The sequence below is a fragment of the Rutidosis leptorrhynchoides genome, chromosome 6 (assembly GCF_046630445.1).
Source record: "Rutidosis leptorrhynchoides isolate AG116_Rl617_1_P2 chromosome 6, CSIRO_AGI_Rlap_v1, whole genome shotgun sequence".
Lineage (NCBI taxonomy): Eukaryota > Viridiplantae > Streptophyta > Magnoliopsida > Asterales > Asteraceae > Rutidosis > Rutidosis leptorrhynchoides.
The window spans coordinates 79,415,750-79,487,838 of NC_092338.1; the positions used below are offsets into that span (position 1 = coordinate 79,415,750).

General features: G+C 33.3%; 3 protein-coding genes and 1 pseudogene across 3 annotated transcripts; 3 read left to right on the forward strand and 1 right to left on the reverse strand.

Moving 5' to 3' along the window:
- Positions 1–14,962: 14,962 nt before the first annotated feature.
- LOC139851934 (heat shock cognate 70 kDa protein-like) lies at positions 14,963–16,924 on the forward strand (annotated as a pseudogene).
- Positions 16,925–26,521: 9,597 nt separating this feature from the next.
- LOC139853800 (chloroplast envelope membrane 70 kDa heat shock-related protein-like) lies at positions 26,522–27,316 on the forward strand. The gene has a single exon (XM_071843153.1). The coding sequence runs from the start codon at positions 26,522–26,524 to the stop codon at positions 27,314–27,316; it is 795 nt and encodes a 264-aa protein (XP_071699254.1).
- A 4,134-nt stretch (positions 27,317–31,450) lies between these two features.
- On the reverse strand, positions 31,451–32,770 carry LOC139853801 (protein VACUOLELESS GAMETOPHYTES-like). Its single transcript, XM_071843155.1, has 2 exons — positions 32,582–32,770; positions 31,451–32,197 (listed from the first exon to the last, which is right to left on the reverse strand). Exons 1-2 carry the CDS (start codon positions 32,768–32,770, stop codon positions 31,451–31,453), a joined length of 936 nt encoding a protein of 311 aa, XP_071699256.1.
- Positions 32,771–32,921: 151 nt separating this feature from the next.
- Positions 32,922–35,441, forward strand: LOC139855468 (heat shock cognate 70 kDa protein-like). The gene is made up of 3 exons (XM_071844694.1): positions 32,922–33,123; positions 33,284–33,520; positions 33,880–35,441. Exons 2-3 carry the CDS (start codon positions 33,301–33,303, stop codon positions 35,268–35,270), a joined length of 1,611 nt encoding a protein of 536 aa, XP_071700795.1. The 5' UTR covers positions 32,922–33,123; positions 33,284–33,300; the 3' UTR covers positions 35,271–35,441.
- Positions 35,442–72,089: the final 36,648 nt, after the last annotated feature.

The window sequence follows — 72,089 nt, forward strand, 5'->3', positions numbered from 1 at the left end:
TATCGAGTTTGTTAGGATGCATTAGTGAGTCTGGACTTCGACCGTGTTTTCTTTAAAAATGATTGCTTAACATTTTTGTTGGAAACTATATATTTTTAACATATGAATATTATGTGATATATTAATCTCTTAACGTGTTTGATATTATGTGATAGATGTCTATCTCTAGAACAAGTCCCATTGACTCACCTAATAATAATGAAGAGTCAAATGTAAATTGGAATGATTCGTGGACTGATTCACAAGTTCCCGAAGAGGAACCGGAAGAAGAGTCGGAACCGGAAGAAGAATCGGAACCGGAAGAAGAATCGGAACCGGAAGAAGAAATAGAACCGGTGGGGGAAATAATAAAACGGTTAAGTAAAAGAGAATCCTCAACCAACCGACCAAGGTTAATTATGGTCAATGGTGTTTCCGCCAAGGAAGCAAAATATTGGGAGGATTACCAATTCTCCGATGAATCGGATTCCGACGAGAATTCCGATGATGTTATAGAAATTACCCCAACTGAATTTAAAAAGGCAAAAGAAAATAATAAGGGAAAGGGCATAAAAATAGAGAAATCTGATTCCAACCCCGATGAACTTTATATGTATCGTCAACCCTCGAAGTCCTTAAGTTGTAACAATGACCCGGGAACCTCTAAACCACCAGGTTTTTCTAAATCAATGTGGAAAACGACGGCTCGTATTAGGGGAACATCATATATCCCTAGAAACTTGGCAAAATGAACCAAAACCGAACAAGAAGAAACGAGCGAGTCGGAATAAGATAGTTGTATTCGTGTGGTGTAATATATGTAATATAGTGTGCTTATGCTTTATGATATATGTAAAAATTGCTTGTATTAATAAGTATTTTTTTTATGAATCTAACTCTTGTCTATTTTACAGTATAAAAACACAAAATGGATAGACAACCCAATATTTTAAGAGACCTACCCGGAGACATGATTGATGAAATCTTGTCTAGAGTCGGTCAGAATTCCTCGGCACAACTATTTAAGGCGAGATCAGTTTGTAAGACATTTGAAGAACGTTCCAAGAATGCCTTGGTTTATAAAAGGCTTTCGTTCGAAAGATGGGGGATATCACATTGGGAAATCCATAAGTTACGATGTGTTTACTTTGACGCATATATTGCGGGGAACCCAAATGCTATTTTACGCAACGGGTTCAGAAATTATTTTGACTCAGTATATCCTAATATAGGACTTCGTGATTTAGAAAAAGCGGCTAACATGCAACATAAAGAAGCATGTTATGCTTACGGGTTAGTAATGTTCGCTTCTCACCAAAGTGAGAACAAGAACATCGGGCTACAACTATTAAACAAAACGTTCCCACAAGTGACGGAGTCGGTAATTGGGGTAAGAAATGAGGTTTTTAGGTTATTACGAGACTGTTGGTCATTACGTAACCCTCGTCCCTTTGACGATGTTACAACACGCTGTCTTATCAACAGCCATAACGGTTATGTCCCACAAGACCAAGGATGGGAAGTAGTCCTAGTAAAACCAGAATGCATGACTTGTTTCTGGACGTATGAATTACGTGTCTTTATTGCCTTTGTTGAACGACTTGTGTACTAGCTAGAATTATCTTCACAACTATCTTGTATCAAAGTTATTGTGTGCTATATTTCATGCTTTATGTAAAATAAGCGGTATTGTAAGTTTGTAAAATATTGTATAAAAGTTTGAACGCGAAATATTATTACAATCAGTTTTTCATATAGAATTGTAGTAGTTGAATTGTATATTAGCTACTAAGTATGAACTTAACGGGTAGGTACTACCCGAATTTAAACTTATAAAACGCTAATATGAAGAAAAAGCTTTTATAAATGAGTTCATATTATGCTACGAAATACTATTAACTACTCTTAATATTCTGTATGATTAACTTGTTCCATTTGACTATTTTGAAGGAAATGGCACCGACTACTCGACACACCGTGAATATGAATAAAGAGGAATTCCGTACTTTTCTAGCTTCAAACATAGCCGCAGTACAGGCTGCGCTACATACCAACAATAACCTTGGATCTGGCAGTACAGGAAATCGTGTAGGATGCACCTACAAAGAATTCACTGCCTGCAAACCTTTGGAATTTGATGGAACCGAAGGACCGATCGAATTGAAACGGTGGACCGAGAAGGTCGAATCGGTGTTTGCCATAAGTAAGTGTACTGAAGAGGACAAAGTGAAGTACGCTACGCATACCTTCACAGGTTCTGCGTTAACATGGTGGAATACCTATCTAGAGCAAGTGGGACAAGATGATGCGTACGCACTACCGTGGTCAGCATTCAAGCACTTGATGAACGAGAAGTACCGTCCCAGAACCGAGGTCAATAAGCTCAAGACAGAACTTAGAGGGTTACGAACCCAAGGATTTGATATTACCACGTACGAAAGACGATTCACAGAATTGTGCCTATTGTGTCCGGGAGCATTCGAAGATGAGGAAGAGAAGATCGACGCGTTTGTGAAAGGATTACCGGAAAGAATCCAAGAAGATATAAGTTCACACGAGCCCGCCTCCATACAACAGGCATGTAGAATGGCTCACAAACTAGTGAACCAGATTGAAGAAAGAATTAAAGAACAGACTGCTGAAGAGGCCAATGTGAAGCAAGTCAAAAGAAAGTGGGAGGAAAACGGTGATAAGAATCACCAATACAACAACAACAGCAATTACAACAATAATCGCAACAATTATCCCAACAATCGCAACATCAATCGCAACTACAATAAACAGCCCAACAATAACAACAACAACAACAACAAAAGCAACTACAACAATCATCCCAACAACAATAATAACCGCAACAACAACAACAATCAGAAGCAGCTATGCTAAAGGTGTGAAAAGTATCACTCGGGGTTCTGCACCAAATTTTGCAACAAGTGTAAAAAAAATGGTCATAGCGCGGCGAAGTGTGAGGTCTACGGACCAGGGGTTAATAGAACGAAAGGAACAAATGGTGTCGGAACGAGTAATGGCGGAGCAAGTAGTGTCGGAGCAAGTTATGCTAATATAGTTTGTTATAAATGTGGAAAACCGGGCCACATTATTAGAAATTGCCCGAACCAGGAGAACACGAATGGACAAGGCCGCGGAAGAGTTTTCAATATTAATGCGGCAGAGGCACAGGAAGACCCGGAGCTTGTTACGGGTACGTTTCTTATTGACAATAAATCTGCTTACGTTTTATTTGATTCGGGTGCGGATAGAAGCTATATGAGTAGAGATTTTTGTGCTAAATTAAGTTGTCCATTGATGCCTTTGGATAGTAAATTTTTACTCGAATTAGCAAATGGTAAATTAATTTCAGCAGATAATATATGTCGGAATCGAGAAATTAAACTGGTTAGCGAAACATTTAAGATTGATTTGATACCAGTAGAGTTAGGGAGTTTTGATGTGATAATCGGTATGGACTGGTTGAAAGAAGTGAAAGCAGAGGTCGTTTGTTACAAAAATGCAATTCGCATTATACGAGAAAAAGGAAAACCCTTAATGGTGTACGGAGAAAAGGGCAACACGAAGCTACATATTATTAGTAATTTGAAGGCACAAAAACTAATAAGAAAAGGTTGCTATGCTGTTCTAGCACACGTCGAGAAAGTACAAACTGAAGAAAAGAGCATCAATGATGTTCCCATTGCAAAAGAATTTCCCGATGTATTTCCGAAAGAATTACCGGGATTACCCCCACAGCGATCCGTTGAATTTCAAATAGATCTTGTACCAGGAGCTGCACCAATAGCTCGTGCTCCTTACAGACTCGTACCCAGCGAGATGAAAGAACTACAAAGCCAATTACAAGAACTTTTAGAGCGTGGTTTCATTCGACCAAGCACATCACCGTGGGGAGCTCCTGTTTTGTTTGTCAAGAAGAAAGATGGTATATTCAGGTTGTGTATCGACTACCGAGAGTTGAACAAACTTATCATCAAGAACCGCTACCCACTACCGAGAATCGACGACTTATTTGATCAACTACAAGGCTCGTCTGTTTATTCAAAGATTGACTTACGTTCCGGGTATCATCAAATGCGGGTGAAAGAAGATGATATTCCAAAGACTGCTTTCAGAACACGTTACGGTCATTACGAGTTTATGGTCATGCCATTTGGTTTAACTAATGCACCAGCTGTGTTCATGGACCTTATGAACCGAGTGTGTGGACCATACCTTGACAAGTTTGTCATTGTTTTCATTGATGACATACTTATTTACTCAAAGAATGACCAAGAACACGGTGAACATTTGAGAAAGGTGTTAGAAGTATTGAGGAAGGAAGAATTGTACGCTAAGTTTTCAAACTGTGCATTTTAGTTGGAAGAAGTTCAATTCCTCGGTCACATAGTGAACAAAGAAGGTATTAAGGTGGATCCGGCAAAGATAGAAACTGTTGAAAAGTGGGAAACCCCGAAAACTCCGAAACACATACGCCAGTTTTTAGGACTAGCTGGTTACTACAGAAGGTTCATCCAAGACTTTTCCAGAATAGCAAAACCCTTGACTACATTAACGCATAAAGGGAAGAAATTTGAATGGAATGATGAACAAGAGAAAGCGTTTCAGTTATTGAAGAAAAAGCTAACTACGGCACCTATATTGTCATTGCCTGAAGGGAATGATGATTTTGTGATTTATTGTGATGCATCAAAGCAAGGTCTCGGTTGTGTATTAATGCAACAAACGAAGGTGATTGCTTATGCGTCTAGACAATTGAAGATTCACAAACAAAATTATATGACGCATGATTTGGAATTAGGCGCGGTTGTTTTTGCATTAAAGACTTGGAGGCACTACTTATATGGGGTCAAAAGTATTATATATACCGACCACAAAAGTCTTCAACACATATTTAATCAGAAACAACTGAATATGAGGCAGCGTAGGTGGATTGAATTATTGAATGATTACGACTTTGAGATTCGTTACCACCCGGGGAAGGCAAATGTGGTAGCCGATGCCTTGAGCAGGAAGGACAGAGAACCCATTCGAGTAAAATCTATGAATATAATGATTCATAATAACCTTACTACTCAAATAAAGGAGGCGCAACAAGGAGTTTTAAAAGAGGGAAATTTAAAGGATGAAATACCCAAAGGATCGGAGAAACATCTTAATATTCGAGAAGACGGAACCCGGTATAGGGCTGAAAGGATTTGGGTACCAAAATTTGGAGATATGAGAGAAATGGTACTTAGAGAAGCTCATAAAACCAGATACTCAATACATCCTAGAACGGGGAAGATGTACAAGGATCTCAGGAAATATTTTTGGTGGCCGGGTATGAAATCCGATGTTGCTAAATACGTAGGAGAATGTTTGACGTGTTCTAAGGTCAAAGCTGAGCATCAGAAACCATCAGGTCTACTTCAACAACCCGAAATCCCGGAATGGAAATGGGAAAACATTACCATGGATTTCATCACTAAATTGCCAAGGACTGCAAGTGGTTTTGATACTATTTGGATAATAGTTGATCGTCTCACCAAATCAGCACATTTCCTGTCAATAAGAGAAGATGACAAGATGGAGAAGTTAGCACGACTGTATTTGAAGGAAGTCGTCTCCAGACATGGAATACCAATCTCTATTATCTCTGATAGGGATGGCAGATTTATTTCAAGATTCTGGCAGACATTACAGCAATCATTAGGAACTCGTCTAGACATGGGTACTGCCTATCATCCACAAACTGATGGGCAGAGTGAAAGGACGATACAAACGCTTGAAGACATGCTACGAGCATGTGTTATTGATTTCAGAAACAGTTGGGATCGACATCTACCATTAGTAGAATTTTCCTACAACAACAGCTACCATTCAAGCATTGAGATGGCGCCGTTTGAAGCACTTTATGGTAGAAAGTGCAGGTCTCCGATTTGTTGGAGTGAAGTGGGGGATAGACAGATTACGGGTCCGGAGATTATACAAGAAACTACCGAGAAGATCATCCAAATTCAACAACGGTTGAAAACCGCCCAAAGTCGACAAAAGAGCTACGCTGACATTAAAAGAAAAGATATAGAATTTGAAATTGGAGAGATGGTCATGCTTAAAGTTGCACCTTGGAAAGGCGTTGTTCGATTTGGTAAACGAGGGAAATTAAATCCAAGGTATATTGGACCATTCAAGATTATTGATCGTGTCGGACCAGTAGCTTACCGACTTGAGTTACCTCAACAGCTCGCGGCTGTACATAACACTTTCCACGTCTCGAATTTGAAGAAATGTTTTGCTAAAGAAGATCTCACTATTCCGTTAGATGAAATCCAAATCAACGAAAAACTCCAATTCATTGAAGAACCCGTCGAAATAATGGATCGTGAGGTTAAAAGACTTAAGCAAAACAAGATACCAATTGTTAAGGTTCGATGGAATGCTCGTAGAGGACCCGAGTTCACCTGGGAGCGTGAAGATCAGATGAAGAAGAAATACCCGCTTCTATTTCCAGAAGATTCGTCAACACCTTCAACAGCTTAAAATTTCGGGACAAAATTTATTTAACGGGTAGGTACTGTAGTGACCCGAACTTTTCCATGTTTATATATATTAATTGAGATTGATATTTACATGATTAAATGTTTCCAACATGTTAAGCAATCCAACTTGTTAAGACTTGATTAATTGAAATATGTTTCATATAGACAATTGACCACCCAAGTTGACCGGCGATTCACGAACGTTAAAACTTGTAAAAACGACATGACGATATATATATGGATATACATATGGTTAACATGAGATTATGATAAGTAAGTATCTCCATAAGTATATTAACAATGAGTTATATACATATAAACAAGACTACTAACTTAAGGATTTCGAAACGAGACATATATGTAACGATTATCGTTGTAACGACATTTAAATGTATATATATCATATTAAGATATATTAATATATCATAATATCATGATAATATAATAATTTAACATCTCATTAGATATAATAAACAATGGGTTAACAACATTAATTGAGATCGTTAACTTAAAGGTTTCAAAACAACACTTACATGTAACGATTAACGATGACTTAACGACTCAGTTAAAATGTATATACAAGTAGTGTATTTAGATGTATTAAAATACTTTTGGAAGACTTCAAGATATATATCAAAACACTCATACTTAACGAAAATGGTTACAGTTACTTTTCCATTCTTTTCTTTCATCAAGAATTCTAGTCGTATTCTTACCCGTATTATACACAGCTTCAAAACGTACTTACTATGAGTATATACCAATAGGAACTAGCATGGGATTCCACTCTTGATTATGTCATGTATGACTAATCAATTTTAACTTCTACCATGAGCTAGTCAACTAACTAGAACTCCTTTTAACCCCACTCACCACTCACCAATTACCACTCATCATTCACTCCATTTCACTTCCAATTCTCTTTCTAATTCTCTCTCAACACACACACACTATTATGAACGTATTTTTCCAATAGTTAATCATCATCTTCATCAAAAATCACTTCAAGAATCAAGCTATAATCATCATAGGAAGAACACTTCAAGAACACTTCAAAAATCCCTTCAAGTTTACTAATTTACTTCCAAGCTTTCTAATCCATTCCAAGTAATCATCTAAGATCAAGAAACCTTTGTTATATATAGTAGGTTATCTTTCTTATTCAAGGTAATATTCATATTCAAACTTTGATTCAATTTCTATAACTATAAACTATCTTAATTCGAGTAAAAATCTTACTTGAACTTGTTTTTGTGTCATGATCCTACTTCAAGAACTTTCAAGCCATCCAAGATCCTTTGAAGCTAGATCATTTCTTGTCACTTCCAGTAGGTTTACCTACTAAACTTGAGGTAGTAATGATGTTCATAACATCATTCGATTCATATATATAAAACTATCTTATTCGAAGGTTTAAACTCGTAATCACTAGAACATAGTTTAGTTAATTCTAAACTTGTTCGCAAACAAAAGTTAATCCTTCTAACTTGACTTTTAAAATTAACTACACACATGTTCTATATCTATATGATATGCTAACTTAATGATTTAAAACCTGGAAACACGAAAAACACCGTAAAACCGAATTTACGCCGTCGTAGTAACACCTCGGGCTGTTTTGGGTTAGTTAATTAAAAACTATGATAAACTTTGATTTAAAAGTTATTATTCTTAGAAAATGATTTTTATTATGAACATGAAACTATATCCAAAAATTATGGTTAAACTCAAAGTGGAAGTATGTTTTCTAAAATGGTCATCTAGACGTCGTTCTTTCGACTGAAATGACTACCTTTACAAAAATGACTTGTAACTTATTTTTCCGACTATAAACCTATACTTTTCTATTTAGATTCATAAAATAGAGTTCAATATGAAACCATAGCAATTTGATTCACTCAAAACGGATTTAAAATGAAGAAGTTATGGGTAAAACAAGATTGGATAATTTATCTCATTTTAGCTACGTGAAAATTGGTAACAAATCTATTCCAACCATAACTTAATCAACTTATATTGTATATTATGTAATCTTGAGATACCATAGACACGTATACAATGTTTCGACCTATCATGTCGACACATCTATATATATTTCGGAACAACCATAGACACTCTATATGTGAATGTTGGAGTTAGCTATACAGGGTTGAGGTTGATTCCAAAATATATATAGTTTGAGTTGTGATCAATACTGAGATACGTATATACTGGGTCGTGGATTGATTCAAGATAATATTTATCGATTTATTTCTGTACATCTAACTGTGGACAACTAGTTGTAGGTTACTAACGAGGACAGCTGACTTAATAAACTTAAAACATCAAAATATATTAAAAGTGTTGTAAATATATTTTAAACATACTTTGATAAATATGTATATATTGTTATAGGTTCGTGAATCAACCAGTGGCCAAGTCTTACTTTCCGACGAAGTAAAAATCTGTGAAAGTGAGTTATAGTCCCACTTTTAAAATCTAATATTTTTGGGATGAGAATACATGCAGGTTTTATAAATGATTTACAAAATAGACACAAGTACGTGAAACTACATTCTATGGTTGAATTATCGAAATCGAATATGCCCCTTTTTATTAAGTCTGGTAATCTAAGAATTAGGGAACAGACCCCCTAATTGACGCGAATCCTAAAGATAGATCTATTGGGCCTAACAAACCCCATCCAAAGTACCGGATGCTTTAGTACTTCGAAATTTATATCATATTCGAAGGGTGTCCCGGAATGATGGGGATATTCTTATATATATGCATCTTGTTAATGTCGGTTACCAGGTGTTCACCATATGAATGATTTTTATCTCTATGTATGGGATGTGTATTGAAATATGAAATCTTGTGGTCTATTGTTACGATTTGATATATATAGGTTAAACCTATAACTCACCAACATTTTTGTTAACGTTTAAAGCATGTTTATTCTCGGGTGAATACTAAGAGCTTCCGCTGTTGCATACTAAAATAAGGACAAGATTTGGAGTCCATGTTTGTATGATATTGTGTAAAAACTGCATTCAAGAAACTGATTTCGATGTAATATATTTGTATTGTAAACCATTATGTAATGGTCGTGTGTAAACAGGATATTTTAGATTATCATTATTTGATAATCTACGTAAAGCTTTTTAAACCTTTATTTATGAAATAAAGGTTATGGTTTGTTTTAAAAATGAATGCAGTCTTTGAAAAACGTCTCATATAGAGGTCAAAACCTCGCAACGAAATCAATTAATATGGAACGTTTTTAATCAATAAGAACGGGACATTTCATCAATAGTTGTCGATCAATTACCTCGCGTATCCAATGATAGCGAATATCAATATGTTTTGTACGGGAATGGTACATGGAGTTCTTGCTCAAATCTAGAGCACTCTGACTGTCACAATATACCTTGTACTCCTTTTGCTTGATTCTAAATTCTTGGAGATAACGCTTTAACCATAAAATTTCTTTTCCAGCTTCTGCGGCAGCAATATACTCTGCTTCAGTTGTGGATAATGCAACACACTTTTATAGTCTTGACTGCCATGAAACAGATCCTCCTGCAAAAGTGTAAATGAATCCTGAAGTAGATTTCCTACTATCAGGATCTCCGGCCATATCCGCATCTGTATAGCCTTCCAAGATTAGATCAGCTCCCCTGTAGCAAAGACATAGATTCATTGTACCCTTAAGATATCTGAGAATCCATTTTACCGCATTCCAATGCTCTTTCCCGGGGTTCAAGAGAAAATGACTCACTGTTCCAACTACGTGAGCAATATCGGGCCTTGTACACATCATTGCATACATCAAACTTCCAACTGCTGAAGAATATGGTACTGAAGACATCTCCCCGATCTCTTCCATGGATGAGGGACATGATCTCTTACTTAACTTGAAATGGTTGGCTAATGAAATGCTAACAGGTTTGGCATTGTTCATATTGAACCGTTCAAGCACTCGTTCAATATACTTCTCCTGAGATAGCCATAACCTTCTATTCTTCCTGTCTCGGGTTATCTGCATTCCCAAAATTTGTTGAGCCTGTCCTAAGTCTTTCATGTCAAAAGACTTAGAGAGTTCCTTCTTCAGCTGGTTGATCTTCGTTGCGTCTTTCCCTATGATCAAAATATCGTCTACATATAGTAGAAGAGCAACGAAATCTCCTTCAGAAAACTTCTGAATGTAGACACACTCATCTGCTGCAGTTTTCTTGTACCCTTGACTCACCATGCAAGAGTCAAACTTCTTGTACCACTGCTTAGGTGCCCGCTTTAAACCGTACAAACTTTTCTTCAGTTTGCATACGAGGTTATCTCCTGAAACCTCAAAACCTTCTGGCTGCTCCATGTAAATTTCTTCATGTAAATCTCCATGAAGAAAAGTTGTCTTTACATCCATCCGTTCAAGCTCCAAGTTCATACTTGCGACCAATCCAAGTATGACTCTAATTGAAGTCATCTTGACTACTGGTGAAAATATCTCGTCAAAATCAATCCCTTTCTTCTGTTGGAATCCTTTGACTACAAGTCATGCTTTGTATTTCACCACTTTTCCACTACCATCCATTTTCAGCTTGAACACCCATTTATTTTTCAGTGCCTTCTTCCCGTGTGGAAGTTCTACAATCTCATAAGTTTGATTTTTCTGCAGAGAATCCATCTCATCCTGCATTGCGAGCAACCATTTTTCTTTATCCTTATGAGTTACTGCTTCATGAAAATTCTCTGGTTCTCCATCTTCAGTAAGTAGAAAGTACTCGGATTCTGGATATCTACTCGATGGAATCTGACCTCGTTCAGATCTACGAACTTCTGGAACATTCTGAGGAGATCCACCATCATCTTGACCTTGTGATGGTGCTGAAACGTCTGGCAGATGGGGTTGTGGCTCCCCCTGCTCAGCACCGTCATTTTCCTCATTATCTTCTACTTCTGGCATTTCTTCTTGCACTGAAAATTCATTTCTCATGAATGATTCCGTTGTTGCCTCTGGCACCTGAGCAGCAACATTTGTTTTCTGAGATATTGTGGGCTTTTCAATATCTTCTATTGTTTGGATTTCATGGAACACCATGTCCCTACTTCTGATCACCTTTTTCTCCTTTGGATCCCATAATCTGTATCCAAATTCTTCATCTCCATAGCCTATGAATATGCATGGAGTGGTCCTTGCATCCAGCTTCTGCCTGAGCTCCTTGAATACATGTCCGTACGCCAAACATCCAAATACTCTTAAGTGAGAGTATGATGGATCCTTTCCAGACCAAAGTTTCTCCGGAACTTCAAAATTCAGTGGTACTGATGGAGATCAGTTTATCAAATAACAAGCGGCTCTGACTGCTTCTCCCCAGAATGGCTTTGGCAGCTTAGCCATACTGAGCATGCTCCGAACACGTTCCATGATTGTTCGGTTTATTCTTTCTGCTATACCATTATGTTGAGGGGTACGTAGGATCGTCTTCTCATGTCGGATGCCATATGATCTGTAATAGGCATCGAACTGCCTGGAAGAGTATTCACCGCCCTTGTCGGATCGAAGACACTTTAACTTCTTTCCTGTCTCACGTTCTACCATGACATGGAACTGTTTGAAGTAATCGAACACCTGGTCCTTCGTCCGTAAGAAATATACCCACACCTTTCGAGAAGTATCATCGATAAACGTCAGAAAGTATCGATTGCCGCCAATTGATTCAACCACCAAGGGACCGCAAACATCAGAGTGTACCAGACTGAGTAACTCTGATTTTTTCGTTGAAGAGGAATTAAACGAGACTCTATGCTGCTTACCAAACAGAAAATGATTGCAAGGATCTAGTGCAGCATCCTTGTCTACATTGATAAGCTCCTTCTTTATTAGGGTAGACAACCCTTTCTCACTCATGTGAGTCTATGGTGCCATAAATTTTGTGAAGCCTCCTTTTCTGCAACATTAATACTGTCTGTGCAGATCTTCACATGAGTCTTGTACAGTGTGCCACAAATGTGTCCTCGAGCGACTATCATAGCGCCTCTTGACAATTTCCATGTGCCTTTACTGAAATGACTATCATAACCCTGTTTGTCGAGAGCTATCCCAGAAAGTAAATTCAGCCGAAGATCTGGCACATGGCGGACATCCTTCAGAGTGATTGTGCTCCCGGAACTTGTCTTTATCCTGACATCTCCAATTCCGACAATCTCAGCGGAACTGGAATTTCCCATCTTCACAACTTCAAAGTCACCAGCTTTATATGTTGTGAAGTATTCCTTGTATGGAGTCATGTGGTAGGAAGCTGCAATATCTACCACCCATTCTGCTTCTTCTCGTGAGACGTGAAGGCATGTCTCATCATGAGTTGAACAATAAGCTACATCACCAGAGATAGTCACTAATGTTTCTCCACCCTTATTCTTCGGCTGTGAACTGCTTTAACCTTGTTCCTCTTTCAATCTATAGCAGTTCTTCTTCATATGTCCCTCTAATCCACAATGATAGCATTTATATGTTGGTTTTCTACCATCAGCTGACCTGCCCCTGCTCTTGCTTCTGCCCCTACATTTATTTTTGCTACTCATTTGCTGTCTCCGCGATTCTCTGTGATAAAGGCATGGGTCTGATCTGTGCCCATGTCCTTTCTCCTTGCCTCTTCACTGAATAGGGCATCCTTGACCATTGACATGGTAAGTTTGTCATTCGGGGCTGAGTTGCTGAGTGTTACTACCAGCGTTTCCCAACTATCGGGAATGGAACTAAGTAGCAGTAGCGCCTGAACTTCATCGCCAAGCGGCATCTCTACAGAAGATAACTGGTTGACCAAGCTCTGGAACTCACTGGTATGCTCGGCAACTGAAGCTCCACTTTTGAGCTTCATGTTGACTAAACGCTTCATCAGCAGGGCTTTATTCCGAGCAGTCTTGGCCTGATACATGTCCTCCAACTTTTTCCAGAGGACATATGCGTTCATCTCTTGTGCAACATGGTGGAAGACACTATGATCAATCCATTGACGGATCTGACCAATAGTTTTTCGGTTTGATTTCTTCCACTCTTTCTCTTTGGCAGAATCAGGGTTTATACCCTTCAATTCAATAGGATCGAACAAATCCTTACAGCTGAGGAGATCTTCCATCCGAGGTTTCCACAGCGTGTAGTTTGTGGCTGTGAGCATAATCATAGCTCCGGAAGATGATGTTGACTCTTCTGTGGACATTATCACCTTACAAATAATTTTTTAACACAAACGGGGTTGAATTGTAGAAAACAGAGATCACCGTTACGTCCGGAACGGTTGAAAATGGTGGAATAGACACTTCGCGGCTTAAATTCCACTTACGGGGCAAAATTATAATTTTTATAAACTTTAAGGACCAAAAATGAAATTCTGAAAATTTCAGGGACCAAATTGTAAAATTTCAGAATTGCTACAGTACCTCTACAGTACTGCTACAGTGATCGTCTTCTCCGGCGAAAATTCCGGCACCGGTCGTCTTCTCCGGCGAGTTTCCGGTGAGTTGACCAAGCTTTGACCGCGTTTTCTGGGCTTGTTATAACTCCGTTTAAGTTGCCGTTTTTTGTAAGAGTATTACAAGACTCTTACAAAAAAAAACTCTCAAACTCACACACACTCACTAGGTTGTGATTACACTTCTCTGAGTGATTTAGGATGATTTACAACTGAGGTTTGCACCTCTATTTATAGTAAAAATTCTATGGCGGTGGAATGGTGTGAACGGAGAAGGTTGGCGGCCATCATCGTCATCAACTTTGCTACTTCCATATGAGTTGTCAAGGTTGCCTACTTTGAATATCTAGAAGGTGGGCTTCTAGATTGTAGGCTGGAAATCTTCATTAGTTCCATCATAATTGATATGCATACTGGCCAGGGAATTACTGAATCAACCTCCTGCAACTTGTGACTTTTATTTCTCAGAATATGCAAAAGTAAACATGAATAGTGCAGCGATAAATTTGGCACCTCTTAATGGGTACATACAATGTTTACACTTTGTGGACTCAATTAGCTCGTTGTACGAGATACTGTTGTCCCTAATGTAGATCAGTCCCAAGCAGCAATACCAAAATACTTGTATTTTGGTTATGTCAATCCACTACGTTTTCTTACAGATACTTGGCTGAGATTAGTTTACTCTTTTAGATAATAATATACACTCTGAATGGTGATTGGTTAATTCGACTTTAATTTTGAAACTAGATGTTATAAGGCTGTTTCATGTACAAGAGTTAGACCAAGTCTACAATTAAATTTAAAATGTGAAAGTTCCTTCTGTAATGTTATCATAAATTAATTATTTGTCAACTTGGTTCAACCAATGTAACTTGGCTTATTATAAATTCAGCAACTTCAAAAAACTAGTACAACTTGGCCACCCACTAATTGTTTCAACATAGATTCAGATAATTCTTTTCTTCCATTTCCACCAATTTTCTGTATTGTTCTGTGTTCTCTTTTCAACAATAAATTCACGTGATTCTTCTTTTCCATTTCCACAAAATATCTTTATTCGTTTAGTTTCTCTCCTTTTTTCAGTAGCTAAGCATTTCAAGATGTCAAGAAGAATAAAATCAACCGCAGTTGGTATTGATCTGGGAACCACATACTCGTGTGTAGCTGCTTGGTTTAATCAGCACAACCGTGTTGAGATCATTCCTAATGAACAGGGTAAAAGAATTACCCCATCCTGTGTAGCTGCTAACGAGACAGAACTTTTTAGTTGGTGAAGGTGCAAAAAATCAAATAGGAATGCTACTAACACGGTTTTTGGTAAGTCGTTATTTTATCGAAAACATACATATTTACAGTTGTATATAAGTTAAGAAACCTCATACACATCTATTCTGTTAATTTTTTCAGACGTTAAACGTTTAATCGGAAGCAGATTCAGTGATATCACAACACAAGAAGACATAAAATCATGGCCTTTTAAGGTGATAGAAGGGTCTTCAGATAAGTCGATGATAGTTCTTGAACACAAGGGCATTAACAAGGAATTTTCACCAGAAGAAATTTCATCCATGATTCTAAAAAAAGTTGAAAGTGGCCGCAGAAGCATACCTTGGAAATGGAACAATTGTTACTGATGCAGTTATCACTGTGCCTGCATATTTCAGTGACAACCAAAGACAAGCAACAAAGGATGCTGGTAAACTGGCGGGCCTTAATGTCTTGCGCTTAATTAATGAACCTACAGCAGCTGCAATTGCTTATGGTCTGGACAAAAGTGCTGATAGAAACCTACCAAATAAGAAAACTGTCCTCATCTTTGACTTAGGCGGGGGAACATTCGATGTGTCGCTTTTGAATATTACAAAAGATGGAACCATTAGTGTTAAAGCAGTGGGTGGCGACACTCATTTAGGTGGAGAGGATTTTGACAAGGCGATGGTCAGATACCGCGTACGAGAATTCAAGAGAACCCAAAAGAAAGATATCAGTACAAATGAAAAGGCAATGGCTAAGTTAAAAATTGCTTGTGAACAAGCAAAAAGGGATCTGTCTTCAACAACTCAAACGTCAATCGACATTGATGCTCTGTACGATGGAATTGATTTTTCAACAAAGTTCACTCGTGCTAAATTCGAGGAGCTCAATGCTGGTTATTTTAACATGTGCATTGAGAAAGTCGAGATGTGTTTGACAGATGGGGATGTGCAAAAGAATGATGTGGATGATATAGTTATTGTTGGTGGGTCGACTGGCATCCCCAAGGTACAATATATGCTTCGTGAGTTTTTTGATTGGAAGCAACTTTGTCAAAGCGTTGATGCAGATGAAGCGGTGGCTTATGGTGCAGCGGTCTTGGCTGCAAACTTAACCGACAATGGCAATAAAACTGTTAAAGATATCATACTTTTAGATGTGACACCTCTATCACTTGGCATTGAGATTGGCGAATCAAATATGAGTGTAGTAATCCCGAGAAACACACCAATACCTACCACGAAGGAAGATAGTTATGTAACAATGTTTGACAATCAAAAAGCTATAACTGTCCAGGTTTATCAGGGTGAGTGCAGCAAAACAAAGGACAACATATTTCTCGATGAATTTAGGCTTAGCGGTGTTCCACCTGCGCCGGCTGGTCAAGAAAAGGTGAATATTCGCTTTACCATGGATGCGAATGGCATTCTTAACGTCACCGCTGAGTTGCTATCTAATGGTCATAAAGAAGGTATAATAATTGCTGGGAGTGGGAATTTGTTCAACGATGACATTGAGAAGATGTTAAAAAAGATTGCTCTATGAAGCTGATTGTCACAGTGAGGACAGAGGAGACCAATAGCTTTTCTGCGTTCAAGTATTATATGTATCTGTATCTTTTGCCTTTTTACTTAAGTTTCTGATTATGATTCATGTAAATATTAAATAATATTTAGGAAAAAAGTTAATGTATGTAATAATTTGATTTCATGGCCAAAACAGAGCAACAGAATGCAAAAAAGTAATGCAATAAAGAAAGGCAATAGAAATAAACAATTTACCAATACAAATGCAAATTGCTCCTATAGGGAATACTGTCAAGTTGCAAGACATATTTTAGTAAAGTTAAATAATTGGTTTATATATTAATTATAAAGATACTCAAGGGACTTTGTCTTCCTTCGTTTATATGTCCTTCGTTTATATGTCCTTCTTATGTCAAATTATAGACTTGGTCTAAATGAGCAAGAAAGGTCCCCGCTTGACCGAAGAAACACACAGGGAAAAAAGAGAAAAAAAAAAAAAAATTTGATGTTAACTTTTTTTTGGCCAAATTACCATTTCACCCCAATGAACAGTGCTACGAACCCTCATAACGACATTACATGTGAGTGGGCAGAGCCTCCAAACTGCAACGACCCAGTCAACAGTTAATATATAAGGAACGAGCTGATACTAACCTGGTACACTTTTTTTTTTTTTTTTTAACGGGGATGATTTTATTAGAACACTAGCAAGGAGCTAGAAATTACAAAAGGCTTAGAAGTCATAGGTTCCAATTTAAAACCAATGAACTTCTATTTTTTACCCAATTAAAAGAATACAATCTAAGTAAATCAAATAGATTGCTCCTGTATCTTTGATATATACAGCTTATCAAGGTTCATGGATTGCCACTCTTTTTATAGTACTTTTTATTCAGCAGCTTTAACTAGTAAAAAAAAAAAAAAAAAAAAAAAAACCTTATCAAGTTGCTATTACTATATTTTGTCAACAATTCATATACAAATGCAACTTGTGAATTTTCAGAATTTTACAACTTATGTTCCATCATAATTAACATCATACTGGCTAGGATCAACCTCATGCAACTTAAGACTTATATTTCTCATAGAAAATGTTCAATGATATCGCCTATGTTTTATATGTTTTATATTCATTTTAACAGCGAAATTAATTTCGTTTTGCTATTTACTTATGTTAATTTCTTGAACTTTCGATACTTATTTTATTTGAAATTGATTTTTTTAAGGCATGATCTCAAAGTGTAACTAGTAAGAAGTGAACCTTGGTCTCAAGGGCGTCTAGATAGTGTGCGAGTGTAGGCAATCGCACAGAGCCTAAATTTTTTAAAGAGCCTAAAAATTTGTAATGACCCATGTATTATTGTTTCAATGATGAAAAGGAAAAATACATAAATTTAAAACAGCTTTGCGCAATTAAATGTAAAGTTGGAGACCAAATCAAATATTTGAGGACACAAAAGATATGTAAAATAATTGAGGATGTATTAAGTTTTAACTCATTTACACGCCTTCAACGATCATTTAACAATTTAATTAGGGGTCGTAACAGATCGAAGTTCATAACTATTGATGATAGTATATTGGGGAATATTGACTAGAAAGTGTTTCAACTAATTTTGCTTTCAAAAATGTTAGAAGTGTCATTTTATTTAAAGAATAGTTAAAGTATATTATAATAACAACTATTTGAGAATAAAACACTTTGATATGGTTATTAAATTTTTATGTGTAGTGAAAAGTTTAATTTTTCTAAAGACACATTTAATATCTCGAACAAAGCCTTCATAATTAATGAGACGGCTCTGGTAGGTCTCATTTGAAGATTGCAAGCATCCAACCACTAGGCCACCTCTTCGGTAGCTTGAAATTGATTTTAGGTGAAACTGTCTTAGAGATAAAGAATGAATGAACTTTTGATGGATATTCCACATTTAGCGGCATGTTATCGTTTTTGTCGTATCTTTTTGGTCTAGATTCGGATTGAGTTGATTCATAAGGCCAAACATTCGTATCTGAAAGGGCTAAAACTTCGTGATGATGACTTTCTGAAATTTGACGGGTATGGGTCAAACAGCTAGCCAACTACCATCTAAACACGTGGGTTACCAAATTGCTGGTAAAAAGGCTTCATTGACTTGCAAATGGGCTAATCGTTATCTGGTCCTAGATAAGATTTTGGTATCAACACTTTGAATTTTTTGGAAACTTGGGCCAGAAGAAAGATCAAAATTTTCAATATATTCTGACGGCTGGGAAAATTGTTCAAAATACACTTTTTTTTAGAGTCTTCAAACAAAATACACTTTTTTTAAAAAAATTGTCTTTTTACACCATTCGGTAGACGGGATTCCGTCTACCACATTTATCTGTCGTCTACTACCATTTTTACAAATTAGTCGACGGTGAGATAAAGGTGGTAGACAGAATTCCCGTCTACTGGCAGGGTTAGTAGACAGCGAGAACAAAGCAGTAGACAGACATTTACAAAGTAGTCGACCGTCTACTGCCTTGTTGTTGCTGTCTACTGCCTTGTTAGTGTCTACAAGGCAGTAGACAGCAACAACAAGGCAGTAGACAGCAACAACAAGGCAGTAGACGGTCGACTACTTTGTAAATTCTGTCTATCACCTTTATCTCACCGTCGACTACTTTGTAAAAATGGTAGTAGACGACAGATAAATGTGGTACTGCCTTGTTGTTGTTGTCTACTGCCTTGTTGTTGCTGTCTACTGCCTTGTAGACACTAACAAGGCAGTAGACAGCAACAACAAGGCAGTAGACAGCAACAACAAGACAGTAGACGGTCGACTACTTTGTAAATGTCTGTCTACTGCTTTGTTCGCGCTGTCTACTAACCCTGCCAGTAGACGGGAATTCGTCTACCACCTTTATCTCACCGTCGACTACTTTGTAAAAATGGTAGTAGACGACAGATAAAGGTGGTAGACGGAATCCCGTCTACCGAATGGTGTAAAAAGACAATTTTTTTAAAAAAGTGTATTTTGTTTGAAGCCTTAAAAAAGTGTATTTTGATCAATTTCCCTAAAAAGAAGGCGACTAGCAAGTATCTTGGGCTGTACGAAAATCTTAATTATAAAACCCACTTCTTAAACTCTTGTTTTGGATATATATCTCAGGATTAGTTTGAATTTGCTCTCTCGAAGCTGACGACTTGGAGACCACAATACTTCAAGTTTGGAATTTTGGCTTTTTATCGAATTTTATTCAACTTTAAACAATTGGTACTCTCTATTTTAATTTATTGTTATTTACAATGACGTTATAATATATAAATATATATATAAATGGATAGTCAATTATTGATACACAAAAGTAATATTATTGTATTTCCTAAACTTGTGATATTTTTGCTATAAATAGCCATGAATGCAAGCATTAAACTTGCACCATTTCTCACACTTACAAAGTATTTCTTTCTTTCTCTCCATTATAATCTTTGTTCTTACACTTCATTATTAGCATTCTTAATCAAGAATCAAACCACTAAAGGTAGTTATAAGCCTACTGAATTATAACATCAAGAATCAAACCACTAAAGGTAGTTATAAGCCTACTGAATTATAACACGTTATCAGCACGATAATCTTAATACTAATTATGGTTGGCTCTGTCACCTAAATGATATATGGTCAGTTATACCACCTGAATAATATATGGTCGACACTGTCGCATAATTATCATTTATGTTACTAACATTTATATTTCTATTATCTAACATTTATATGGTCGACACTGTCACCTAATTATCATTTATGTTATATAACATTTATTTATGATTGCTTACATATGGTCGACACTGTCGCCTACTTATCATTTATGTTATATTAAATTTATGTTTAATGTTTATATACTTATGAATATAAATTGACTCTAATTTATCATGTTGTTTGTTTTAATTTTTGATAATAGAAAATGTCGAATCTGGAAAAGCTTAAATTTACTCCTTTAGAATCAACGGGAAACAACTACATGCCATGGGTTATAAAAGTAAAAATGCATCTTAAATCAATGGGCATTCTTGAAACCATAAATGAAAACAACACTTGTTCTGAAAAAGAACAAGCAACGGCATGTTGCTTTATTCATCAACATATTGATGAATGCTTACAAAATAATTATGTGACTGTAGAAGATCCCCATGTTTTATGGGAAGGTCTCAAAAGCAGATTCAATAATCAAAGAGAAATTTTACTTCCAGCTGCTATGGATCAATGGAGAACATTAAGGTTCCAAGACTTTAAGAAAGTAAATGAATACAGCTCAGCTCTGTATAATACAGTCTCACAACTTAAATTTTGTGGACATGAAATAAGTGATGCAGACATGTTGGAGAAAACTTTATCCACAATGAATGCTGCCAACATCACAGTGCAAAGAAATTTGAGAATGCTAAAGTTCAACACATATCCTGAACTTAATTCATATCTCTTGGTTGCAGAGCAAAATGATGAGCTATTAATGAAAAATCAGCAATCCCGTCCTACTGGTACACTTGCAATCCCTGAAGCAAATACTGCAAATAATTATAAACAGGGACAAGGACGCGGGCAAGGTCGTGGTTATAATAACCATCGCCATCATCATGCCAAAAGCCATAACTATGGTAGAAACCATCCTTATGGTAATGGGAATGGGCGTGGACGTGGCCGTGGTCGTGGCCGTGGTGGTCAAAGAAATAATAATCCACGAAAATATAAATATCAACCACAAAACAAGCCCACTAAACAAGATGTTGAAGAAAATTCTTCTAAAAATTCTGAAGAATCTTGTTACAGATGTGGTAGAATGGGCCACTGGGCTAATACTTGCCGAACATCTAAACATCTTGTTAAGATGTATCAGGATTCGCTGAAAGGTAAAGAAAAGGAAGTAAATTTTGTGGATAATATTGATCCAACAGTCACTGAGCAACCATCTGATTTATATGAAGATTTCTTGAATTAAATTGATATGTTTCTTTTATAAATAAAACGATTTAACCTTTGTCATCATGTTTTCTCAAATGTTTCAGTTCTATATGTTTTATCAAATGTTCCAGTTCTATGTTTGATGTTTCAATTCTATGTATGTCAAATGTTTCAGTTTTATCTATTTGTGTGTAATAAACATTTTGTGTAACATTTATATACTTACTGTTTGTTTCTTATATATGAAGTTTAATATGAATTCTGCTAGAACACAACATCAATCAAGTAGTGGAGATCTCTGTATAGCAGATAGTGGTACTACACACACTATACTTAAATCTGAAAAATATTTCATTGATTTGAAACCAATGGAAGGAACTATACATACAATATCAGGTGCTGCTAACTTGATAGAAGGGATAGGAAAGGCAAAATTCATATTACCAAACAGTACAACATTTTTAATTAATAATGCCTTATTCTCTCCTAAGTCAAGCAGAAATTTATTGAGTTTTTCTGACATATACCTTAATGAGTATGATTATCAGTCAGTAACGGCAGAAAATGAGAAATATTTAAGTATCACTAACAAGAATCACGTGATTGAAAAACTGCCAAGACTTAATTCTGGATTACATTATATACATATAAATGTACCAGAAGCACATATGGTGATTAAAGAAAAGTATATTGATCCTGGTGTATTTAATTTATTGCATAACAGATTTGGCCATCCAGGATCAACAATGATGAAAAGAATTATTGAATGTACACATGGACATCCACTGAAGGATAGAAAAATCCTTCATGATACAATGGTTCCATGTATATCTTGCTCTCTTGGAAAATTGATAACTAGACCCTCACCACTTAAGGTTGAGAAAGAATCACCAATGTTTCTTGAAAGAATTCAAGGTGATATTTGTAGACCAATTCATCCACCATGTGGACCATTTAGATATTTCATGGTCCTAATAGACGCATCTAGCAGATGGTCTCATGTTTGTCTGTTATCAAGCCGTAATGTGGCATTTGCAAAATTTCTTGCCGAAATTATTAAATTGAGAGCACATTTTCCTGATTACATCATTAAAAAGGTGAGACTTGATAATGCTGGTGAGTTTACATCTCAAGCATTTAATGACTATTGCATGTCTATAGGAATTGTTGTTGAACATTCTGTTGCTCATGTGCATACACAAAATGGTTTAGCCGAGTCACTGATTAAACGTTTACAGTTAATCGCTAGACCATTGATAATGAGAACAAAACTCCCTGTATCTATATGGGGTCATGCAATTTTACATGCTGCTGCATTGATTCGCATCAGACCAAGTGCAAGTCATAAATATTCCCCCCTACAACTTGCTTTTGGTCAAGAGCCAAATATTTCCCACCTTAGAACATTTGGTTGTGCAGTATATGTTCCAATTGCGCCACCACAACGTACAAAAATGGGTCCTCAAAGGAGGTTGGGAATATATGTTGGATATGAAACATCTTCAATCATAAGGTATATTGAACCTATGACATGTGATGTTTTTACAGCACGTTTTGCTGATTGTCATTTTAATGAAACATTGTTTCCTAGATTAGGGGGAGAAATAAAAAATAAAGAAAATGATGTTTCATGGTGTGAACCTCAATTAAAGTATCTTGATCCTCGCACAAAAGAATGCGAGACAGAAGTTCAAAAGATAATGCATATACAAGAACTTGCAAATTAATTGCCTGATGCATTCATAGATACAAAAAGGGTGACTAAATCATATATACCAGCAGTTAATACTCCAGCTCGAGTTGAGATTCCAAATCGGAAAACTGATAATGTAGTCACTCAAGAATCTATGCCACTTCTGAAACGTGGGAGACCAGTTGGTTCCAAAGATAAAAATCCTCGAAAAAGAAAATCAGCTGATAATAAGGTAAAAGAAAGTGTTCAAGAAGAACCACAAATCAGTACTCCTACTGCAGAGGAGATTGATGATGTCAATACAAAAATTGCAATCAATTATGCACATTCAAAAATATTATGGAACCGAAATGAAATGAAAAATCTTGATGAGAAATTTTCATTTAATGTTGCATATGACATCATGAATAATGATGATGATCCAGAACCAACATCTATGGTTGAATGTCAAAATAGACATGATTGGGCTCAATGGAAAGAAGCAATACGAGCTGAATTAGAATCACTCAATAAAAGAAAAGTTTTCGGATCCATCATTCTCACTCCTAAAGATGTGAAACCTGTAGGATACAGATGGATTTTTGTCCGAAAAAGAAATGAGAAAAATGAAGTTACAAGGTATAAAGCTAGACTTGTAGCTCAAGGTTTTTCTCAAAGACCGGAAATTGATTATGAAGAAACTTATTCCCCTGTTATGGATGCAATTACTTTTAGATACTTAATCAGCCTGGCAGTTTCTAAAAATTTAGAAATGCATCTCATGGATATTGTGACTGCTTATCTATATGGATCACTTGATAGTGATATATATATATGAAGATACCTGAAGGATTTAAGGTACCAGAAGCATCAAATGCAAAACCTAAAGAAATGTATTCGATTAAATTACAAAGATCTTTATATGGGTTAAAACAATCGGGACGTATGTGGTATAACCGATTAAGTGATTACTTGATAAGCAAAGGGTATACAAATAACCTTACTTGTCCTTGTGTTTTCATTAAGAAAACAACATCCGGATATGTGATCATAGCTGTTTATGTTGATGATCTTAACATCATAGGTACAAATAAAGAGATCCATGAAGCCATTCAACTTCTAAAGAAAGAATTTGAAATGAAAGATCTCGGAAAAACCAAGTATTGTCTTGGTTTACAAATTGAGCATATGCCTAATGGTTTACTTGTACATCAAACAACATATACTGAAAAGATTTTGAAACGTTTCAATATGGACAAGGCAAAACCATTAAGTACTCCTATGGTTGTTAGATCACTCAATGTTGAAACTGATCCATTTCGTCCATGTGAAGATCATGAAGATATTCTTGGACCAGAAGTACCATATCTTAGTGCAATTGGAGCTCTTATGTATCTTACAAATTGTACAAGACCTGACATTTCTTTTGCAGTTAATTTGTTGGCAAGGTTCAGCTCTGCTCCTACCAAAAGACACTGGAATGGGATCAAACACATATTTCGATACCTTCGAGGAACTACTGATTTAGGATTATTTTATTCTAACGAATCAAAACAAGATTTGGTTGGTTATGCTGATGCAGGTTATTTATCTAATCCACATAAAGCTAAATCTCAAACTGGATATGTATTCCTAAATGGAGGTACTGCAATATCATGACGTTCTCAAAAACAAACACTTGTTGCTATATCATCAAATCATGCCGAAGTGATTGCATTACATGAAGCTACTCGGGAATGTTTTTGGTTGAGATCAATGACACAAATCATTACTGATTCTTGTGGACTAGAACGCGATAAAAGTCCAACAATTATCTATGAAGATAATGCAGCTTGTATAGCACAGATGAAAGAAGGGTATATCAAAAGTGACCGAACCAAACACATACCTCCTAGATTCTTCTCATACACTCAAAATCTCATTAAGGACAGTGAAATTGAAATGAGATATGTTCAATCCAGCAAAAACTCTGCTGATCTTTTCACGAAAGCACTTCCAACTGCTATTTTCAGAACACACGTTCATAACATTGGCATGAGACATGTTCAAAAGATGTAACAACTGAAGCGATGTCTACTTGAGGGGGAGTCAACTCCATGCTGCACTCTTTTTCCCTTAGCTAAAGTTTTTTCCCACTGGGTTTTCTTTAGCAAGGTTTTTAACGAGGCAGTAACTTACAGTTGATCTTCAACAAACAAAATTGCTATCCAATGGGGAGTGTTATAATATATAAATATATATATAAATGGATAGTCAATTATTGATACACAAAAGTAATATTATTGTATTTCCTAAACTTGTGATATTTTTGCTATAAATAGCCATGAATGCAAACATTAAACTTGCACCATTTCTCACACTTACAAAGTATTTCTTTCTTTCTCTCCATTATCATCTTTGTTCTTACACTTCATTATTAGCATTCTTAATCAAGAATCAAACCACTAAAGGTATTTATAAGCCTACTGAATTATAACATCAAGAATCAAATCACTAAAGGTAGTTATAAGCCTACTGAATTATAACAAATGATTAATATTTTGTTCTTTAATGTTTTGTATGTTGTTTCAACATTCATGAGTAGCTAATTACCTTTTGCAAGAGTAAATTCCAAAAATTCGTGAAGTGCCGACATGTGCCGTGCATGTGAACGTGTTTTTGTCATTTTCCTGACCTTCTTCCTCATCTTCATTTCTTCATCTTCCTCTAAACAAAACTCAATTAAAAAAAACTCACTTCTGAATTAAATTAAATTTATAAATATAAATTAAATAAATATTCGCACCCCAAATTTCTCTTATCTATAATAAGAAAAATATTATGCATCATTAGCTATTAAAAAGATCCACGTGTAAAAAGCTCCACCGTTATATCAGTTTCCTTAATTTAATCATGTCCATCTAAATAGATAATGATGTCATTTAGGTTTTTAATCAGTAGTTACGGTGGATAATTACCCCGGTTACCCTCAAATGAGAAAACTGTCCTCATTTTTGACTTAGGTGGGGGGACATTTGATGTATCCCTTCTAACAATATTTAAGGAAGGAACGATTAATGTTAAATCGGTAGGTGGTGACACACATTTGGGTGGAGAGGATTTCGACAAGGCTACGATAAATTATTGTGTACAAGAATTTAAGAAAAGAGAAAAGAAAGATGTTAGTTAAAATGCAAGAGCGATGGGGAGGTTGAAAGTTGCTTGTGAGAAAGCAAAGCTGGATCTGTCGTCAAGAACTCAGACGTCCATTGAACTTGATTGCTTGTATGAGGGAACTGATTTTACAATGAAATTTACACGGGCAAAGTTTGAGGAGTTAAATGTTAATTACTTTAAGAAATGCATTGAGCATGTAGAAAGTTGTTTAATTTACTGTAATATAGATAAAAGTAATGTTGATGACATAGTGCCTGTTGGTGGCTCGACTAGGATTCCAAAGGTACAAGAAATGTTGACGGAGTCTTTTAATTGGAAACCACTTTGTAAAAGCATTAATGCGGATGAAGCTGTTGCTTTTGGTGCAGCAGTATTAGCTGCAAACTTAACTGGTAACGCCAATCAAAATTTGCCGGATTTGGTACTTTCAGACGTTAAGCCTTTGTCCCTTGGCATAAGAGTTGAGTATGAGATAATGAGTGTTTTGATCCCGAGGAATACACCAATACCTTTCGTGAAGCGAGCTGTTTATCAAACACTTTTTAACAATCAAACAAGTATAAAGATCAGAGTGTATGAGGGTGAGAGTAAGAAAACTAAGTACAACATCTTCCTTGATGAATTCACTCTCCATGGCGTGCCACCAGGCCGTGCAGGTGAGCAGAAGGTAGCAGTATGCTTTAAAATGGGTTTCAATGGTATTTTGTGTGTCTCTGCAATGTTGGAATCAACTTTTAATCAAAGAAGTATAGAAATTGACCGGAGTGGAAATTTTTCCAAGGATGAAATAGAGAAGATGCTGAGAAAGGTTGGGCTCTGAAAATACCTGCTTGATATAAGAGAATGAAAGTGAGTGTCAACATCTGTTTCATTTTATTTTTTTCTTCTTTTTGAAATTGGAATGGTTTAATAGTTGTTGGTCCGGTTAAGGATCAAAAACAACCATGAACGAGCAAAATCAAAGACGGAAGAGATAAACACGATGAATCAAACATAAATCAATATTATTAATATGAACGTTAAACTTACAATTGATTTAAACTGAGAAACATCGGTGGCCAGGGGAGATCGAGCATGATCTCCCCTATGCACAGGATCGCCGAATGCGGCTCTCCCAAATTAGGGTTTAGACTCCTGATCTCTTGACCCTAAAGACACACATAAACTGATATATGTAGACGACCTAGACTTAGGTTTCCCTAATGGGCCTATCAACATGAATAGCTCAACAGTTACATATGCTCCAATAACTGATCAGTTTCACGCGTGTATATAAACTAAGTGTACAATGTAAGAATAAACGTTATTCGTTCAGCAACGGCCATACAAAATATGCATCAAAAATTTCCCCCTTGGACGTTGCTAGCGAATGATTGTAAACACCTCTTGCAATCTTCAGCCAATCTCTGCTGTAGTACCATAAACTTGTGAATCACAAGCTCCATCAAAAGTCTTCCAGAATACATGAAAACCCAAACTTCGAACATCAATTTTTCCGCTCATTGAGGTCGAAATGCTAATTGTCATCCTGTAGTTTCTTTTAACTCGTACGTGTTACTCATAGTACAAATGTAGCAAGATTCCCCCTAAGACTGAGCTGAGATCCTTATCGACATCTTTAATAAAACCTTCAAACAAACAGACTCTCTCAGAATCATAGACTGTAGAATCTTCCCCCTCAGTGTTAGCTGTATCATATTAAACATCGTAGCACTAACGTTCTTCCTGACTTGCATCTTGTAAAGGCAAAATATATAGAGGAGTCCGGTCCACAATTAATAACTCAAATAAGTCTTTATTGCCATCAAACTTACCAAAGAAAGTCAAATAGGTACCTCATGATCACGAAACATCAACCTCAGTTCCTTCTTCAAGAGGAACTGGAACAAACATATTCCCTTTAAAAAGCGGAATATCGAGAATTGTATAATAATAAACGTTGTTGGCCCATAAATAGTCGTATGCTCCCGACTACCCCACTAATACTTCTCAAAACAAGTGTTTCCGTACTCACTTACTAAATAAGTTTAAAGGACAAGGAGGTTGTCCATTAAATCTGTACACTATTTCTTCAGTGAATAATACAATAGAAAGGTTTCGTATGAAAATAATGAATAGTTAACATTAAGGACTTTGTGTGAAAAATTTACGAAAGTTGAGGACCAAAGATGTAAAACTTTGAAACTTTAGGGACTAAAATTGTAAATTATGCAAAGTTCAGGGGCTGAAAATTAAACTTTCAGAAAGTTGAGGGACTGAAAAAGAAAATTCTGAAAAAGTTTCGAAAAGTTTGCACTGATAGTCCCTGAGGTTAACGACGCTAAAAGATTTAACTGTGATAGTTAACGGCCGTTAAAGATGGTTGGGTGTGGATCCGGGTTGGATACTGGGTCGGATCCGGTTATGGATCCTGGTTGCTGGGTCAAATTATCCGGTTCACATGTTGGTGAATGGTGTAACCGACTGAAAATTTTGTACGGGAGGTGATCCGTACACCACCTCTATTTTGCCATACACCACTAAATAAATTTTTTGAACATTTTTACCCTTCCTTTTGTTCACCACCAACTCCCCTTAACTTCTCAAAGGAAGGGTAAAAACTGTCTAAATAATTGTTTTGGTGGTGTATGGCAAAAACAAGGTGGTGTACGTATCAACTCCCATTTTGTAAACATGAATTGGAGTAGATTGTTTCTTGATGGGGAACAAAGAGACAAGTGGAATAAACCTTGGGACCCACTATTCAAAGTTCACAGAATTACCACATGTGCCACCGTAATTTCATGTTTTTTTTTTTTTTTTGCTGTATCTTCTTCTTCCCTTCAATTCACAAACCGAAACCCTAATTGATTCGTACGAAATTCATCGAATCTTCACCAAATCGCGTAAATATTTGCAGGAAGTAGCATTAGGACCCGGTAAACATTAACCCATTCTCAGATTTTGCAAACAAACACCCTAAAATTCAAGAATGCTCGATCTCAGATCCAAAAATTCGAAATCTAAAAAATTGATAACGCGATGAATACTACGAATTAGAACCTGAGATTTTGCATAGACATTCACGACATGATTTCCAACCTTTCTACGTTTTTACTTTTTATTAATTCGATCCGGATCTCCAAAACCCATAAAAAGTCAACAAAAGTCAACTATTGAGATCTAAAACGATTTTGCAGCAAAATTAACGTCTTTTTCCTTCGATCCAATCACGAGCTCGGTTGTACAAGCTCTGATACCAATTAGTTGGTCCGGTTAAGGATCAAAAACAATCATGAACGAGCAAAATCAAAGACGGAAGAGATAAACACGATGAATCAAACATAAATCAATATTATTAATATGAACGTTAAACTTACAATTGATTTAAACTGAGAAACATCGGTGGCCAGGGGAGATCGAGCATGATCTCCCCTATGCACAGGATCGCCGAATGCGGCTCTCCCAAATTAGGGTTTAGACTCCTGATCTCTTGACCCTAAAGACACACATAAACTGATATATATATAGACGACCTAGACTTAGGTTGCCCTAATGGGCCTATCAACATGAATAACCCAACAGTTACATATGCTCCTATAACTGATCAGTTTCACGCGTGTATATAAACTAGGTGTACAATGTAAGAATAAACGTTATTCGTTCAGCAACGGCCATACAAAATATGCATCAACAATAGTTATTTCGGTTGATGTTGAAAGATAGCAATCTTGTGTTTAATTCTGTGGGGTGAGAGACTAGCTTGATCTTCTGCGATAGAAAGACTTCGGAGCCGTATACGGTATAGTTTTTAGTGACCTGATATTCCTTTGATCATGTAATCACTTTCCCAAAACAATAATTGGACTTTGTTTGATTTGTTAAGTAAATTTTGTTTTGAGATACCACAACAATCCAAGAACACTGGTTACTAGAAAGTGTGTTAATTAGTGTAATTGTTGATTATGGACTAAGATCATAATCGAAATTTATGATGAATTGGATGGATGCCCATTTCTTTCGCCAACCCTTCATCACCCTCCTAATAAAATTATTCGTCGTTAAAAAAAAAACCCTCATCACCTCATCGGTTATAAAGTACAGACGCAATCGGAAGAAGTAAACAACATAAGCAAGGTCAATGTAACAACACTTGTATATAAGAAACTATTGAACAAATCCTAGTTGACAACTGACAAGTAGTTGTATCTTTTAGTCCATCAGTTGAAATTATGTGTAGATTTTAAGACAAAATTCAGTTACACCAGTGGTCCATTGTTATCAGACTTTGTCTTATGCACCATAGGGAAATATTCATCTGCATCCTTAATTCTAACCAGGGGATAAATCTTAGCTCTTGAATCAAAACGCGGGAAAATCACATGTGATTGGATCTTACAATGACATGTGATTGTAGAGATCTCAAGCAAATTATGGATTCATATGAATATTTCTCTATGCACCATAATATCGAACTTCATAATCAGCTGATCAGAAGTATTCATTAATTTTGGCTCCCAGATTATCTAATAAATTTTATCTGTGTTTGCCATGAGTGGTTTAGTCACTTACATTATGCAATAGTTTAGGTTAAATAAGATGAAACTAGAACGAGAAATTAGAAACCAAACTGAAATAAAATCTAAAATAGAAAGTTTAATCATGTGTTCTGGGATTACATGTTGGCAACAAGATAGAAAACACAAATAAACCTTACAAATAAACAATGGCATATCAAATACTTACAAATAAACTTTTCAACAAACACAAATATAACCAAAATTAATGAAAATGATGATAGAATAAGCATATGTTCCAGCATCAATTCATTAAATCACCAAATCTAGTTATCTACTTAAAATTATGCAGAAGAGTTGACAAACCAAACACCATCAACACAAAACTAGCATTCCAGCGGTAGTCGTAAATAGCTTAATTGGAACAATATGAACACATAAACATAGTTGAGATGCAATTAATTACTGAAATATGTTTGAGCAGCACCAATAAGACCCATAGGATTTCCAGTTATCACATTAAAAATGACACTTAAAATCGCAGTCGCCTGCTTCCTTGTATTATTACTCTGTTTCTTCCTCGCCACAACTAGCTGATCATGATGCATTTTTTCAACATCTTCTGGAAATTGTTGTTTAATAGTATGAAAAGGATCACTTTTACCGGTGAAAAACCCATATCTCCAATTCTTAATTACTATTTCCCTCACACACGAAACATGATAACAATAACTCCCACATGAAGAAACATAAGCCCACCCTCGAACCTTTGACCAAAGATCTTTAGTCCCACAATGCAAACACTTTGCAGTAGCCGCCTTCTTTAGGGTCATGGTTAAACCATTTGCAGCTTCTAACGTCTTTTCATGATTTAAACAAGACGGGTGCAAATTACGTTTCTGAAATGTGCACAAACATCTGTAGTGAAATCTTTTCACTTTCTTGCCACATGCGTCACATGGCGAATCTTCCCCTAATCCTCCATCGCGAAATTTAAGAACGCACTTTTCAGAAAATGGATATGCGATTAAGGCTTGTGGTTTTCCACATTCTTTGTGGAGGAAAAAGTTGCAACCACTTCGTATGCATATGTAAGTCAATCCGAAACCTAGTTGGTCACATCCCCAACAGTAATACGGGAAGGTGGCGTATTTTAGTACAAGCTTGTGAGGATGGCATGGATGACTTATCTCCATATAATTATCCTGTTACCTGAAAACATATGATCAGTAGCAAATATAAAGATGAAAGCCTCAAATCGAATGAAAATCCATCTAATTACTATGTAATTCAAGAAGGTGTACCTTGAATACTACTATATCTCTTGATAAAATAAAGGAATGGTTGCATTTATAGAATCACTGCCATTAACATTGCATCATGAAACAGAAACTTGAACCGCTTCAAGTGACGATATATTTATATATAAGTATTAGTGGTAACACAACGACTTATTCATGATCAGTGTGATTGGTTGCAAGTTGCTATTAGCGTATTACTATATCTTTTGTCAAAAATTCATATACAAATACAAGTTGTGAATTTTCAAAATTTTATAATTTCAGTTCCATCATAATTGATATGCATACTGGCCAGGGAATTACTGAATCAACCTCCTGCAACTTTTGACTTTTATTCTCGGAATATGCAAAAGTAAACATGAATAGTGCAGCGATAAATTTGTCACCTCTTAATGGATACAGACCATGTTTACACTTTGTGGACTCAATTAACTCGTTGTACCAGATACTGTTGGCCCTAATGCAGATCAGTCCCATGCAGCAATACCAAAATACTTGTATTTTGGTTAGGTCAATCCACTATGTTTTCTTACAGATACTTGGCTGAGATTAGTTTACTCTATTAGATAATAATATACACGTACTCTGAATGGTGATTGGTTAGTTCGACTTTAATTTTGAAACTAGATGTTACAAGTCTGCTTCATGTACAAGAGTTAGACCAAGTCTACAATTAAATTTAAAATGTGAAAGTTCCTTCTGTAATGTTATCATAAATTAATTATTCGTCAACTTGGTTCAACCAATGTAACTTGGCTTATTATTAATTCAGCAACTTCAAAAAACTAGTACAACTTGGCCACCCACTAATTGTTTCAACATAGATTCAGGTAATTCTTTTCTTCCATTTCCACTATTCGTTCCGTTTATCTCCTTTTCTTTTCAACAATAAATTCACGTGATTCTTCTTTTCCATTTCCACAAAATATCTTTATTCATTTATTTTCTCTTTTTTTTTTTTTTTTTTTTTTTTTTTTTTTTTTCTTTCAGTAGCTAAGCATTTCAAGATGTCAAGAAGAGTAAAATCAACCGCAGTTGGTATTGATCTTGGAACCACATACTCGTGTGTTGCTGCTTGGTTTGATCAGCACAACCGTGTTGAGATCATTCCTAATGAACAGGGTAAAAGAATTACCCCATCCTGTGTAGCTGCTAACGAGACAGAACTTTTAGTTGGTGATGGTGCAAAAAATCAAATGACCAGGAACGCTACTAACACGGTTTTTGGTAAGTCATTATTTTATCAAAAAGCATATACTCCCTCTGCCCCAAAGTAACTGTCCCGCTTTGACTTATTAAACCTTTCTTGGACAACTTTGACTTTAGATATTTTTTGTGCTATATAATATTTGATAAAAGTTATACCAATGAAAACACATTTTGAAACCGAATCCATTTATATAATTTTCATCAAATATTATATAGCACAAATAAAAATATTTAAAGTCAAAATTTAAAAAAGAAAGACTCTGAAAGTCAAAAGGGACATTTATTTTGGAAAGGAGGGAGTATATTTATTTATTACAATTGTATATTGTATATTATCTAAGAAACCTCATACACATCCATTCTGTTAATTTATCCAGATGTTAAACGTTTAATGGGAAGCAGATTCAGTGATACCACAACACAAGAAGACATAAAGTCATGGCCTTTTAAGGTGATAGAAGGGACTGCCGATAAGGCGATGATAGTTCTTGAACACAATGGGATAGACAAGGAATTTTCACCTGAAGAAATTTCATCCAGAATTCTGAAAAAATTAAAAGTGGCTGCGGAAGCATACCTTGGAAGGGGAACAACAGTTACGGATGCAGTAATCACAGTGCCTGCATATTTTAGTGACAAGCAAAGACAAGCGACAAAGGATGCTGGTACACTGTCTGGCCTCAATGTCTTGTGCTTAATTAATGAGCCGACAGCTGCTGCAATTGCCTACGGTCTAGACAAAAGTGCTGATAGAAACCAACCAAAGGAGAAAACTGTCCTCATATTTGACTTAGGTGGGGGGACATTCGACGTGTCTCTTTTGACTATTACAAAAGATGGAACCATTAGTGTTAAAGCGGTGGGTGGTGACACTCATTTAGGAGGAGAGGATTTTGACAAGGCGATGGTCAAATACTGCGTACAAGAATTCAAGAGAAAGCAAAAGAAAGATATCACTACAAATGCAAAAGCAATGGCTAAGTTAAAAATTGCTTGTGAACAAGCAAAAAGGGATCTGTCTTCAACAACTCAAACGTCAATCGACGTTGATGCTCTGTACGATGGAATTGATTTTTCAACAAAGTTCACTCGTGCTAAATTCGAGGAGCTCAATGCTGGTTATTTTAACACCTGCATTGAGAAAGTCGAGATGTGTTTGACAGATGCGAATGTGCAAAAGAATGATGTTGATGATATAGTTATTGTTGGTGGGTCGACTCGCATCCCCAAGGTACAATACATGCTCCGTGAGTTTTTTGATTGGAAGCAACTTTGTCAAAGCGTTGATGCAGATGAAGCTGTGGCTTATGGTGCAGCAGTCTTGGCTGCAAATCTAACTGATAATGGCAACAAAACTATTAAAGATATCATACTTTTAGATGTGACACCTCTGTCCCTTGGCGTGGAGGGTGACGAAGAGAATATGAGTGTCATAATCCCGAGAAACACACCAATACCTACCAAGAAGGATGAAATTTGTATGACAATGTATGACAATCAAAAATCATTATTAATCAAGGTGTATCAGGGTGAGTGCAGCAAAACAAAGGACAACATATTTCTTGATGAATTTACCCTCTACGGTGTTCCACCTGCACCTGCTGGTCAAGAAAAGGCGAATATTTGCTTTAACATGGACGTGAATGGCATCCTTAAAGTCACAGCTGAGTTGGTATCTAATGGTAATAAAGAAGGTATAGTAATTGCTGGGAGTGGAAATTTGTCCAACGATGACATTGAGAAGATGCTGAAAAAGATTGCGCTATGAAGTCGATTGTCACATTCAGGACTAAGATGAGGATCAGTAATGATTCTGCAATTCAAGTATTATCTGTATCTTTTGCTTTTTTACTTAAGTTTCTGATTATAATTCGTGTAAATGTTAAATAATATTAATAAAAAAAAGTTATGTAATAATATGGATTTCATGGCCAAAAACAGAGCAACATAATGCAAAAAAGTAATGCAATCAAGAAAGACAATGGAAATAACAATTTATCAATACAAATGCAAATTGTTACATAGAATACTTGCTTATATATATATATATATATATATATATATATATATATATATATATATATATATATATATATATATATATATATATATATATATATATATATATATATATATAGTGGTAGGATCAGGGAAGTAACCAATCGGGGGGAAGCAAATTTTTTTTTTTCGTTTTTTGAAAAAACTTTGCTCACGAACATTATAGATGGAATGAAGATACGAACATTTAGTAGACACTTTGTGATAAATGTTTTTATTTTGGCAGAAAAACGCTCGAAGAAGTAATATATAACAATTATCGTGTTTTTTGAGCGTATGTTGAGGTTTTAGCTATTGGTGTTTAGATATTAGGGTTTATAGAGTTTAGATATTAGGGTTTAGAAATTTAGGGTTTAGGGTTAGATTTAGGATTTAGATTGAGTTTCTAATATATTAACTTGAATTGTTGGTTTATATAAATATGGAGTATATTATAAAGATGGTTGAGGGACTTTGCCTTTCTATTTTTATATATCCATCTAAATCTAATGTCAAATTATAGACTTGTTCTACATGAGCTGATACTCGGGTAGATCCACCATATTTCTACACTTCATTTTCATTCTGATAAATCCATTATATATTTACACAAATTGCCAAAATAGCCTTGAATGTGTAAGATTTGGGGGAGGTGAGAGATAATATAAAAGGGTATTCTGAGAAATAATAGTAAAACTGATCTATCATAAATGAATGTGAAAATACATCTCCCTTATCTTTAATCTATACAGGTTAATAATCAAATTTCATGGATTGTCAATCTTTTTATACGACAAAATAATACCCAATCCCACTCTTTTTTTACAACCTTATTTATTCATGGTGTAGTGACCCGAACTTTTCCATGTTTATATATATTAATTGAGATTGATATTTACATGACTAAATGTTTCCAACGTGTTAAGCAATCAAACTTGTTAAGACTTGATTAAATGAAATAAGTTTCATATAGACAATTGATCACCCAAGTTGACCGGCGATTCACGAACGTTACAAATTTGTAAAAACTACATGTTGTGGTATATATAGACATATATATATAGTTGACATGAGATTATGATGAGTAAGTATCTCACTAAGTATATTAACAATGTGTGATATACATAAGAAATGAGATTACTAAGTTAAGAAACTCGAAATGATATATATAACGATTATCGTTATGATAACGTCTACTAAATACATATGTATCATATTAAGATATTGATACACTATATTTAACATGATAAAATGATATTTAAATATATCATTAAGTGTGTTAACAATGAACTACATATGTAAAAACAAGACTACTAACTCAAGAATTACGAAACGAGACTTATATGTAACGATTATCGTTGTAACGATATTTTAATGTATATATCATATTAAGAGATATTCATACATCATAATATCATGATAACATTGGGTTAACAACATTAATTGAGATCGTTAACTTAAAGGTTTCAAAACAACACTTACATGTACGACTAACGAAGACTTAACGACTCCATTAGAATGTATATACATGTTGTGTTTTGATATGTATTCTTATACTTTTGAAAGACTTCAAGATACATATCAAAGTACTTCTACTTAACAAAAATGCTTACAATTACATCCTCGTCCAGTTTCATCAACAATTCTACTCGTATGCACCCGTATTCGTACTCGTACAATACATGGCTTTTAGATGTATGTACTATTGGTATATACACTCCAATGATCAGCTATTAGGAGCCCATGTGAGTCACCTAACACATGTGGGAACCATCATTTGGCAACTAGCATGAAATATCTCATAAAATTACATAAATATTAGTAATCATTCATGACTTATTTACATGAAAACAAAATTACATGTCCTTTATATCTAATCCATATACCAATGACCAAAAACACCTACAAACACTTTCATTCTTCAATTTTCTTCATCTAATTAATCTCTCTCAAGTTCCATCTTCAAGTTCTAAGTGTTCTTCATAAATTCCATAAGTATAGTTTCATAAAAATCAAGAATACTTCCAAGTTTGCAAGTCTACTTCCAAGCTTTCTAATCCATTTCAAGTAATCATCTAAGATCAAGGAACCTTTGTTATTTACAGTAGGTTATCTTTCTAATTCAAGGTAATATTCATATTCAAACTTTGATTCAATTTCTACAACTATAACAATCTTATTTCGAGTGAAAATCTTACTTGAACTGTTTTCGTGTCATGATTCTGCTTCAAGAACTTTCAAGCCATCCAAGGATCCTTTGAAGCTAGATCCATTTTTCTCATTTCTAGTAGTTTTATCCAGAAAACTTGAGGTAGTAATGATGTTCATAACATCATTCGATTCATACATATAAAGCTATCTTATTCGAAGGTATAAACTTGTAATCACTAGAACATAGTTTAGTTAATTCTAAACTTGTTCGCAAACAAAAGTTAATCCTTCTAACTTGACTTTTAAAATCAACTAAACACATGTTCTATATCTATATGATATGCTAACTTAATGATTTAAAACCTGGAAACACGATGAACACCATAAAATCGGATATACGCCGTCATAGTGAAACCGGGGGCTGTTTTGGTTTGGATAATTAAAAACTATGATAAACTTTGATTTAAAAGTTGTTCTTCTGGGAAAATGATTTTTCATATGAACATGAAACCATATTCAAAAATCTTGGTTAAACTCAAAGTGAAAGTATGTTTTTCAAAATGGTCATCAAGATGTCGTTCTTTCGACGGAAATGACTACCTCTTTAGTAATTGACATGTAACTTAAATTTTCGACTATAAACCTATACTTTTTATGTTTAGATTCTTAAATTAGAGTTCAATATGAAACCATAGCAATTTGATTCACTCAAAACGGATTTAAAATGTAGAAGTTATGGGTAAAACAAGATTGGATATTTTTGATCTTTTTAGCTACGGGAAATCTTTAACAAATCTATACAAATCATATCCTAGCTAACTTATATTGTATTATACATGTATTCTAATATATTATGTAATCTTGGGATACCATAGACACGTATGCAAATGTTTTGACATATCATATCGACCCATATATATATATTATTTGGAACAACCATAGACCCTCTATATGCAGTAATGTTGGAGTTAGCTATACAGGGTTGAGGTTGATTCCAAAAATATATATACTTTGAGTTGTGATTTAGCTTGAGACGTGTATACACTGGGCCGTGGATTGATTCAAGATAATATATATCGATTTATTTCTGTACATCTAACTGTGGACAACTAGTTGTAGGTCACTAACGAGGACAACTGACTTAATACACTCAAATCTTTAAAACATAATAAAAATGGTTGTAATTATATTTTGATCATACTTTGATATATGTGTACATATTTGTATAGGTTCGTGAATCGATCCGTGGCCAAGTCTTATTTCCGAGGAAGGAAATATCTGTGAAAGTGAGTTATAGTCCCACTTTTAAAATCTAATATTTTTGGGATGAGAATACATGCAGGTTTTATAAGTGATTTACAAAATAGACACAAGTACTTGAAACTACATTCTATGGTTGAATTATCGAAATCGAATATGCCCCTTTTTATTAAGTCTGGTAATCTAAGAATTAGGGAACAGACACCCTAATTGACGTGAATCCTAAAGATAGATCTATTGGGCCTAACAAACCCCATCCAAAGTACCGGATGCTTTAGTACTTCGAAATTTATATCATATCCGAAGGGTGTCCCGGAATGATGGGGATATTCTTATATATGCATCTTGTTAATGTCAGTTACCAGGTGTTCACCATATGAATGATTTTTATCTCTATGTATGGGATGTGTATTGAAATATGAAATCTTGTGGTCTATTGTTACGATTTGATATATATAGGTTAAACCTATAACTCACCAACATTTTTGTTGACGTCTAAAGCATGTTTATTCTCAGGTGAATACTAAGAGCTTCCGCTGTTGCATACTAAAATAAGGACAAGATTTGGAGTCCATGTTTGTATGATATTGTGTAAAAACTGCATTCAAGAAACATATGTCGATGTAATATATTTCTATTGTAAACCATTATGTAATGATCGTGTGTAAATAGTATATTTTAGATTATCATTATTTGATAATCTACGTAATATTTTTAAAACCTTTATTGATAAAATAAAGGTTATGGTTGTTTTAAAAATTAATGCAGTCTTTGAAAAACGTCTCATATAGAGGTCAAAACCTCGCAACGAAATCAATTAATATAGAACGTTTATAATCAATATGAATGGGACATTTCAGTTGGTATCCGAGCGTTGGTCTTAGAGAACCAGAAAATTTGCATTAGTGTGTCTTACCGAGTTTGTTAGGATGTATTAGTGAGTCTGGACTTCGACCGTGTTTTCTTTAAAAATGATTGCTTAACATTTTTGTTGAAAACTATATATTATTAACATGTAAATATTATGTGATATATTAATCTCTTAACATGTTTGATATTGTGTGATAGATGTCTACCTCTAGCACAAATCCCATTGACTCACCTAATAATAACAAAGAGTCGAATATATATTGGCAAGATTCACAAGTTCCCGAAGAACCGAAAGAAGAGGAAACGGAACCGGAAGAAGAGAAAACGCAACCGGAAGAAGAGGAACCAGAAGAAGAGGAACCGGAAGAAGAAGAGGTTCCGGAGGGGGAATAGTAGGAACTACAGAAAACCGGTCAAATAAAAGAAAATCCTCAACCAATGGACCAAAGTTAATAATGGTCAATGGTGTTTCCGCTAAGGAAGCAAAATATTGGGAAAATTACCAATTTTTTGATGAATCGGATCCTGATGAGGATTCCGATGATGTTATAGAAATTACCCCGACCCAATTTAATGAGGTAAAAGAAAATAATAAGGGAAAAGGCATCAAAATAGAGAAATCTGATTCCGACCCCGATGAACTTTATATGTACCGTCAACACCCGTATTTTTAATATCGTGACAATAACCCGGGAACCTCTAAACCACCAGGTTTTTCTAAACCAATGTGGAAAATGACGACTCGTATTAGAGGAACATCATATATCCCCAGAAGATTAGGAAAAAGAACCAAGTGCGAAGAAGAAGAAACCAGTGATTCAGATTAGAGGGGTGTAAGCATGTTGTGTAATAAATGTATTGTAGTGTGCTTGTACTTTTATGTTCTATGTAAAAATTGCTTGTATTGTTTGTTATTACGAATCTAATCCTTGTCTATTTTACAGTATAAAAACAAAATGGATGTTAAGGGTAGACAACCGAATATTTTAGAAGACCTACCAGAGGATATAATTGAGGAAATCTTGTCTAGAGTCGGTCAGAATTCATTAGCACATTTAGTTATGGCGAAATTAACTTGTCAAACATTTGAAAGACTTTCCAGAAATGCCTTATTTTATAAAAGGCTTTCCTTTGATAGGTGGGGTATATCACATTGGGGAGACTTTAAGTTACGCCGTGTTTTCTTTAAAGCGTTATATGCGGGGAACCCAAATGCAATTTTACGCTACGGGTTAAGAACCTATTTTGACTCAACATATCCCAACATAGGATTTTGTGAATTAGAAAGAGCTTCTAACATGCAACATAAAGAAGCATGTTATGCTTATGGGTTATTGATGTTCGCTTCTTACCAAAGTGAGAAAAAGAACATCGGATTGCAGCTATTAAATAAAACTTTCCCACAAGTGATGGATTCAGTAGTTGGGGTGAGAAACAAGGTTTTTAGATTATTACGGGGCTGTTGGACATTATGAAACCCTCGTCCTTTTGACGACATTACAACATGCTGCCTAGCCAATGGTCATAACGGTTATTTTTCTCAAGACCAAGGATGGGAAGTCGTCTTAGTAAAACCAGAATGCATGACTTGTTTCTGGACTTATGAATTACGTGTCTTTATTTCCTTTGCTGAACAACTTGCGTATTAACTAGATTTATCTTCAAAACTGTCCTGTATCATAGTGTACTATATTTCATGTTATATGTAATATAGCGAAGTTGTAAGTTTGAAGAATATTTGTATGTGATATATTATTATAATCAATTTTTCATATGGAATTGTAGTAGTTGAATTGTATATTAGCTACTAAGTATGAACTTAACGGGTAGGTAGTACCCGAATTTAAACTTATAAAACGCTAATATGAAGAAAAAGCTTTTATAAATGAGTTCATATTATGCTACGAGATACTATTGACTACTCTTAATATTCTGTATGATTAACTTGTTTCATTTGACTATTTTGAAGGAAATGGCACCGACTACTCGACACACCTTGAATATGAGCGAAGAGGAATTTCGTGCCTTTCTTGCTTCAAACAAAGCCGCGGTACAGGCCGCGTTACATACCAACAATAACTCTGAATCTAGCAATACAGCTAACGCTGCAAGAAATCGATGCTCCTACAAGTAATTCACTGCCTGCAAACCTTCAGAATTTGATGGGACCGAAGGACCAATCGGATTGAAACGGTGGACCGAGAAAGTTGAATCGGTGTTTTGTGACGACCCGGAAATTTCTGACCAAAATTAAACTTTAATATTTATATGTTCCCGACACGATAAGCAAAGTTTGTTAACTTAAATCTCAAGAACTTTAAACTATGTTCATACATTCATTTAACCTCGACCAAACTCTGACTATTCATGAACTAGTAAATGAACGGTTATGATTATATATGTATATGTGTATATATATATATATAACTTGAAAACATTAACAAAGTATTAAATGTATAATATTTTACATGGACGTAATTGTTTCAATATGTTCATCGATGAAATTAGAAGATAAGATCAAATGATTGAATTATCTGATACATTGAATTATGATTACAAGTCTCTGTTGAGAGGTCCACTTTGATTTAAGAAATCTTTCCATTTTAACAATATTCGGAAAATGGTAAAGTGAAATTACAATAAGAACAAATTATCAAGTTTCGAGAGTTAGACAGAAGTTAGTGGAGGGTTGAATTTCATAATACTTGATTGATCTATTTGCAAATGTACGAAAATACTTTTCGATATAATAGAACTTGACTTGTTAGAACATCCTTGATTAAATAAATGTAAGCTGGAATATTGTTTGTTAAATAAATATAGAAAACTCGCAGCTTATATTTAAAACAGGTTCACTAAATATATATGTTTTTAAATTAGTTAAGTATGCGATAGAACATTCGCTTAGTAATACGATTAATATTAAAACGTTATGTATTGTAACATTTTTCTAAAACAAAATAAAAATGAACTTGAAATATAATTAGTTTTATAAAGGCTAGATATTATATCATTAGATAAATATTTCAAACATATATATTACACACCAATTTAAAATTCTAAATAAAAATATATATTTTAACTTAGTCATAAAAACGTCCTGATTTAAAATAATATATTTTTATAAACAATGAGTCACTGATTTATAGAAGTAAATGACCAAAACGCTCAAATGAATAAAGTTACATTTTGAGTGGGATTGTTTTCATTATGTAAATCTATTATTTTTATAAGGGTACGAGTCACTAAACGTAAAAGGCTAGTTTTCTAAACGTACGAAAGTGCGCTCGAAAAACCGAAAGTGGTACATGAGTCGAGTAATAACGTACTAGTCATCGGTGCTAAAATTACGAGTTAACTATGCACGTAAATATAATATAATATTTAATTAATTATAAAAATTTAATATATATAAAATTATATTATATGAAATTCGTTAGCAGCCATGTAGATTTCAAATTATGAACTGGAATCATTTGAGTTGTGGAACCCACGAAAAAAAAAACCTCACGAGTCACTTTTAGGAATTTCAAATGGCCACTTTTTGTGACTTTATGTCACACGTGATTTTTTTTATTTCTAGTTTAATATTTAATTATTATATTATTTAATATATTTAAAATATATAAAATTTGGATCCAGCTCATAAGACAAGATAGGGTGGCGTAATTGTTTTCTTTTCAGCAGTTTCAAAGCAATATTTGTGGACCAAGAGGATATTAAAAGATACATCACGGGTTTGTTATTTTTTTTACTATAAAACACAACACATAGCCACATATACAAACCACAATCCATATTATTTTCTCTCTTTTATGGTCTAACTCGAACACACCTATAACATATATTAGTATTATTATTATTATTATTATTAAGATTAAAATTATTATTATTAAGTAATCTTAATATTATAATTATCAGTATTACTATTATACATAAAATACTACGACAAGGGGTACGCGCGAGTTATTACAACATGGTTTTCAGAGTAGGATAGGGCTAAGGAAATTATGAGTTATAGCTATGGAGGTGATGGGTATGATTCATGGGTATGCTCGTGACGTCAATTTAGTGTTTATCATCTTCGTTGCGTCTACGTACCTTTCCTGCAATATTGAATCTCAATATTGATACGTAAGCACTTATAATTAAATTTTTACATATTAATAGTGTATCCCTGACTAGTGCTCGAGAAAATAGGATTATGCATGTTTGTACTTTTGATATTGCCCTGAGATAGGTTATGTTGAATCTTGAGTTAGTTACACCGGCGGTTAAGATAAGGTATAAGATATGCATGTCGTTGGAAAGCTGGCGAAAAATTATAAACTTTTCATTTAGATATTGAATGGATTCGATGAACGGATTAGAAGCTATTGTTAATTGAATTTTTGTATTATTATTAAAAATGATTATTATTATCGTCGTTGATATCGTCGTTCTAGTTTTATTTTATTATTATTATTATTATTATTATTATTATTATTATTATTATTATTATTATTATTATTATTATTATCATATCAATAAAAAGTATTATCATTAAAAATTGTTATATTTATTATTATTACTGTCGTTATTATTATTAAATTTATAATTAGTATTATTATTATTATCATTAAAATACTTATTAGTATTATCATTATTATAATATTTATTATTATTAGTATTATTATAATTAAAAACTAATATTAGTAACACTATGATTACTATTATTATCATGAATGTGATATAAAATACGATTTAAAAGCTATTAACAAATTTATTAGAAAATAATGAGCATGAGTATCATGATGAAATTTAAGATATTGATTTAGATAAAATTATCATTTTTCATTATTTTTATCACTATTATTATTAAAAGTATTATTATTAATATTAAAAATATCATCTTTACAAAAATTATTATTTTTAATAGGAATATCGTTGTTAATATAAAATTTCATTATTAATAAGAATTATCATATTGTTATAATACCATTTTCGTAAATATAAATATTGTTATTATTATTAGTAGAATAATAATAATAATTATTAATACAAAATAATACAACTTTTACTTATTATTATTATCAATGTTAATTTATCAAATAAATATGTAATACAAATAATATAATTACCTTAATAAAACCTATCATAATAATTTTATGATATTCAATGAACGTTATAAATTTTATTATCTAAGATATATAAAAGTATATTTTTATATACAGTTTTATTTATTAATAAATAAATTATGTTATTTACTCTAATAAATCTTTTAAAAATATTAAAAAATATATATATAAAACGACGATGTTTAAACTATATAATAATCATGTATAAATTTGGAATCATTTTGAGTCAAATTGACTTTTGTTGACTTTTGCATTTTAGTCTCGAGCATTAGGATTGTGGTACACTATGACTTGACCTATTTTGTTAGACGAATATTGACCAATACATAAATATATATAATTAATTTAGGTTCGTGAATCCGAGGCCAACCTTACACTTGTTCAATGATGTTATATGTATTTTTACTACAAAATACAGTATGGTGAGTTTTATTTGCCTTTTTACCCTTTACATTTTTGGGCTGAGAATACATGCGCAACTTTTATGAATATTTTACGAAATAGACACAAGTAATTAAACTAATGAACATTCTATGGTTGAATTATCGAAATCGAATATGCCCCTTTTTATTAAGTCTGGTAATTTAAGAATTAGGGAACAGACACCCTAATTGACGCGAATCCTAAAGATAGATCTATCGGGCCCAACAAGCCCCATCCAAAGTACCGGATGCTTTAGTACTTCGAAATTTATATCATGTCCGAAGGAGGATCCCAGAATGATGGGGATATTCTTATATGCATATTGTGAATGTCGGTTACCAGGTGTTCAATCCATATGAATGATTTTTATCTCTATGCAGTTTGCGAAATGCCTTATACGAGATGTGTATTTATGAGAAAAGAAATGAAAATCTTGTGGTCTATTAAAATGATGGAAATGACCGATTATGATAAACTAATGAACTCACCAACCTTTTGGTTGACACTTTAAAGCATGTTTATTCTCAGGTTTGAAAGAAATCCTCCGCTGTGTATTAGTTCATTTTAAAGATATTATTTGGAGTCATTCATGACATATTTCAAAAGACGTTGCATTTGAGTCGTTGAAGTTCAATAGAGATTATTATTAAGTAAATGACAGATTAGATCCTTTATAGTTTGAATATTATAAACTGGTATGCACACTTGTCAACTTTCGATGTCAATGAAAGTTTTTCTTTTAAAACGAATGCAATGTTTGTAAAATATATCATATAGATGTCAATACCTCGCGATGTAATCAACTATTGTAATTCGTTTATAATCGATGTGGATTTCGTCTGGATGGATTAGGACGGGTTGTTAAAGTTGGTATCAGAGCGGTGGTCTGATGTTATGCGAGGTGTATATAAAATAGCTTTTAAATTTTACAAGGAAATACTATTAAATACGATACAATTTTACACAAGATATTTATTTATTTAGAGAATTGATATACTTAAACCTTGCTACAGCACTTATAGGCAGTGTACCTAATCGTACAGTAGTGTAGTTTTTAGTAAGTCCGGTTCGTTCCACAGGGAATCTTTTTCACAAAGCTTAACGCTATATTAGTTTAAATTTATAAAAATACAAATATATATAAGTAATATTATTATTATAAAGGGGGGTTTTTACCGTGTAATGACCGGTTTGTCGATTTTAAAACTTTAGTCGCAGTTAAAACCAAATGTAAAATATTAAATAAATAAAAGACTTAATTTAAAGCGTAAAGTAAATAACGATAATGAAATTGCGAATAATAAAAGTGCGATAAAATAAACTTGCGATAATTAAAAAGTACGATAATTAAAAAGTACGATAATTAAAAGTGCAATTAAATACAATAACAATAAATAAAAATGCGATAATTAGAAGTGCAATTAAATATAAAATGAAGGAAATTAAATATGAAATAAAAGAATTATGCTTATTTAAACTTCCGTAATCATGATGTTTGACGTGTTGATTTTAGTTTTATGCCCATGGGTTAATTGTCCTTTGTCCTGGATTATTTAATATGTCTGTCTGGTTTTTGTCCATAACAGTCCATTAGTCATAAATATAAAGTGCGAGTGTCCTTGTCAAATTATCCTTATACCCGAAGTCAAATATTCCAACTAATTGGGGACTTAAACTGTAACAAGATTTTAATACTTTGTTTAATAATTACACCAGGATGTCGACTGAGTGTAACCCAAGGTTTTAATACTTTGTTAATAATTATGCCAAGTGTCCTTGTACATAATTTCAACCCCTTTTTAATAATTCTAGTGGCTATTAATCCATTCCCGTGTCCGGTTAAATGAACGATTATTCGTACATATAAATACCCCGCCCATCGTGTCCGATTGAGTGTATATGGTTATTTATAGGGACGTCCAATTGTAAATCTTTATATTAAAATTAACAAACTATCATTTAGTTAAACAAATATAAAGCCCATTAATAGCCCATAGTCTAATTTCCACAAGTGTCGTTCTTTTGTCCAAACCCCAATTATGGTACAAAGCCCAATTACCCAATTTTAATATTTTTAGCCCAACATCATGATTATTTCGGATTAAATAAGCATAATAATAACTTAGCTACGAGACATTAAATTAAAAAGGTTGAACATAACTTACAATGATTAAAAATAGCGTAGCGTTACACGGACAGAATTTCGACTTACACCCTTACAACATTCGCTAACATACCCTTATTATTAGGATTTAAAATTAAAATTAAAATTAAAATATAAATTATATATATATATATATTTACGTATATATTGAGAGAGAGATAGATTATGGATATATTTTTACGTCGAACTGCGCTGGCTTTTATAGGGAATTGAGTCCAGGTAATCTCCGCGAGTCGCGGCCCATTTTCACTACAAACTCCGTAACTCGCGGAGTTTGTAAAACCAGCTCACACATTTTGGATTTTTTCTTGCCGACGATTTTTAATATATTATATAATATATAAATAATTATAAGAATTATTTAAATATTATATTATATTTATGTGCATAGTTGACTTGTAATTTTTAGTCCGTTGCGTCGAGCGTTGAGAGTTGACTTATGTCCTGGTTCTGAATTTTCGAACGTCCTTGCGTACTATTTTATATCTTGTACTTTGCCTTTTGAATCTTGTACTCTTGTAATTTCGAGACGTTTCATATCAATAATTGGAACCTCTTTGATTGTATTTTGTACTTTTGAGCTTTTTGGACCTTTGCGTCTTCAATTCGTCGAATCTGTCTTTTGTCTTCACCTTTTATTATTTAAACGAATATCACTTTTAAATAGAACAATTGCAACTAAAAGCTTGTCTTTCTTGAGGAATAATGCTATGAAATATAAGTTTGTTTTTAGCATTATCAAATATTCCCACACTTGAGCGTTGCTTGTCCTCAAGCAATATAGTCTTGAAATACTAGAATCACTTCTTTATTCTTCACACTTTGTACATCAGTGATTTCTATACGGCGGTATAAACAATGGTAGTAACGATATAGTTTACAGTCCCACATGACTATAAAATTTAGATCCATTAAGGAAATTGGATCTTTATGAAAACATTTGATCTTTTGAAAATTAAATCTAGTTTTTACCCTAGATAAGTTTTTCAGAATAACCCTTCATCGGTGTTTGCAAAATATTTTTGTGGGTTTGGTGGGTTTCAGATTTGAAAATTTTAGCTCAAAACTTGCGGGTTTGTGTCACTCACTTGCTAACCTTATATTAAGAAAGCAACACGTCCAGTATACTTGCTCCGTATATTACCTTTCGGTAAACTACCGTCCGGTTGTAAAGGAAAGTGTTGAACAAGCAATTGTTAAGGCAATGTCCCCTGACATGCTTTTAATTATGGTCTATAACGTGTCGGACGCAATTACTATCCTTGGTAGGAGCAATAGTAAAGCTCACCCTTATGATTTTTCAGTCTGGCACAAGGTCCTGTCTCCGACCATGCTATGCAACCACCGTTCTTACGGTTGACACCCGATTTGGTTCAGGCGACCTAATGAATTCCAGGTGAATTTCTAGGATTTTACGTTCAATGGTAATGAACGCATTGAAAATGGGTTTTCAGAAAACAAATCGGTTTGTAATTTTGATCAAAATATTTTCTCGTTCAAGCTCGAGTTTAGATATCATTGAATTCCATGAGTTTGTAATTCTCAATCTTTAAGGTCAATCTCTAGGATTGAGTAATATCAGTCTTAAAAGCTGATTTTTAATCTTTAAGGAGATTATCCTTTCTGGGGATCTGATTCATTAGTCTTATCCAGCTAATTTGCACGGTGCCCCCCATTTTACGAGATAAATCCTTCTCATGGTTAGGATAAATCTGACCACTTGGCGACCCTGTTTTATGCTGAGGTCCGTGGATTTCCTGCTGATTTTAATGATGACTTTTCTAGATTTTTCGTCAACCTACAGCTGGTCTGGACGACAACTTCCTGACCTAAATCAAGAAGCGCGTTTCTTTTTCGGAAGACTTTACTTCCTTTTAATGATGGAATTGATTCATCGTGTAGATCCATCTTTCTTTCAAATATATTATAATAAATCGGGTAAAACTGTTTAGATTAGTCCAAAGCAAAAGTATCTTAAATTATTTGTTACAGAAATATGTTACATATGTTTAAAATAACTTGGTAAATTTTCCCACACTTGGCTTTTATTTTCTTTTATTTGCCTTTTTGTTCTCCTCTATTCCATTCTTAAATGAATTCTAACATTTTGGGTTGTTTCTCAATTTATGTCCTTTCCTAGGTAACAATAATTTCGGTGTTAACACCTAGTTTTATCGTTCATAAATATGTATAAACATGATTTTGAATTCATTTAATTGGAAATTTTGAAAATTTTATTAGAATTGGGTAGTCAGTATATAAGACTAGGGCTGTTCTTTATTATCAGAGAGCACTAGATTCTAATACAACTACTGCTTTACTAGTATTTTTAATGGTAACCAAGTATTTAAAGTAAAAATTTTAAAAATCCGAAAGAATTTAACCCCTTCCCACGCTTAAGATCTTGCAATGCCCTCATTTGCAAGAAATCAGCAACAATTTAAATTATTGAGGGTGATTAGCATAGAAATGATTAAATTTTACCAAAGTTTCCAAACATATTGGCTTTTTTTTATATAAAAAGGTTATAATTTCTAAAACATATATTAATAAAATTTTAAAAATTTATTTTTTTTAGCAGTGAGGGCGTTTCGGATCATTGTCCTAGTCCGTCCCTCGACAAAATTTTAAAATTCGTCAATTCAAAGCGTGATTTTTAAAAGTAAAGATTTTTTTTGGGTTTTTTAATGTTTTTGGCATACTTTAATTCAATAAGATTAAAAATAATGATAATAAAAGTTCTCGTCCCTCCCTCGGGTCGGCTCAACGACCTAGTCTTCAACTTACGACGAATTTTAAAAATCATATTTTTAACTTAGCGACATAAAGTAAATTTTTGTTTTTAAATTCACACAAAACTTAAATTTAAAATGCATAAAATTAAAAATTCATATTTTAAAAATTAAAAATTCACACCAAACTTAATTTAAAAATTCATATTATAAATTCACACCAAACTTATATTATATTTTTGTTGTTATACATACAAACTTAAAAATATTAATTTTTCAAATATTTACAATTTTAAATATATTAATTTTAAAAATTGCACAATATTAATTTAAGATTTTATATTAATTTTAAAACATGGTAAAAATAAAATTAAAAATCTTTTTGGCTTTTATCCCACTTTAATCAATCAAATATTATCAAAAACATGCGCCCCTCTTTTCGGTAAAGTAATTTCGGTTCCATGACCTAATTTAACTCATGACGAATTTTTGAAATATTTTGGGTTGATTGAGTAAAGATATTTATACCTTAAGAATAAACGTTAAATTTCGCAGTGATGTAATAAATTTTTGTATGATATCAATAATTTCGGTCGCCAAACCTAATTTTATTCAATACCAATTTAATACTTTATAGCGAACAAATTAGCGTATATTATCAAAAGGTTAAAAATAAAAATAAAAAGATAAAATAAAAACTGTACAGACTTAGAGATAGTATTCTTAGTGATATGATCTATCCCATTCATAAGATAGTCGGTTTAATTAGTTTTCCATAGCTACATAGGCGTAACCTCGAGCATTCAGTGTTTTTTCTTCTAAACATATGAACGGTCCGTCTCTGCATAAAGTAACAAATTCGGTATTTGAATAGGTTTGATTATTTGAAAATTTACCTCCATGTGACCATTTTCCGCATTTGTGACATCTTTCTAGGTGTCGTGCTCTTCTTTTCACTGCGGATTTTGATTTTCCTTTACCAAATTGTAACTTATTATCTTCGCATCTGGATTCTTTTCTTACTCCGTCCAATCTTTCTCTGATTACTGATACTATTTCGTTTAGTGATCAAAGCATGTAGCATTAGACCATGGTTAAGTTCACAGGCAGTCTTCATTTCCTAAAATAAAAATTCAGAATGGGGGGAGAAGACTAGTTCTTTAGGGTCTGCTAGGGAAAGACCATTCGGGTTCCATTTTCGAGAACTACACGAAAACAGAAAATCTAACTCTAACAGAAATACATATTATTGTTTAAAGACTTGATTCTCCCCATACTTAGTTAGCTGTGGTGTCGAAATTGTGATTAACTTCATTGTCAACTTCCATTGGACTATCTATGTAATGTTTAACTCTGTGACCATTTGAAAGGACCCGTCCTAATCCATCCGGATGAAGTCCGTATCGATTATAAACGATTCACAATAGTTGATTACATCGCGAGGTACTTGACCTCTATATGATACATTTTACAAACATTGCATTCGTTTTTGAAAAGACAATATTTCATTACATCGAAAGTTGACGGCATGCATACCATTTCATAATATATCTAACTATAATTGACTTAATAATAATCTTGATGAACTCAATAACTCGAATGCAACGTCTTTTGAAATATGTCATGAATGACTTCAAGTAATATCTCTAAAATGAACAAATGCACAGCGGAAGATTTCTTTCGTACCTGAGAATAAACATGCTTTAAAGTGTCAACCAAAAGGTTGGTGAGTTCATTAGTTTATCATAAAAAAACATTTCATAATTTTAATAGACCACAAGATTTCATATTTCCAATTCTCATAAATAAACGTCCCATGCATAGAGACAAAAATATCATTCATATGGATTGAACACCTGGTAACCGACATTAACAATATGCATATAAGAATATCCCCATCATTCCGGGATCCTCCTTCGGACATGATATAAATTTCGAAGTACTAAAGCATCCGGTACTTTGGATGGGGCTTGTTGGGCCCGATAGATCTATCTTTAGGATTCGCGTCAATTAGGGTGTCTGTTCCCTAATTCTTAGATTACCAGACTTAATAAAAATGGGCATATTCGATTCGATAATCCAACCATAGAATGTAGTTTCGATTACTTGTGTCTATTCCGTAAAACATTTATAAAAGCAGCGCATGTATTCTCAGTCCCAAAAATATATATTACAAAAGCATTTAAAAAGGGAGCGAATGAAACTCACCATACTGTCTTTTGTAGTAAAAATACATATAACATCATTGAACAAGTGCATGGTTGGCCTTGGATTCACGAACCTAAATTTATTATATATATTTATATGTTGGTCAATATTTATCTAATAAATTAGGTTAAGTCATAGTGTACCACAATCCTAATGCTCGAGACTAATATGCAAAAGTTAACAAAAGTCAATTTGACTCAAAAAGGATTTCCAAAATTTATACATGATTATTATATAGTTTAAATATTGTCGTTTTATATTTTAAATATTTTTAAAAGATTTATTAGAGTAAAATATAATTCATTTATTAATAAATAAAAATTTATAAAAATATACTTTTATATATCTTAGATAATAAAATTTATAAAGTTCATTGAATATCACAAAATGTTATGATAGGTTTTATTAAGGTAATTATATTATTTGTATTACATTTTTATTTGATAAATAACATCGATAATAATAATAAGTAAAAGTTGTATTATTTTGTATTAATAATTATTATTATTTTACTAAAAAATAATAAAAAATATTTATATTTACAAAAATGGCATTATAACAATATGATAATTTTTATTATTAATGAAATTTTATATTAACAATGATATTCCTATTAAAAATACTAATTTTTGTAAAGATGATATTTTTAATATTAATAATAATATTTTTAATAATAATAGTGATAAAAATGATAATTTTATCTAAATCAATATCTTTAAATTTCATCATGATACTCATACTCATTATTTCCTAGTCAATTTGTTAATAGCTTTTAAATCGTCTTTTATATCGCGTTCATTTTAATGATAATAATATTATAATAATTAAGTGCTACTAATATTAATTTTAATTATAATAATACTAATAACAATAAATATTATGATAAGGATAATACTAATAATAATAATACTACTTATAATGATGATAATAATAATAATTTTTAATAATCATAATAATAATAATAATAATAATAATAATAATAATAATAATAATAATAATAATAATAATTAGATAAAAATTAGAACCATGATAATAACGACGATAATAATCATTTTTACAAAAAAATTCAATTGACTATAACTTCTAATCCGTCCATCGAAACTATTTGATATCTAAAGGAAAAGTTCTTAATTTTTCGTTATCTTTCCAACAACATGCATATCTTATACCTTATCTCAATCGCATATGTAATTAATTTAGGATTCAACATATCCTATCTAAGGCCAATATTAAAAGTACAAACATGCATAATCCTATATACTCGAGCACTAGTCAGGGATACACTATTAGTATGTAAAAATTAAATTATAAGTACTCACGTATCAATATTGAGATTCAATATTGCAGGAAAGGTACGTAGATGCCACGAAGATAATAAACACTAGATTGACCTCACGAGCATACCCATGATCCATACCCATAACCTCCATAGCTATAACCCATAATTTCCTTAGACCTATCCTACTCGAAAACCAGTTTTTGAAATAACTTGCTCATGACCTCGTCGTAGTATTTTATGTTTAATATTACTAATAATACTTAATACTACTAATAATAATAATAATAATAATAACACTAATAACACTAATAATAATAATATAAATATACCTACTTATATATAGAGATATAGATATGCGATAGATTGAGCAGAGAATAATAATATTACATGTTAGCTAGATATAGATATGCGAGATAGATTGAGCAGAGATATATATAGGCGAGATAGATATAGATATGTGAGATAATAATACTTGTTAGCCCACCTACTACTTCCATAAGATTGCCGACACTTTACATAATTAGTATTATACATAATTATATTATTTAATCTTTATAATTAATTATATATTATATTATATTTACGTTCATGGTAAAAATATAATTTTTACAAAAATGACACGGTCGTGGTCTCACGACTCATGTACCACTTTCAGTTTTTCGAGCGCACTTTTGTACGTTTAGAAAACTAGCCTTTTACGTTACGTTACGTGTACCTTTTACAAAAATTAGACTTACTCATCAATAAATTACCTTTATAAAAATATAACTTATAAAATTGAGCGTTGTGGTCATTTGCTTCTATAAATTAGTGACTCGTTGTTTACCAAAATATATTATTTTAAATTAGGATGTTTCATGACTAAGTAAAAATATATAGTTACATATTTAGAAATATAAGTTTGTATCCAAAATCTTTTATTTAATAGTATAACATTTAGTTTTTCAAAACTATTTATTTTTCAAAGTTTATTTTTATTTTGTTTAGAAAGATAGTTTAACGCGTAACGTTTTCAAGTTAATATATTTATACATAAACATATCTAATCATATACGTTCATTTAGTGGTTCGTGAATCATTGAAATTTAGTCGAGGTTAAATGCATATATGAATATAGTTTCAAATCCCTGAGACTTAACATAACAAACTTTGCTTATCGTGTCGGATTAATATACAGATAAAGTTTAAATTTGGTCGAAAATTGCCGGGTCGTCACAGTACCTACCCGTTAAAGAAATTTCGTCCCGAAATTTGGGTGAGATGGTCATGGCTAACAATGAAAATGTTTTCATGACGAATATGAGTTGATAAATTGAGTTTTATCATCATTGGGTAATATGGATAAAAATAATTCGATTATTCGAAGAGTACGAATGAAGCTATCACCAAAGAGTGAAATAGGAAAGTAAAGATTCATCTTAACTTTTGACAGAGTCAGGGTTGAATTCCAGAATTCAAGGGATTTAAAGGAAATCTTTGAAATCTAAAAGATTTGATTCTTCGGCGAATAAGGGAATTAAGATATCTATAATTAAATACGGTGATCTGTCTCGATTACTCCGTCTGATATTTCCATTATAAATTAAACTCTTCCTCACCATTCCCATACTTTCCTTCTTGTTTCATACATCCAAAAGATTCTGAAAATGCTTAATCTAGTTCTGATCCTTGTCCTCATCCTTACTATCGCAACAATCATTCTCCTTTTCCAACTTCCACCAGACGAATCTGCTTTCTTCTACTTTGCCCATGGGATTATAATGTTTTTAATTCTCCCGTGTCTTTATGTTGTGATAAACATTGATATATACAGTTTGTAATTTATGTGTTGTTATCGGGCTTTATATTCTCCCTTATATTTCAAAGCACTATGCTTTTATTTTCTCTTCCCGACTTCAAGTCAAGCGAATAGTGGTCCGGAATTTGTAGATATAGAGTTTCAAATGATTATAATGTTCTAAGCAGGAAGGAACGTGATAGTACTATTTGATCTTCAAATTTATCAACATTACGGAAGATAGAACCATCAAGAATACATTTTCTTGATATGTTCGGGAGTTAAGTAGAATGAAAAAGTTATGTAACATGATACATGATGATGGTATGATCTACTGTGAACCATCATCACGTTTCATTAGAAACTCACCATGACTTACTGTAATATAATCACGTTGATCAAGTGTCATTATATTATACTAACCCATGCTTCAGTTCCTAACATTACTTCAATAACATTCATATTTTAAGCTCAAAAGTTTACAGAATATAGAAACTAACAGTTTCTATATGATGTAACACTTGTAGCACGAAGAGATTAATAATTTCAGATAAGAATAGTTATGAAAATATCTTCATAAATATGAAGGATATTTATAATGAAAGATACGGTGATATCTTGGAATTTCTAATATCGATGGTTGATGAAGAAAGATTTTTCGCAAGATTTTAACATGAGTTCGGAGCAAGATATACGTTGAAGGTTTCATTGGATCCAGAATTACCTGGATTCTTTGAATATATGGTATGGTCCTTGTATTTGTCCTTGGTCTCCTTCGTGGTTAGCTCAATCCGTTTTCCAGTTCCAACTTTTCTGAGCTTTTCCAACATACTATTCTTTATCATCAAACTTTCGATGATTAAGGTCGTTTACGGTTGTCTACGGTTTCTGCTGCTTCATTCAGCTTTTTCAACATTCAGAGTATTGATTTGTAGACTGAGTGCTTTTTAGAAATTTCTGTATGTAAGATCATAATTGTAAGAGATAGATGTTATATGTACACATATAACTGTTGATGTAGCCATGCTGCGAGATTTTAAAATACTGATTGCTAATTCCCGATAATTGATATGGTAATTCTCGTTACAATATGCAGATGAGTATATGATGGGGTTTCGATATATATATATTGATTTTTCAGAAAATCAAAGATCAACGAAGTTGCTGATAAATTTACTGTTAATGTGGTGAGATATAAACGGTTCTGTGGTAAAGATAATGAAGGGGTAACCTTTATAATAAGGTTTATTCGAATGAAAAATCGAATTTGATTTGCTGGAGCTGTGACAAATTTGGCTATTTTGGAAAGGGATTGTAAAAGTTATTTTGGGTAATAATAATGCTAAAGGAATTAACACAACTATGTGTTAAACGTTTACTCATGTTCCGAGTGTTTTCAGGTGCATAATTATATGCATAAATCTTTCCTTCTGTAGATGAAGTGTGGTTGATTCATTCTCTCGATTGAGGTGTTTTCAAAATCATGAAAGGTTTGAACACAGAATGTAATTGTGAAAATACAAATGAGGTTTAAGATGAAATCAAGTGGCAACTTGAAGAATTGTTTAGTTTCATATGTTATAATCAATATTTTAATTCATTTTTAATTGTCCAATCTTATTAGTCCACAGTCGATAGTCCACAGTTGACAGTTCAATAATTCATATATAGTTTAATATATCATATTTGAATTAATTAATACGTGTCGTGACCCGTATACGTCTCAGACTCGATCACAACTCAAAGTATATATATTATTATAGAATCAACCTCAACCCTGTATAGAGAACTCGATCATTACTGCATATAGAGTGTCTATGGTGATTCCAAATAATATATATAGATGCGTCGATATGATATGTCAAAACCTTGTATACGTGTCCCGATATTTAAAGTGTGTAAAATAAATAACAAAAATTAAATGACGATAAATAAAGTGCGTAAAGTAAATAACAGAAATTAAATGACGATAAATAAAATTGCGATAATTAAATTGCGATAAATAAACTGCGATAAATAAAATGTAATCAGTTAGCTAGGAACAGTTAGCTAGGATTTTGTTAGCGTGGATTCTTAACAGAATTTCTCATAGTTAATTTGTTTGTTTCTAACAAATTTTATTTTGTCCAATGTTTTCTTCTTTATGCCACTTGTTGGATTCTGATAGGTCAAAATTCAAATATGAAATTGAAGTAAAATGGTTTTTTTTTTTTTTGCTGTAAACGGATACGTATATCTGTGAATGTAGATAGAATAGTAAATGACTTGAATCAGATTCGAAGAATGTACAGTATAACATGTTAATATGAAAGTTAAATATTTCCTCGGGTATTACCTACCCGTTAAAATATTTTCACCATTAACAGTTTGTACAAAAGAATTTTTAATTACAATCTTTATGAACGCATATATACATATATATTTTCTTCAGATGCAATCATGGATTTAATGAGTTAATATGATATTAAGACATCTGATTTACCGTTAGAACAAGAATACATAATTTTTAAAACATTAGAGATTACATAATCGCCATGAAGAATGAAGGAAATTGGTGTAGAACGATACGTAGAACGATGATTATACTCGAGGTATAGAAGGAGATGTTGAGGCATGGATTGTTAAAACTTGGGTTGTTGGTGGTACTGGTGCCGTTAGTGCTGAGGCTGGTGACGTTACTGGTGTTGGTGATACTGCGGGTGCTTGTAAATTGTGTAACGTGCTCTCTAAAGTTAATACTCGAGCTCGGAGTTCTCTAACTTCTTCTACTAACCCTGGTTGGTTACCAGTGTGAGGTAGAGGTCGAATATCTCCTCTATTTCCGTTAATGGTAGCCTCAAGACAAAAAATTCTTGCAAAAAGGGTATAAACGGTGTTGCGAACGGGTTCGCTGGTGAGCGGGTCAAGTACTTCAAGGTTAGGTGGTAGATTCGGTTCATGATATGGAGTACCTTCTTCCCTTCTCCATAGGGTGAGTATGTCACGAACCCACCCCCATTTTCTCCAGTAATCACGGTAGTTGATTGGTTGGTGTGCTCCTGTCACGCTATCTTCGGAGTCCGATGAACTTGGTTGGTTCGTAGAGGCCATCTTACGCGATTTCAGAAAAAAAAAATTTGGTATGAAGAGTTTAGTGATAGCAATTGATAGTTGGATGGTTTTCTCAATGCATAATATGCATAGATATATAGTACCAGGTTCCCTTAAATTACGGAGAAATTTACGGAAGATATCAGGCAAGATCTACAGTAACAGATACGCTAAGATATGAATTGTCAGATACGCTAAGATATGAATTTTGTCTATACACTATTTATGCAGTCAATGTAATAAAATGTATCTAGACTAAGAATAATGAGCATGTAACTTCCTAAGGATGATAAGCAGATGATTTTCGACAAAAATGATAAGCAAACCTTTTGACATGCAGACACGGTCGAAGTCCAGACTCACTAATGCATCCTAACGACTTATCAGTTATGCATACTAATGTAGACCTGGTTCGCTAAGACCACCGCTCTGATACCAACTGAAAGGACCCGTCCTAATCCATCCGGATGAAGTCCGTATCGATTATAAACGATTCACAATAGTTGATTACATCGCGAGGTACTTGACCTCTATATGATACATTTTACAAACATTGCATTCGCTTTTGAAAAGACAATATTTCATTACATCGAAAGTTGACGGCATGCATACCATTTCATAATATATCTAACTATAATTGACTTAATAATAATCTTGATGAACTCAATAACTCGAATGCAACTTCTTTTGAAATATGTCATGAATGACTTCAAGTAATATCTCTAAAATGAACAAATGCACAGCGGAAGATTTCTTTCGTACCTGAGAATAAACATGCTTTAAAGTGTCAACCAAAAGGTTGGTGAGTTCATTAGTTTATCATAAAAAAACATTTCATAATTTTAATAGACCACAAGATTTCATATTTCCAATTCTCATAAATAAACGTCCCATGCATAGAGACAAAAATATCATTCATATGGATTGAACACCTGGTAACCGACATTAACAATATGCATATAAGAATATCCCCATCATTCCGGGATCCTCCTTCGGACATGATATAAATTTCGAAGTACTAAAGCATCCGGTACTTTGGATGGGGCTTGTTGGGCCCGATAGATCTATCTTTAGGATTCGCGTCAATTAGGGTGTCTGTTCCCTAATTCTTAGATTACCAGACTTAATAAAAATGGGCATATTCGATTCGATAATCCAACCATAGAATGTAGTTTCGATTACTTGTGTCTATTCCGTAAAACATTTATAAAAGCAGCGCATGTATTCTCAGTCCCAAAAATATATATTACAAAAGCATTTAAAAAGGGAGCGAATGAAACTCACCATACTGTCTTTTGTAGTAAAAATACATATAACATCATTGAACAAGTGCATGGTTGGCCTTGGATTCACGAACCTAAATTTATTATATATATTTATATGTTGGTCAATATTTATCTAATAAATTAGGTTAAGTCATAGTGTACCACAATCCTAATGCTCGAGACTAATATGCAAAAGTTAACAAAAGTCAATTTGACTCAAAAAGGATTTCCAAAATTTATACATGATTATTATATAGTTTAAATATTGTCGTTTTATATTTTAAATATTTTTAAAAGATTTATTAGAGTAAAATATAATTCATTTATTAATAAATAAAAATTTATGAAAATATACTTTTATATATCTTAGATAATAAAATTTATAAAGTTCATTGAATATCACAAAATGTTATGATAGGTTTTATTAAGGTAATTATATTATTTGTATTACATTTTTATTTGATAAATAACATCGATAATAATAATAAGTAAAAGTTGTATTATTTTGTATTAATAATTATTATTATTTTACTAAAAAATAATAAAAAATATTTATATTTACAAAAATGGCATTATAACAATATGATAATTTTTATTATTAATGAAATTTTATATTAACAATGATATTCCTATTAAAAATACTAATTTTTGTAAAGATGATATTTTTAATATTAATAATAATATTTTTAATAATAATAGTGATAAAAATGATAATTTTATCTAAATCAATATCTTTAAATTTCATCATGATACTCATACTCATTATTTCCTAGTCAATTTGTTAATAGCTTTTAAATCGTCTTTTATATCGTGTTCATTTTAATGATAATAATATTATAATAATTAAGTGCTACTAATATTAATTTTAATTATAATAATACTAATAACAATAAATATTATGATAAGGATAATACTAATAATAATAATACTACTTATAATAATGATAATAATAATAATAATAATAATTTTTAATAATCATAATAATAATAATAATAATAATAATAATAATAATAATAATAATAATAATAATAATAATAATAATAATAATAATAATAATAATAATAATAATAATTAGATAAAAATTAGAACGATGATAATAACGACGATAATAATCATTTTTACAAAAAAATTCAATTGACTATAACTTCTAATCCGTCCATCGAAACTATTTGATATCTAAAGGAAAAGTTCTTAATTTTTCGTTATCTTTCCAACAACATGCATATCTTATACCTTATCTCAATCGCATATGTAATTAATTTAGGATTCAACATATCCTATCTAAGGCCAATATTAAAAGTACAAACATGCATAATCCTATATACTCGAGCACTAGTCAGGGATACACTATTAGTATGTAAAAATTAAATTATAAGTACTCACGTATCAATATTGAGATTCAATATTGCAGGAAAGGTACGTAGATGCCACGAAGATAATAAACACTAGATTGACCTCACGAGCATACCCATGATCCATACCCATAACCTCCATAGCTATAACCCATAATTTCCTTAGCCCTATCCTACTCGAAAACCAGTTTTTGAAATAACTTGCTCATGACCTCGTCGTAGTATTTTATGTATAATATTACTAATAATACTTAATACTACTACTAATAATAATAATAATAATAATAACACTAATAACACTAATAATAATAATATAAATATACCTACTTATATATAGAGATATAGATATGCGATAGATTGAGCAGAGAATAATAATATTACATGTTAGCTAGATATAGATATGCGAGATAGATTGAGCAGAGATATATATATAGGCGAGATAGATATAGATATGTGAGATAATAATACTTGTTAGCCCACCTACTACTTCCATAAGATTGCCGACACTTTACATAATTAGTATTATACATAATTATATTATTTAATCTTTATAATTAATTATATATTATATTATATTTACGTTCATGGTAAAAATATAATTTTTACAAAAATGACACGGTCGTGGTCTCACGACTCATGTACCACTTTCAGTTTTTCGAGCGCACTTTTGTACGTTTAGAAAACTAGCCTTTTACGTTACGTGACGTGTACCTTTTACAAAAATTAGACTTACTCATCAATAAATTACCTTTATAAAAATATAACTTATAAAATTGAGCGTTGTGGTCATTTGCTTCTATAAATCAGTGACTCGTTGTTTACCAAAATATATTATTTTAAATTAGGATGTTTCATGACTAAGTAAAAATATATAGTTACATATTTAGAAATATAAGTTTGTATCCAAAATCTTTTATTTAATAGTATAACATTTAGTTTTTCAAAACTATTTATTTTTCAAAGTTTATTTTTATTTTGTTTAGAAATATAGTTTAACGCGTAACGTTTTCAAGTTAATATATTTATACATAAACATATCTAATCATATACGTTCATTTAGTGGTTCGTGAATCATTGAAATTTAGTCGAGGTTAAATGCATATATGAATATAGTTTCAAATCCCTGAGACTTAACATAACAAACTTTGCTTATCGTGTCGGATTAATATACAGATAAAGTTTAAATTTGGTCGAAAATTGCCGGGTCGTCACACCATTAACCTTAAATTCAATCCCATTTGAATTTATTAATTCTATCGTTCCGTATGGGAAAACTCTTTTGACTATGAATGGTCCAGACCATCTTGATTTCAATTTTCTAGGAAATAGCTTGAATCGTGAATTGAAAAGAAGAACTCTGTCTCCTTCTTTGAATTCTTTTGAACTTCTGATTCTTTTATCATGCCATTTCTTCGTTCTTTCCTTATAGATTAACGAATTTTCGTATGCTTCATGTCTTAATTCTTCTAATTCGTTTAGTTGACTTAACCGTAGACGTCCAGCTTCATGTAAATCAAGATTAGATGTCTTCAAAGCCCAAAATGCTTTGTGTTCAATTTCTACTGGAAGATGACATGCTTTTCCGTAGACGAGTTTAAAAGGTATGGTTCCAATTGGAGTTTTGTAGGCTGTTCTAAAAGCCCAGAGTGCATCCTCTAATTTAATGGACCATTCCTTCAGATTTGATCCTACGGTTTTCTTTAGAATACGTTTTAAAGCTCGGTTGGTATTTTCAACTTGTCGACTTGTTTGTGGATGATATGCGGTGGAGATTTTATGAGTTACTCCATATCTTTTAAGAACTTTCTCAAGTTGATTATTACAGAAATGAGTTCCCCGATCACTTATTAAAGCTTTCGGTGTTCCAAACCTTGCAAAAAGACGTTTTAAAAAGTTGACTACAACTCGTGCATCGTTAGTTGGGAGAGCTTGTGCTTCCGCCCATTTAGATACATAATCAATGGCTACGAGAATATAGAGATTATTATGAGATTTTGGAAATGGACCCATAAAGTCAATACCCCAAATGTCAAATACTTCACATACTTGAATGACATTTTGTGGCATTTCATCACGTTGGCTTATTTTTCCGGCCCTTTGACAAGCATCACAGGATTTGCAAAGAAGGTGTGCGTCTTTGTAAATTGTAGGCCAATAGAATCCAGCATCATAAACTTTTCTTGCTGTTAGTTGAGGCCCATAATGCCCTCCTGTTGGTCCTGTGTGACAATGGTTTAAAATTTTACTAGCTTCATCTCCGAATACACATCGGCGTATTATTCCATCTGGACAACTTTTAAACAGATGTGGATCTTCTCAGAAATAGTGTTTTATATCACTAAAGAATTTCTTTCGTTTTTGGTACGACAATCCTTTTTCAAGGAATCCACAAACTAAATAGTTTGCATAGTCTGCAAACCATGGAATTTCATTATAATCTATCTTCAATAGATATTCATCAGGAAAGTTGTCTTGTATGGCCGATTCATTTAGAACTTCTAATTCAGGATTTTCAAGACGAGAAAGATGATCAGCGGCGAGATTTTCTGCTCCTCTTTTATCTCGGATTTCAATATCAAACTCTTGTAAGAGTAAGATCCAACGGATTAATCTTGGTTTGGCATCTTGTTTCGAAAATAGATATCTAAGAGCAGAATGGTCGGTATAGACCACCGTTTTTGCTAGAACGAGATATGAACGAAATTTGTCAAAAGCAAAGACAATAGCAAGGAGTTATTTTTTAGTAGTTGTATAGTTCGTTTGTGCTCCTTGTAACATCTTACTAGCATAATATATAGGTTGAAATCGTTTTTCAATCCTTTGTCCTAAAACGGCTCCTATTGTAAAATCACTTGCATCGCACATTAGTTCAAACGGTAGATTCCAATTTGGTGTTATCATGATCGGCGCATTAGTGAGTTTCTCTTTAAGAATATTAAAAGATTTGATACATTCATCTGAAAAGATGAATGGAGCATCTTTTTCTAGGAGTTTATTCATAGGAGTGGCAATTTTAGAAAAATCTTTTATGAAACATCGGTAAAAACCGGCATGCCCTAGAAAACTCCTAACTCCTCTAACATTGGTGAGATGTGGAAGTTTAGCAATTACATCTACTTTAGCTCTATCCACTTCAATTCCTTCTTTTGAAATTTTATGTCCAAGAACGATGCCTTCTTTAACCATGAAATGGCATTTCTCCCAATTAAGAACTAGATTTGATTGTTCGCATCTAATAAGCATTCGTTCCAGATTAACTAGACATGATTCAAATGTATCACCGAAGACTGAAAAGTCATCCATGAAAACTTCCATGCATTCTTCTATCATGTCGTGAAAAATTGCCATCATGCACCTTTGAAAGGTTGCAGGGGCGTTGCAAAGTCCAAATGGCATGCGTTTGTAAGCAAAAGTACCATAAGGGCATGTGAATGTGGTTTTCTCTTGATCTTCGGGTGCTATTGGAATTTGAAAATATCCGAAAAATCCATCAAGAAAACAATAATAACTATTTCCGGCTAATCTTTCCAACATTTGATCAATGAAAGGTAAGGGAAAGTGATCTTTTCTGGTGGCATCATTTAATTTTCTATAATCAATACATACACGCCATCATGTTACAGTCCTTGTAAGAATAAGCTCATTTTTTTCATTTGTAATGACAGTCATGCCACCTTTCTTAGGCACGCATTGAACTGGGCTTACCCATGGACTATCAGAGATTGGATAAATTAAACCTGCATCTGGCAGTTTAATTATTTCTTTTTTAACAACATCTTGCATATTAGGATTTAGTCTTCGTTGGCGTTGCACATACGTTTTATGACCTTCTTCCATAAGGATTTTATGTGTGCAATACGAAGGACTTATTCCTTTAATATCATGAATCTTCCATGCAATGGCTGGTTTATGAGCTTTCAACACAGAAATGAGTTGTGATTTTTCATTTTCAGTAAGAGAAGACGATATTATTACAGGTAATTCAGATTCACCATGTAAATAAGCGTATTCCAAATGGTTTGGAAGTGGCTTTAACTCTAATTTCGGTGGTTCTTCTATCGATGATTTATATCGATATCTGTCTTCTTTTTTTAGCATTTGAATTTCTTCTGTTGTTGGTTCATATTCATTAGCTATAAGTGTAGCTAACATTTCAGCTTCATCAATTTGTTCAGTTCCTTCTCCTAAAGAACATTCTCCTGTTCCTTGTAATTCTGGAAATTCTTCTAACAATTCTGCATGTGAATCTATAGTTTGAATATAATAACATGTATCATCTGCAGATTGCGGTTGTTGCATTGCTCTATCAACTGAAAAGGTAACACTCTCGTGCTCTATACTTAGGGTCAATTTCTTACCGAACACGTCTATCATTGCTTTAGTTGTGTTTAAGAATGGTCTTCCTAATATGAGAGGAACTTGAGAATCTTCTTCCATGTCCAGAACAACAAAATCTACTGGAAATACTAAAGTACCAACTTTAACTAGCATGTGCTCCATTATCCCTCTAGGATATTTTATTGATTGATCGGCTAGTTGTATGCTTATTCTTGTTGGTTTCAATTCTCCAAGGTCTAGTTTAGTGTATAGTGAAAACGGCATTAAATTTATACTAGCACCTAAGTCTGCCAATGCTTCTATTGAACTAAGACTACCCAGAAAACATGGAATTGTGAAACTTCCTGGATCAGATAGTTTTTCTGGTATCTTATTCAACAGCACTGCTGAACAATTAGCATTCATAGTAACAGCCGAGAGTTCTTCCATTTTCTTTCTATTCGAGATTAGATCTTTCAGAAATTTAGCATATCTAGGCATTCCTGAAATCACATCAATGAAAGGAAGATTTACATTTATCTGTTTAAACATATCCAAGAATTTGGATTGCTCGGCTTCAAGTTTCTCTTTCTTCATTTTACTCGGGTAAGGAAATGGTGGTTGGTATGGTTTAACATAAGGTTTATCCTTAGCTGTGTTATCTTCATTAACCTTTTCAACTACCGGTTCTTTTTTCTTATCTTGTTTAGGTTGTGGTTCTTGTGGAGTAGGAATAGCTTCATCAGAAGTTACAGGTATTTCAGGTGGTTTAAGTGTTGTACCACTTCTTGTGGTAATGGCTTTAGCTGTTTCATTTCGGGGGTTTGCATTTGTATCACTAGGAAAACTTCCCGGTTTTCTTTCACCTATTAACCTTGCTAGGTTACTTACTTCTTGTTCCAAGTTTTGAATAGAAGCTTGTTGATTTCTAAATGCTTGAGCATTTTGTTCATTAGTTTGTTTTTGAGATGTGAAAAACTACGTTTGAGTTTCAACTAGCTTCGTCATCATATCTTCTAAATTTGGCTTTTTATCATCGGGTTGTGGTGGTTTGTTTAGAAAATTAGGTCTTTGCTGGTTGTAAGTATTGTTAGATACTTGTTGATTGCTAGGACCTTGTTGGTTGTTGTATGAAATATTTCGGTTATAATTCTGATTTTGATTGTAAATCGGTCTTGGCGGTTGATAATTATTCTGATAATTATTTCCAGGCCTTTGGTTTAGATATGAAACATTATCTCTTTGTTCCATTGTTAATTCAATACTGAGACAATCTTTTTTCAAATGTGGTCCTCCACACTGCTCACAACTAATTCGTATTGAGTGGATATCTTTAGTCAGCTTTTCCATTCGTCTCTCGACAGCATCTATCTTTGCTGAAATGGAATCTAAGTCATGGCTAGAATCGGCTCTAGCTGCTTTAGATGATCTAACGATATCTTTTTCTTGGTGCCACTCATGTGAGTGGAAAGCAGTGTTATCAATAATTTTGTAAGCATTAGTTTCGGTTTTCTTCATAATAGAACCACTAGCTGCTATATCGATGTCTTTTCTTGTAGTGATGTCGCATCCTTGGTAGAATATTTGTACTATTTGACAGGTGTCTAAACCATGTTGCGGACATCCTCTTAATAACTTTCCAAATCTTGTCCACGCCTCATATAGAGTTTCATTCGGTTTCTGTGTGAACGTAACAATTTCTCCTTGAAGTCTTACGGCTTTAGATGCAGGAAAGAATTGTTTAAGAAATTTTTCAACTAAAACGTCCCATGTATCAATCGCCCCTTCAGGTAACGATTCCAACCAATCTTTGGCTTCTCCCTTTAAAGTCCAGGGAAATAACATGAGATATATCTGTTCATCCTCAACTTCTCTTATTTTAAATAGTGTGCAGATCCTATTAAAGTTACGAAGATGTTCGTTTGGATCTTCCTTCGGTGCACCACTAAATTGGCATTGATTAGTCACCATATGTAGAATTTGTCCTTTGATTTCATAATCTGGCGCATTAATGTCTGGATGAGTAATTGCGTGACCTTGGCCAGTATGTTTAGCTCTCATTCGGTCTTCCATACTTAAAGGTTCCAGATTCTCCATAATTGAATTTGTTGAATCTGAATCACTGGAGGATTCTGATTTAATGGTTCGTTCCTCAACAATCTCTGTTTGAATGTGTAACGACCCGCACTTTTTCGATCATTCTATACTTATAAGATTAATATTTACATAAATTAAACCTTGCCAACATGATAAGCAATCCAAATTGTCGAGACTGATATTTCCGAAAAGAGTTTTACACAACGTTTGACCGTCTAGTTTGACCGATGATATCACGAACCATACAATATAGGATAATTATACGTTTGTGTATATATATGTATATATACATATTTAACATGATTAAGGAATGTTTTAATACCTCATTTTATATTAATAACAACAAGTTATATGTGTATTTTGAAACTACTAACTTAAGTTTTCAAAACGATAACTATACGTAACGTTATTTGACATAAATACTTAAGACATATAATGTTTATACATATATTGTATAAGTAATGTATTTAATCACTTTTAAGAACTTAAATACATAAAATCATATAAGTGTATTCACAAAAGATAGCTATATTTGAATCCTCATTCCATTTTTCACAAAATTTCTATACGTATACCTAGAGTATTTGTACTCGTATCATACCAAGCTTCTATACGTATTTACTATTGGTATATACACATCAAATCACCACCTAACCAGCCCTTATTCATGCCTTATGTATAAGGTAATTACTTTTGAATCATTGCAAGACTAATTACAAAAATACAAACTAGAATTTTGTCATGTTATCCTTAAAGATCACATTTTTAGGAGTATATATGTATCATCATTTTTGATTCATTTTTACTTCAATCTCTTAACTAAAAACACACACTCTTTCTTACTCTCTAAACTCCATAACAACCCAGCAAAATTCCATAAAGATCTAGCTTCAAAAACCATACTAAAACACCATAAGAAAACCATACAAAAACATTTCAAGAAAACCCTCCAAGAACACCAACTTACTTCCAATCTTTCATCCACTTCTATCACCCTTTTGATTCTAGCTTCTTACTCCTCTTTTACAGCAAACTTATCCAAGGAACTTGAGGTAGAATCTATGTTCATAACCTTATTCGATTCATATATATATAGCTATCTTATTTTGTGGTACAAAAGTTTAACAACAAGAACATAGTTTGAATGTTTTCAAACTTGTTTGCAAACTAAATAGATCCTTCTAACTTAACTTTTAAAATACTTCAAGACCTGTAATATAACTTATGTATATGCTAATTTAACAAGGTAAAACTTGGTTTTTCAAAGTATAAGTATTTTTAGAAAAATGGTCATTAAATGATTTTGTTGTAACAAAAATGTTTAACTTCATATGTTTCACTAATGTTTCACTTATGCCGTATGATTTTGAATACAAACCAAGGTATTTACAGTTCATAGTCTTAAAGAAGAACTCGATCCAAGAAGATGGCAATTTGAATCAACGAAAACGGATTTGTAACGAAGAAACTATGACCGAAACAAAATTGGTTATCCTAGATCATTTCAACTACGGGATCAATTGGAAAAAAATGATATAAATCACATATTTCTAAGATAACATGATATTTTATATATATGTACTTATAATTCAATTTCATATGGTTCAGGATCACCCGTAAACAATACGAGAAGATTAATCATAAGATCCCGTGTTTGTACGCAACACGTCATTTGACAACACCGGTACTTTATGTACGCAACACGTCATTTGACAACACCGGTACCATGGGTCAAGATTAATCTCGACCAATACATATACGATGGGGTTTTATTTATTTCGTTGGGGGTTTTATTTATTTCATTGCGGGTATATTAAACATCTAAAAATGAACCATTAAAATTGAATTACTAACAACGAACTGCTAACTACGGACTAAGGAATTATTCAAAGTATTAAAAGTATAACAAGTATATATTTATAACGTTTGTTTAAAAAAATGAAAACATATTGATATATTATATATGGATAGGTTCGTGATATCAACCGGAAGACCGAGTCAAATTATTTATATCATCAAGACAAGTGTGAGTATATAGTCCCACTTTTAAACTCTAAATATTTCGGGATGAGAATACATGTATTTTATGTTTTACATTATGGACACAAGTAACTGAAAAATATATTCTACGTTGAGTTGTACCACTGGCATACTTCCCTGTAGCTTGGTAACTACTATTTACAGCGGTATTGTAAACGCGAATCCTGTTGATAGATCTATCGGGCCTGACAACCCCAACCGGACTGGACGACCAGTATTCAACGGTTGCACAGTACTTCGTTTTGTGACTACACTTGGTACGGTGTAGTAAGATTTCATATTAAAGGGAATATGCGACGTGAAAATGTTAAGTATGGTTACCAAGTGCTCAACCACTTAGAATATTTTTATTGAAATGTTTATATACGAAATCTTGTGGTCTATATATATATTGCTGCGCACTAAACCTATATCTCACCAACTTTATGTTGACGTTTTTAAACATGTTTATTCTCAGGTGATAATTAAAGCTTCCGCTGCATTATGTTGAATCTAAGCAGGATCATGCGTACTCATATTTGTGTCAAAAATAAAACTGCATATCCGAGGACGTGTGTTGTAAAATATGCTAGAAATCGTGTTGTTATTATCATTTGTAAAGTTTGTAAGTCGAAGATTATCGTTAAACGATAATCATCTTTTTATTGTCTAAAGCTTGTAACAAAAATAATGGTTTGGTTTGTAATGTATAATATATGCAGTTTTCCTTTTTAAAAATGTCGCATATAGAGGTCAATACCTCGCAATGAAATCATACGTTATCTAACACGTTCTTATGGTTAAGGACGGGTTATGACATGTGGTATCAGAGCGTTGGTCTTAGCGAACCAGGTCTGCATTAGTGTGTCTAACCGAGAAGCCGTTAGGATACATTAGTAAGTCTGGACTTTGACCGGGTCTGATTTAAAAAAAAAAAACATTGCTTATCACTGTTGGTTAAAATTTATATGTAAATATTATATAAGTACTAATGGGTTAGTTGTTGTGTGATAGATGTCGAGCTCAAAAATTGTTATCACAATCAACGACTCCGAATCAGAATCTTCAGATGGCGTTCCAGTCATTAACCTGTCCGATGACGAAAATGATATCCTTGGGGAAGACTCACAAATTCCGGATGAACCAACTATAGAGAACCCGGAAAGTGAACCCGAGGAGGAAAGTGAACCCGAGGAGGAAAGTGAACCCGAGGAGGAAAGTGAACCCGAGGAAGAAATACAGGAAATTACAAAAGACGAGTTCGAACTAGGAAAGAAACGAAAGGCTAATGAATTAGAAAATCCAAATCCCGAGTTTAATGAGAATGATGTGGCACCAATTCCACTCAACACTACCACCCCTATCCCCGCTATTCCTATTCGTTCTGTCCCGGCATCCAGTTCTTCAGTCCCACAGCCAAAATATAGGCAGACTGTTAGGATAAGCGTTAAGCAAATCTTTGTGTCTAAACGTCCTAGAAAATAGATCAAACGATGCGCTGCTGTGTCAAACCATGGAACCGAATAATGTTTTGTATAATATTAATAGTGTGGTTTGCTTAATGTTCGATGTAAGATAAGCATATGTAAAATATTGAAGTATGAAATGCAATAATTTTCCATGGTTAAGTATTATTTAGATTGTAGTAATTGATTCTGTACTAAGCTATTAAGTATGAACATTAACGGGTAGGTACTACCCAAGATATAATTATAAAACGCTAATAAGAAGAAAAGGCTTTTATAATAATACCTAGTTCATATTATTAATAAGCTATAATGTACTATAAATACACACTACATCTATAATAATCCATGTGAATAATTATTTTCTTTCATTAGGAAATGGCGCGATTGAATCGAATGACGGAACAAGAACTCGAGGAACTCATCAACCAGCGAGTGAACGACAGAATGTTATGGGTTGAGGCTGCAAGAGCTGCTGCAGTTAATCCAAATCCTCGTGTAGGATGCTCCTACAAGACGTTCCAAGCTTGCAAGCCATCATCATTCAGTGGAATGGAAGGACCTATCGGTTTAACCCGATGGATAGAAAAGATGGAGACGGTGTTTAAAATCAGTGGTTGTGATGAAAAAGACATGACCAAGTTTGCATCGTGCACTTTACAAGATAGTGCACCCACATGGTGGAAGAATTATGTGAAGGCGGTAGGAGGAGATGTAGCTTATGATACTCCATGGGAAGAATTCAAAGCAATGATAATCACCGAGTATTGTCCAAGGAATGAGGTTATTAAGTTAGAAGATGAGTTACGAAGTTTGAAGGTGGTTGGTACTGAAATCACCAACTACAACCAGCGATTCATGGAATTAGTTTTGCTATGTCCTGAATTGGTTCCAACCGAAGCACGGAAGATTGAAATGTACAAAGGTGGTTTGCCTAGAAAGGTCAAGGCAAACGTTACGGCG

Excerpts from the sequence above, each read along its gene's own strand:
- LOC139853800 (XM_071843153.1), top strand. The coding sequence starts at position 26,522 with ATGGGGAGGTTGAAAGTTGCTTGTGAGAAAGCAAAGCTGGATCTGTCG.
- LOC139853801 (XM_071843155.1), bottom strand. The coding sequence starts at position 32,770 with ATGGGACTGATCTGCATTAGGGCCAACAGTATCTGGTACAACGAGTTA. Across the intron at positions 32,198-32,581 it reads ATTCAGTAATTCCCTGGCCA|GATAATTATATGGAGATAAG; the intron begins GTATGCATATCA and ends TTCAGGTAACAG.
- LOC139855468 (XM_071844694.1), top strand. The coding sequence starts at position 33,301 with ATGTCAAGAAGAGTAAAATCAACCGCAGTTGGTATTGATCTTGGAACC. Across the intron at positions 33,521-33,879 it reads CGCTACTAACACGGTTTTTG|ATGTTAAACGTTTAATGGGA; the intron begins GTAAGTCATTAT and ends TAATTTATCCAG.